Here is a 72,089-nt window from a genome sequence, read left to right as displayed (position 1 = left end):
CCAACCATTACCCTGACTTTATAACAATTACTTTCTGACGTTTCTTTATCATTATATCCCACAAGTATACATCCTAAACATTGTAATTTAGTCTTGCCCATTAAAAAAAAATTGTTAGGCTTTTAAAATCTTTTACTGTCAGTTTCTCAGTCAAGTCTAGATTTTCCACAGCCAAGATTTGAGTGATAGCACATATTTCACTTTCACACATGTGGTGGTACAGTGTGTTGAAAACCTACCATACTCCTCCTACATATGCCTCCTGTACTCTCACACTACTAGCACACTCACACTTCTGACATCAGATACATGGGTTTTTTTTCCTCCCACACCAAGCAATTTTTTGTAACACCAGCCAGATATCCTACAGTTTAACTCAATTCTGACAGTATCAACCTGGATAGAGTGTCAGATCCCATAGGTTAAGGGCTCCATCCCAGGATTCTTCAGATGCTAGTCACATGTGCAAGTCTCTGTGCTTCCTACCAACCAGCTATAGATCAGAGGTTCCCATGATCCCCTTCTCAGATTTGATTAATTTGCTAGAGTTAATTTGCCAGTTTACTCACTGCATATCAGTTTATTTTAAAAGGATACAATAAAAGAAACAAATGAACAGCCAGATGGAGAGATGTATAGGGCAAGGTATGTGTGAAGGGGCACTTCCCTGTCCTCTCCTTGCACCTACATGTGTTCACCAACCTGGAAGCTCTCTGAATCCTGTACTTTGGGGATTTTTTTATGGAGCCTTCATAATATAGGCATGATTAACTCCATTTTCAATCCCTTTCCCCTATCTAGAGAATGCAGGGTAGAGCTGAAAATTCCAAGCTTCTAATCATGACTTGGTCTTTCTGGTGATCAGCCCCCATCCAGGAGCCTACTTAGAACAAAAGGTACTACTGTCATCAACAAATTCTAAAAGATTTAGGATCTCTGTGTCAGGAACCAGGGTCAAAGACCTGCTTTGATATATATATATATATATATCAAATATATATATATATTTCACACGTAGTTCAGTATCCTTCTCCATATTCTGTTTCCACAAATTGTCAGGTGAATGCAGAGGCCAGATCTAGTTCAGGTTTGATCTCTTTAGCAAGATTTCAGGTAGCTGCATGTACTCTCATCAGGGGCATCTAATGTCCAGTTGTCATTCTTTTTTTGATGTTAGCAATCAAGATGCTGAAAGCCTAGATTCATTCAATAGTGGTTAAAAAATGGTGACATTCAAATTCTAAAATTTCTTTTTCATTTATTAGTTGCAATACTTTTTATAGAGTTGCTTTTATTTATCTGTCATTTGGTTACCAATGCTACAGTTCATAAAGGAAAGACAGGACAAACACTTAATTCTTTTCCTTTTATTTATCAGTTTTCAAGAGTATGATTTGGTTCCCTATCATCCTTAAAAGGCTACTACTTTATTAAAGATCATTCTGAACTCACTCATTTAAACATATTAGGTGGGTTTCAGTCAAATCCCAACTATTATCTTCTCAGATTGTCTCATCTGAGACCACGACCCTAGTAGACCTTGAACATTTCCTCACCATTTATGACAGGATTCCAGATTCATCTTGTACATTTCCAGTCCCAATCATTTCTCTGAGAAATTCTGGCTTCTTTTCATGGGAAATGACATTTCAAGGCCACAATCTGGATGCCAGGGTTGCTCATTACTACTGAGTTGGTCACTATTTCTAGGCTTCATCAGTCAACAGATGCTAGAAAGTACATACACACAAACACACACCATTCTTTTTTTTTTTTTTTTAAATAAACCATCTTCTGAGATCATACTGATGCCTGTAATTCAAATTCAGGAATATAGGTTGGTTTCTTGGTGGGTTTTTTTTGTTTGTTTGTTTTTACTAAATCTCTTCTATTGGATTTGTGTTTCCTTTCTTCTACACCAAAAATATAGATTCTGAAAGATATAGAGGATGATAGAATTAGAATATCTCATAATTATTCATGCACTCTACCCCACTGTGTTAAGGGTTCCCAGGACCACCTCACATTTGATAACTTGCTAGAAAGACTGACAGGATTGAGCATATAATTGTATTCACAGTTAAGCTTTATTACAGCACAAGGATATGTGAGAGAATGAATGGGCAAGGGGAAAAGACACAGGCAGGGTCTCAAGAATGCCACGGAGCAGGCTTCCTTATGCTGTTTTCCTCCCACAATGGGTCCTGTAGAGCTTGCGTTCCCTAGCAATGAAAACACAGCAACATGAAGCCATTAGAGACTCAGTGCCCAAGGTTTTTATTGGGGGCTGTTGCTAAGCACTCTCTGCCTAGCACATACCAAAATGCCAGAGTCTTAGCAGGAAAACAGATAATATAAACCATGCTGTTTGTATAACAGCCTGGGCAAGTGAGGTATCCTTATCAATTCAGCAATAGTAGAAATGCTCCCCAAATGCAAGTTTCCAGCCAAGGGCTAACCTTACAAGCAGGTCTTTCGAAACATACCAGTCTCAGGCCTGTTCTGCTAATCCCTTTCTGGCTAGTACACCCCTTGGCCCTTGGCCAAGACATCTTTACAACAAAATTATCAGTAGGACCCCATGCTGCAGGGTGAGACCGACCTCCAGTATAACCTCACTTATACCCTCTAGAGGCTTTAGATTTCACCAGTTAAAATAAATCCCACTGACCACAAAGTTCTATCTTAGAAAGCCAGGTGGCTCCCTCCTTAAATTTCCATATGAACTCCTTTTTGCCTGACTACTGGCATCCATTCAGGCACACCAAGTGCTCAGTAAGCAGAAGCTGAGCTGAAAGTCTTCCAGGCTGAGGGCAGGGGATATTCAGGGCACATGCACAGGAACTGCAGTCCCAGAGGGTCACGTGACACCCCTGGAAACAAAGCTCACAATTGTTAGGGCGCACCAAGCAGGACATACATTGGGCAGGCAAGACAACTCCCTAGGGCTCCCATGTGGCCTCCCACCCAGGGACCTGCCCCTCTAGGACTCCCCATCCAATTTGAATAATTCATTTGAGGTCTTGGTCTCAGGACAGACATTAGTAAGAATGAGCTAACAGGTTTCCCAGTGCGGCCTCCCACCTTGGAGCCTCCCACCCAGTCCAATCCAAATAATCCAGTCTAGTCCTTGGTTTTAGAGGGACTGCCTGAAGGCAACCAGTTTCCATCATTTGGCTTGTCCTATTCATTCCTCCTGTGGACTACAGCTGGAAGTGCTCTGCAGACAAAGTGCAGGGAGCTGGGGCCGCCCCTGTGGTCCTATAGTCTGAGCTCTGCCAGGTGTGACAGGTGCCTCAGCAGACAGTTTGCATTCAAAGTGCTCACAGCAGCTTGGAAAGGAAATACCACAGGGCATCTGTGTTCAAGAAGAAGGGAAAGTTTCCAGGAGCAATTTAGAAAAAAAGAAGCACATTAAGGCCCTCTCTACTCCCCAGCTTGTTTTTCTCCAGGGTTACAACATCAGAGTGTCTCATTCAGTAATCATAGCCTGACATTTCCCAATCACCCTCCTCCAGACCTTTTGTCTGGAAGGGCTCTATGCAAGAAGGAAACCCATTTTCCCAGGGAAATATTTTTATACAATTTAACCAGAAAGACACATCAACGTTCAGGAATTGGTCACGAAGAATCCTCAACTTTCAATCATTTTTCAAAATGGGGTCACATAACCTCCCACTCCTTTAACCTTGATTATCTCTCCAGTGAGTAACCTAGGGGGAAGAAAAGCAGTCCCTTGCTGGGAACAGCTGTATTTAATAATCAAAAGCCTTGTTACAAGTGTGTGTAGCAGGAGAAAGATGAGACAAGTAGAGTCAGGCTATCAATTCACTGGTAAAAACTACAAATCTTTTGGAAAATGGAACACAGCAACTCAACAGCAGTGAGACACCACTGGTGGGGAATCACAAGTCCCATTTGCATGGAGTTGAGGGGGGAGAGGTCACACTCTCAGTGATGTCCTTGCAGCCTTCAAAAGTAACCACAAATTAGCCCCACAGTTAGTCTCTGTTGGGCTTCCCTGATAGCTCAGTTGGTAAAGAATCTGCCTGCAATGAAGGAGACCAGGTTTGATTCCTGGGTCGGGAAGATCTGCTGAAGAAGAGATAGGCTACCAACTCCAGTATTCTTGGGCTTCCCTGGTGGCTCAGCTGGTAAAGAATCCACCTGCAATGCCGGAGACCTGGGTTCTATCCCTGGGTTGGGAAGATCCCCTGGAGAAGGGTAAGGCTACCCACTCCAGTATTGTGACCTGGAGAATTCCATGGACTACAGTCTATGGGGGACACAAAGAGTCAGACACAACTGAGCGACTTTCACTCACTCAGTTTCTGTACCAGAGATACAGAGCCTATTAGCAGCTCAGTTTCAGACAACAAGCCCTTTCCCCTCAGCATGTATATGATGATCAAATATCATACTCAGTCAGCATCCATATTTTCATAGTTTATGGCCCCACAGAGGCTGTCTGAAATAAGCAACCATTTCAGAATCTGGGTTCTGTTCTTTGAGATGCACTTTCAGTTCAGCACAGCTCACAATGAGGCTGAGACAGCTGCAGAAGACAGTTTCAGGTTTCAGCTTAGTCAGGCCCAGGCCATTAGGATCTGTGAATCCAGGATTTTTTAAAAGCCAGCGGCTTTTCTTCGGTAGCAGCAAAGCCACGAGCAGGAAGGGCCAGACAACTGTGTTCTCAGTCTAAGTGACAAGCAATGGTTTCCTAAAAGCCCTTCTTTTTTATTGAAGTACAGAAGATCTACACTATTGTGTTAGTTTCAGGTTTACAGCAAAGTGATTCAGTTTTGTGTGTGTGTGTGTGTGTGTGTGTGTGTGAGTCACTCAGTCGTGTCCCACTTTTTGTGACCCCATTGACTGTAGCCCACCAGGCTCCTCTGTCCATGAAATTCTCCAGGCAAGAATACTGGAGTGGGTTGCTATGCCCTTCTCCAGGGGATCTTCTTGATCCAGGGATCGAACCCAGATCTCCTGCATTGCAGGCAGATCCTTTACTGTCTGAGCCACCAGGGAAGCCCATATATGAAAATAGATTTTTCAGATTATTTTCCATTTTAGGTTATTTTAAGATATTATAGTTCCCCATGCTGTATAGTACATCTTTGTTGCTTATCTATTTTACGTACAGTCATTTGTATCTGCTAATCTCATATTTCGGAGAAGACAGTGGCACCCCACTCCAGTACTCTTGCCTGGAAAATCCCATGGATGGAGGAGCCTGGTGGGCTGCAGTCTATGGGGTCGCTGAGTCGGACACGACTGAGGGACTTCACTTTCACTTTTCACTTTCATGCAATGGAGAAGGAAATGGCAACCCACTCCAGTGTTCTTGCCTGGAGAATCCCAGGGATGGGGGAGCCTGGTGGGCTGCCGTCTCTGGGGTCGCACAGAGTCGGACATGACTGAAGCGACTTAGCAGCAATCTCATATTCCTAATTTATCCCTCCCACCATTTGGTAACCATAAGTTGTTTTCTATGTCTGTGAGTCTGTACCTGTTTTGAATTAGATTCATTTCTATTATTTCTAAAAGCTCTTTTTATCTTGTCAGTTTTAGAGACCAAACAGACTCACTCAAAAATATGTATATTGGGCTAGAAAACCAGCAGTCTCTGCAGGCCAGGCAGTTCATTTCAACAAGAATACACTAGCAAACTAAAAGCTGGATTTCAAATCTCCAAAACTACATTTCCATTTGGAGGTTGCCTCTATTTTCAAGTTGTCTCTCTTTTTCCTGAGATTCTAAATAGGGAAAAAGCATTCATATGGGGTCTTGTTCTGTTTACAATACTGAAATAGTTTAAATTGCAATCACAAAAAAACAAGGGAACTATGATCCACGAACACTTTTTTTTTTCCTTTGCAGCTTTCCCTATCAGGATGATCTGTCTAGCACTGATGAATAAGCCATATAGCATTTTATATAACCTTTTATCATATGCCTGGATGTTATATACATAAATACAAAGTCTTTTAAAAATTCCTCACTTGGACCTGGAATGTATTATGCTTAATAAAATAAGTCAGACCAAAAAAAGACAAATATTGTATGTTATCACTTATATGTGGAATCTAAAGAATAAAACAAGCTAGTAAATATAACAAAAAAGAAAAAGATTCACAGAGAACAGACAACTCGTGGTCACCAGTGGGGAGAAGGAAGGAGGGCAAGATAGGAATAGGGGATTAAGAGGCACAAATTACTATGTATAAAATAAGCTACAAAGACATATTTTACAGCACAGAAAATACAGCCAATATCTTATAATAACAAATGAAGTATAATCTATAATTTTTTGAATCGCTATGTTGTATACCTGAAATAATATTATAAATCAACTATACCTCAATATTTTAAAAGGTAGGCAAAGGAAATGATCAGACCATATAAACACACAAATCTCCCTTTTTTTCCTCAAACCCCTAGCTATAAAATCAGCATTTATGGGGTTAACATTACAGCTGCCTAGAGATCCAAGCTGCAACTTAAGGTGGGGCTGCAGTGGAGCTGAGGCAGCTGCTAAGCCGAAGAAAAACTAGAGTAGCTTTTCGTTGTTTATTTCACTCATTTTTTCCCCTTCTGGTTTATCTGAAGCCTTACTCCAGTCCCGGGACCTGATTTAACTATTTCCCTTCCACTTGGAGGAGAGAGCAACACAACCTTTTAACATTTTTGGTCCACCCAAAGCCTTCAGGAATTTGGGGACCCTTCCCCTCCTACCTGGAGGAGAGAGCAGCTACAAACTCATTTTTATTGTCTTTAGTTCATATGAAGCTCATTTGGGAAGAATATTTGGGTCCTTTCTCCTCCCACTTGGAGGAGAAAACAAAAACCAGAGCCATCAGCTGAGTTTCTCTTTTTCCTCCTTTTAGCTAGCGCAGCCAAGAAGAGCCAGGGGATGGAACAAGGCAACTCCTGTGGTTGGATTTACCATTTTTCAAATTCCAGAGGGAATTTGCCTCTCACAAGAAATGGCAACTCAGTTGCTGTAGGTAACCCCATAGCCATCTAGTCACCGGGGTTTTGTCACCACCCACCACCCACCTCCCTTTTTCTTTCTTCTTCCTAAGTTATGCTGTAGCCATATTTCAGTGAGTCAGTGTCTTTCTATTGAGTCCCTACTGCCACTGTTGCCACCACATCCGCTGATTCACTGCAAGGACTCATACCACCAGGGATATAATTGTGTTTGTAGTTAAGGTTTACAACAGCAAATAGATATGTGGTAGAATCAGTAAAGGAGAAATACACAGAAGGATGCCCTGCACAGATTTCCTTATGCTGTCTCTCTCCCATAAGGGATCACACAGAGCTTGCTGTTCCCTCAGCAACAAAAACACAGCAGTGTGTGCGTGCATGATGGTTCTGCCCAGCGAAGCCAATTACAGACTCACCACATAAGATCTTTCCTGGGACTTAGTCACCAAGCACCCTCAGCTGAGTATGTGAAATTCCAGATTCCCAGAAGGAAAGCATTCCCAGAAGTTTGGCATAAACCACACTGTTTGCACAAACAGTATAGGCATAGTGGGCCACAGTTTTCAGTTAGGGAATAATGGGAACTTTCTTGAAATCCAAGTTCCTAGACTCCAGCCAAGGGCAAATATTGTGAGCAGGTCTTTCAAGGGAGAGCAGTCTCGGGCTTGCTATGTTAATCCTTGTCTGGGTACACATGTCCTTCAGTCTCAGGATAACAATAATACCACCAATAATATCTCCACCACTGATATAATTACCAAGAATAGTTAACATTTTTAAATATGGTCTCCCCATTCTCTCTCATATTTTTCATGAGAAAAATATTGTATTGCCCAAGTCATTACATTCTAAATTCTCCCTTTGAAATGTTATTTGGTCTTAATTCTTAGTTCAGTGCTTACTGCCTGTCTTTGGGTTAAAGACGCTAATCATTTTGGTTTTCCAAAGCTTGTTCTTTAATAGATTCCTTACGAAGGACGTAAATGGACAATATTCCTTGAGCTCTTGCATGTCAATAACATTTTGTCCATGTCCATTATGGTTGAAAGACAGTTTTTCTTGGTATAAATTCTTGGATCATATTTTCTTTTCTTGTTCTAGCTTAAATGTTACTCTACTTTATTCTGGCATAAAGGGTTGCTAGTAAAGTCTGATGACTATTGAATTTTCTTACCCTCATAAGTCGCTTGTTATTTTTGTCTAGATGCTACAAATATCTTTATCTTTAAATAATTTATGAGACTATGACTTAGTGGTGGTCATTTTGGGTGGATATTCTCAGGTACATGTTATTATTTCAAATATTTTTTCTGTAGCTCCCACATCCCATAGATACCAACTACCTATCTGTTCAGTTCAGTTCAGTCACTCAGTTGTGTCCAACTCTTTGCAACCCCATGGACTGCAGCATACCAGGCTTCCCTGTCCATCACCAACTCCCAGAGCTTGCCTCAAATTCACGTCCATCGAGTCAGTGATACCATCCAACCATCCCATCCTCTGTCGGCCCCTTTTCCTCCTGCCTTCAGTCTTTCTCAGCATCAGGGTCTTTTCGAATGTGTCAGTTCTTTGCATCAGGTGGCCAAAGTATGAGAGTTTCAGCTTCAGCATCAGTCCTCCCAATGTATATTCAGGACTGATTTCCTTTAGGATGGACTGGTTGGATCTCCTTGCAGTCCAAGGGACTCTCAAGAGTCTTCTCCAACATCACAGTTCAAAAGCATCAATTCTTCAGCACTCAGCTTTCTTTATAGTCCAACTCTCACATCCATACAAGACTACTGGAAAAACCATAGCTTTGACTAAATGGACCTTTGTTGGCAAAGTAATATCTCTGCTTTTTAATATGCTGTCTAGATTGCTCACAGCTTTTCTTCCAAGGAGCAAGCATCTTTTAATTCCATGGCTGCAGTCACTATCTGCAGTGATTTTGCTGCCCAAGGAAATAAAGTCTCTCACTGTTTCCATTGTTTCTCCATCTATTTGCCATGAAGTGATGGGATCAGATACCATGATCTTCATTTTTTGAATGTTGAGTTTTAAGCCAGGTTTATCACTCTCCTCTTTCACTTTCATCAAGAGGCTCTTTAGTTCTTCTTCGCTTTTTGCCATAAGGGTGGTGTCATCTGCATATCTAAGGTTATTGATATTTCTCCCGGAAGTCTTGATTCCAGCTTGTGCTTCATCCAGCCCAGCATTTTGCATGATGTACTCTGCATGTAAGTTAAATAAGCAGGGTGACAATATACAGCCCCGACATACTCCTTTCCCAATTTGGAACCAAACCAGTTTTTGTTCCATGTCCAGTTCTAACTGTTGTTTCTTGACCTACATGTCCAGTTCTAACTGTTGCTTCTTGACCTGCATACAGATTTCTCAGGAGGCAGGTAAGGTGGTCTAGTATTCCCATCTTTTTAAGAATTTTCCAAAGTTTGTGGTGATCCACACAGTCAAAGGCTTTGGCATAGTCAATAAAGCAGAAGTAGATGTTTTTCTGGAACTCTTTTGCTTTTTCTATGAGCCAGTGTATGTTGGCAATTTGATCTCTCTGCCTTTTCTAAATCCAGCTTGAACATCTGGAAGTTCTCGGTTCACGTACTACTGAAGCCTGGCTTGGAGAATTTTGAGCATTATTTTGCTGGCGTGTGAGATGAGTGCAATTGTGTGGTAGTTTGAGCATTCTTTGGCATTGCCTTTCTCTGGGATTGGAATGAAAACTGACCTTTTCCAGTCCTGTGGCCACTGCTGAATTTTCCAAATTTGCTGGCATATTGAGTGCAGCACTTTCACAGCATCATCTTTTAGGATTTGAAATAGCTCAACTGGAATCCCATCACCTCCACTAGCTTTGTTTGTAGTGATGCTTCCTAAGGCCCTCTTGACTTTGGGCTCCAGGATGTCTGGCTCTAGGTAAATGATGACACTATTGTGGTTATCTGAGTCATGAAGATCTTTTTTGTATAGTTCTTGGCATGTCATCTTAATATCTTCTGTTTCTGTTAGGTCCATACCATTTCCGTCCTTTATTGTGCCATCTTTGCATGAAATCTTCTCTTGGTGTCTCTAATTTTCTTGAAGAGATCTCTAGTCTTTCCCATTCTGTTGTTTCCCTCTATTTCTTTGCATTGGTCACTGAGGAGACTTTCTTATCTCTCCTTGCTATTCTTTGGAACTCCGCATTCAGATGGGTGTATCTTTTCTTTTCTCCTTTGCCTTTAGCTTCTCTTCTCTTCTCAGCTATTTGTAAGACCTCCTCAGACAACCATTTTGCCTTTTTGCATTTCTTTTTTTTGGGAATGATCTTGATCACTGCCTTCTTGATCACTGTATAATGTCATGAACCTCTCTCCATAGTTCTTCAGGCACTCTATCAGATCTAATTCCTTGAATCTATTTGTTACTTCCAGTGTATAATCATAAGGGACTTGATTTAGGTCATACCTGAATCGTCTAGTGATTTTCTCTACTTTCTTCAATTTAAGTCTGAATTTGGCAATAAGGAATTCACGATTTGAGCCACAGTCAGCTCCTCATCTTGTATATATATTCAGTTCAGTCACTCAGTCGTGTCCGACTCTTTGTGACCCCATGAATCACAGCACGCCAGTCCTCCCTGTCCATCACCAACTCTTGGAATTCACTCAAACTCAGGTCCATCGAGTCGGTGATGCCACCCAGCCATCTCATCCTCTGTTGTCCCCTTCTCCTCCTGCCCCCAGTCCCTCTCAGCATCAGAGTCTTTTCCAGTGAGTCAACTCTTTGCATGAGGTAGCCAAAGTATTGGAGTTTCAGCTTTAGTATATATATTAGGCAGCTTGATTTTATCTGTTCATTTTTCAGTCTTTTTTCCTCCCGCATTTCAGTTTGGATAGTTTCTATCACTGTGCCTTCAAATTCACTGATCAGTTTTTCTGCTATATCTAATCTGCTGTTAATTCTATCCATTCATTTTTCATTTCACATATTGTAGTTTTTCATCTCCAGAAGTTTTATTTGGGCCTTTAAAGAAAAGTTCCATAAAAGCAGTGAGAATGGGCATTCCTACACCTTTGCCAACCTTAGGAGGAAAGCATTCACCACTAAGTATCACATTAAGAAGAGACTTTTCTGTGGATGCCCATTAGCAAGTTGAGCTAGCTTTCATCATTTTTAGTTTACTGGGTGTTTTTATATCATAAATGTGTGATTTTGTAAAATTGTTTTAAAATATATCTATTGATATGATCATGGTTTCCATTCTTTATTCTGTTAATATGGTGAATTATATTCATTGGACTTTGAATATGTAACTGATCTTGCATTCTTAGAATAAATCCCACCAGACCATGATTTTTTAAAAAAATTCCATGTCTCTACTTAATATGCATAATCTAGGCTTTTGAACATTTGTAACAGAGTTATAATGCCTATTTTAATGTTCTTCACTTTTGATTCATAATCTGTGTCATTTCTGGATCAATCTGGTCAGTTTATTTTTCTCCAAGTTTTGTGTCCTACGTTTGCCTGCTTCATTGCATGTCTCATTATTTTTTTTAATACTTCATGTTTATTTATTTATTTTTGGCCACACGGTATTTGGTATCTTCGTTCCCTGACCAGGAATCAAACCCATGCACCCTGCAGTGGGAGTGTGGAGCCCTAACCACTCGACCACCAAGGAATTCCCCATGCATGGTAATTTTTTTAGGAGATGAATGACATTGTGAATTTTATCTTGCTTGGGGATGAATATTTTTGTATTCTTATAAATAAAAGGTTTATTCTGGGACACAGTTAATTTATTGGGGAAAGTTGGATTTTTTCAGATCTTGCTTTTATTTTTATTTTTTTTAATTTTATTTTATTTTTAAACTTTACAGTATTGTATTAGTTTTGCCAAACATCAAAATGAATCTGCCACAGGTATACCCGTGCTCCCCATCCTGAACCCTCCTCCCTACTCCCTCCCCATACTCTCCCTCTGGGTCATCCCAGTGCACCAGCCCCAAGCATCCAGTATCGTGCATCGAACCTGGACAGGCTTTATTAGACAGGCCCAGAGGGCTTCCCAAATAGCGCTAGTGGTCAAAAAACAACAACAACAAAAAACCCTGCAAGAGACCTGGGTTCCATTCCTGGGTCATGAAGAACCCCTAGAGAAGGAAATGGCTACCCACTCCAATATTCTTGCCTGGAGAATTCCATGGACAAGAGGAACCTGTCAGGCTACAGTCCATAGGGTCAGAAGAGTCAGACACGACTGAGTGACTTAGCACGCGTGCATGCATGCAGGCAGGGCCAGAGCAGCATATCAAGGTCAGGTGTTAGTCGCTCAGTCATGTCTGACTCTGCGACCTCATGGACTGTAGCCTGCCAGGCTCCTCTGTCCATGGAATTCTCCAGGCAAGAATACTGGAGTGTGTTGCCATTCCCTTCTCCAGGGGATATTCCCAATCCAAGGATCCAAACTGGGCCTCCTGCATAGCAGGCAGATTTTTTACTGTCTAAGCCACCAAGGAAGCCCAGAGTGACATATAGCCTAGGGCATATTTTGCCCCCACTATTGGCCTTCTAAGTAGTACTTCTAAGTACTTGATTCCCTGTGGATTATGAGGTTTTCTACTCTATCTGATGAGATTAGGAACTATTCTCAGTCTTCTTTGAACTCTAAAGATAATTCTCTTTAATCCTTTCTGGTGATTCTTTACCCAATCTTGTGTTGTTTCATCACTTGCATGAGCTGAGGAGTACTCAGCCAAAGACTCAAGCAGGACCCTCTGCAGATCTCTGGAGTTCTTTTCATTTCTATGTATCTCTTTTCTCTTCAGCGCCCTAACCTGTGAACTCTAGCTTCCTTGGTCTCCTTGGACTCCCAAGTCCATCTGCTTAACTCAAGGAGAGTACTGGGCTTCACCTGAATTTTCCATTGTCAGTGCTATGATGGGAAACTCTATCCAGGCTGAGGCATCTGTAGGACTCATTTCATTTGTTTCCTCCTTCTCACGGATCACTATTCTTCATTGCCAGATGTCCAACTTGAAGACCATTGTTTCATATTGTTGTTGTTCAGTCACTAAGTTGTATCTGTCTGTTTGCGACCCCATAGACTGCAGCACACTAGGCTTCCCTGTCCTTCATTATCTCCCAGAGTTTGCTCAGATTCATGTCCATTGAGTCGGTGATGCTATCTAACCATCTCATCCTCTGCCACCCGCCTTCTCCTTTTGCCTTCAATTTTTCCCAGCATCAGGGTCTTTTCCAGTGAGTCAGTTTTTCGCATCAGGTGGCCAAAGTATTGGAGCTTTAGCTTCAGCATTAGTCCTTCCAATGAATATTCAGGGTTGATTTCCTTTAGGATTGACTGTTTTGACCTACTTATAGTCCAAGGGACTCTCAGGAGTGTTCTCCAATACCACAATTTGAAGCATCAATTCTTCAGTGCTCAGCCTTCTTTATGATCCATTCTCACATCCATACATGACTACTGAAAAAACCATAACTTTGACTATACAGACCTTTGTTGGCAATGTCTTTGCTTTTTAATATGCTGTCTAGGTTTGTCATGGGTTTCCTTCCAAAGAGCAAGTGTCTTTTAATTTCATGGCTGTAGTCACCGTCCACAGTGATTTTGGAGCCCAGGAAATAAAATCTGTCACTGCTTCTACTTTCCCATCTCTTGTTTCATATACTTTTTATCATCATTTTAGTTGTTTCAGATTGGAGGGGAAATGTGGTCCCTGTTAGTCCATCTTGGCCAGAAGCAGAAGGAAGTAAGGTGTTCTCTCTTAATATGCTGTTTTAATCTTTTAAAATTATTCTAGGAAGTTTTCTGGAGCTATAATTTTTAATATTTGTTTTGTTCCCTCCATCTGGGTTTCTATTTCAGGGACTTCTATGAAGTATGAATTGGATATTCTTTTTCTATCTTTAATATTGATCATTTGTCCTCAAATCTTTTTCTTTCTTTCTTTTTTCTTAAAGAAACATGTTCCAGGGCTTCCCTGGTAGCTCAGTGGTTAAGAATCCACCTTGCAGTGCAGGGGACATAGGTTCAGTCTCTGATTGGATCCCACAGGCTGCGGAGTAACTAAGTCCTTGTGCCTCAACTAAGACCCAATGCAGTCAAAAAAATAAATAAAATATTTTTTAAACATTCTTCCTTTTTGCCTTCTATTTCCCTTAAGCCATCATGTATTGTGTTTATTTGCTTTGTGATCCTTATAGTTTAATCTTCTATTCTGAAATTACTTTTTCTTTTTTCCCCAATATTTCCCAACATACAAGTTATTGCTGAATTTTTCTGGTACTTGTTTGTGTTATTCTTTTTTTGCCTTGTACCATTTTCTTAATGTCTTTTAGCTTGTTCAAAATAGCTGCCTCAGGAATTTTTTGGTGGTCCAGTGATTAGGACTTCATGCTCTCAATGCCGAGGGCCTTGGGGTTCAATCCCTGATTGGAGCTTAGAAGTGGTGCGGCCAAAAAACACCAAAACAAAACAAAAGCTGGCTATAACTTTGATGTGTTCTATAGGCATGAGTTTTAATCATGCTTTCATTGTCTCTAAGGTTGATATTCTGCCTTCTTATTCTTTTATTTTACAGCACATTGTATGGGACTTGCTTTCTGTACATTTTTTTTTTTTTTTGCCTTCTTTCCTTTTTTTTCTCTTCTTTATATGAAATTAGCTTTCCTTAACTTTCGGAAGGAGGCAGAGGTTCAGAATAGCTTCTCAAATGTCAGAGCTCCCTCTTCTGTTTCTGCATAGTGCTAGATTATGGCAAGTTATTTCTGAGATTTCTTAACTCTATTCCTCTACTTTTACCTGGACATTCTCTTTTCTTACTGATGTAGACCAAATAATGGCTCCCTAAAAAAAGCCATGTCTGAATCCCTGAAACCTAGGAATGTTACCATATGACCAAAAAAAAAGACTTTGCAGAGGTGATTAAGGATTTTGAAATGAGATTATCCAGAGTTCTCCAGGTGGGCCCTTTGACAAGTATCTTTATGAGAGAGAGGCAAAGGAAGATCACACAAATTGAAGAGGAAAAGGGTATATGACTACAGAGGCAGAGTTTGGAGTGATGTGGCCACAAGCCAAGGAATGCCAGGAGCCATCAGGAGCTGGAAAAGCAAGGAACAAATTCTCCCTTAAAGCTTCAAGAGGGAGCATGACTCTGCCAACACCTTGGTCTTGGCCAAGATATACTGATTTGGAACTTCTGGCTTCCAAAACTGTAAGAGAATAAATGTATGTTGTTATAAGCCACTAAATTTGTGGCGATTTGTTCCAGTAGCAATAGGAAACTAATGCAGAGTTTGGTACTTGAAGTGAGATGTTGCTATAACAAATATCTAAAAAATGTGGAAGTGGCTTTGGAATAGGGTAGTCGGATAATATGCAGAGGCTGGAAGAATCTTAAAGAACGTGACAGAAAAGCCTAGATTGCCTAAAATACACTTCTGATAGAAACAGAGGTGCTGAAAGCACTGCTGGTGAGGGCTCAGAAGTGAGGAATGCTGGCAACCTGGATGGAGCTGGACCCTGCTGAGACCTTGATTTTGGCCCAGTGATACTGATTTCAGACTACTTGCCTCTAAAACTGTGAGAGAATAAATTACTGTTGCTTTAAACCACCAAGTTTGAGGTAATTTTCTTCAGCAGCCATAGGAAATGGATACACTTACTCTCCATTGTTCTAACCTGCTCAATTTTTATTTTACCCCCAGAACTTTCTCCTCAGTGTAGAACCTTGTTCTGGAAGAGAGCCCTAGTGGACTGGTGTACAATGAAGGATTAACTCAGCAAGTCTAGGTTGTCCAAACCTTGCACATTGCAAAGAAAGATTTGGCCCTTGCCCAGCTCCTGGTAGACAACCTCAAAGCCCTTGGAATAGCCTGTCTGTTAAGAGCATTTTTGTTTGCCTGAATCCACAAGCCATGCCATATAGTTTATTTTAAAGCTGTAATTTATGGTGGAGGTCTTGGGCCAACCAGAATCAGCTTGAACTTTGGAGGGACTTAGTAACAAAGGTCAGCTCTGCCCACCTAACCAACTCCAAATAAAAATTCTGACCAAAGTTCAAATGAGCTTTCTTGGTTGGCAATATGAACTTCTGTGTGTTACCCCATATCTTGTTGGGAGAATTAAGCACTGAGCCAGATGACTCTGCTGGGAGAGAAGTGGAAGCTTGCTCCTGGTCTCTCTGCCCCATGTGATCTTTTCCATCGCTAATTTAAATCTCTATCCTTTTGTTGTAATAAACCTTAACAACGAGTAAACTGCTTTGCTAAATTCTGTGAGTTCTTCTGGCGAATCATTGCATTGGAGGGTAGTCTTGGGGACTCCCAAGCACAGTCAGAGTTCACAGCCCCCCTCAGATCTTACTGCAGACCCCTTACATTCACCTGTTACTAAATGAAGTAAAACATCTCAGTTTCAGCTGCTGAATTCGAGTTGGCATGCCACCCCTGTTGACAGTTTTGGCATTCTCCTATTCTCAGGTCTGTCAAATGCCCCTATTTCTCCTTGCTTGTTCCTACAAGGATAACTATACTATACAATTCTTGTGGCTGTTGATGAGCTGTCTTCACCTTCACATATTTTGAGATTCATGGGTATTTTGACTATTTATTGCTGTGGAAGTAAACTGTACCAAAACTTAGTGGCTTAAAATAATAACCATTTTATTGTTCACAATTCTATGGATCAAAAATTTGGGCAGGGCTCGGTGGAGATGGCTCCATTTCTTCCCCATATGATGTCTGAGGCAACTGGAATGGGGTTGGAGGATCCAAGGTGCTGTCATTACGATTGGGACCTTGGTGCTAGTTGTCCATAGGACCTCCGTTGTCATGCACATGGACTCATTGTTAAAATGGTGTCTCAGAGCTTTGGTCTTCAGAAAAACAGAAAGACTTTTTTTACAGGGTGTCTAGGTTCCCTTCACTTTAAAGCAGAAGTTCAAGTCTTCTTAACACCTAGGTTCAGAAGCCCCAGAATGTCACTTCTACTTCATTTTATTGGTAAAACAGAAAATAAGCCCAGCCCAGACACAAAGAGTGAAAAGATATGCTCCACATGTGAATGGAAGGAGTGGCAAGCCCTAACGGAGATAAAAAATATTGTTGGCAGTCATATCTGCAGAAAATCTACCTTGCTGGAGATATTGTGTCCCCTAGTTTCATTGTAAATATTGTCTATGGGTTTTGGTGTTACTACGAGAGATTTAAAAACTGCTCTGCTGCCACCATGTTCCCAGCTTCCATTCTCATTTTTTAAAATTATCTCAGAAAAGAATAGAAATTTGGGTGAGGGTCAAATGAAGAAGTAAAAATTTCTAAATGATAACCTTCTCCTGAGAAATTAGGAATAAATGAAAGTGTGTGTGTGTTTCATGGACCAATAGAAAAAATTTGAATCATGTTTATAAGTAATGGAAGGATAATCACCAGCAAAACTGATAAGCAAAATCAAATTTCCAAATTACTAAGAGAGGGAGAAGGGGAATGAATAGAAGCTTGACACAGAGACAGCAAATGAAATTGAAAAAGAGTGTCAACAAGAAAGCAGAAAAAGGGAAGCAGTCTGATGGAAGACAAAATCGGCATATTTTCATATGTTCTCCTATACAAAACTGTGAAATGGGTTTAAAAAACAAAAGTTATGCACTGTTTCCTAAAATCATGTTTCACACAAAGAGGCAAAACTAAACACTAGTAAAGATACATCAGGTAAATGCAAGCATAATAAAGGAGGCCTGATGATACAATTATCAGGTTAAACTCAAAGGCCAAAAGCATTCAACAGATTTTTAGAAAGAGACATTGTGTAATAATAAAGCATACATTAGATGAAGATATGTTTAATAATGTATATAAATATTTACACTAACACCAGCAAAAATTCATAGAAAAGGAACAAAATTCTAAATTCATAATTTATAGTGGAGGTTATACCTCTTTCAGAATATGATAGATCAAGCTAACAAAAATAATTAAAAGTAGAAAAGATATGAAAATTGTAATCATTAAGCCACATTTAAAAGACATGAAAGAATTTTGAATCTTACAAGCAGACTATATAATCTCTACTCTTATGTTCTTACAGCATTAAAAAACATTCAATTGTCTAATTTTGCCTCAGAGAAATGATTGATACATTTTTTTTTCAAGAGGGACTTTGGCAGATCACATTCTCTGATAAAAGCCAACAAAAACAGAAATAAATTCAAATGTTACCAAAACATCTTAATCAGTTGGAAATTAAGAAACACTATCTAAAGTAAATTGGGACTAAATGGGTCTATAGAGTCCAGTTCATAGAGAAAGATGGAAGTTTCCCAGTTTATTTCATAAAAGGAGAATAATTTTAATACCAAAGCTGAAATATATTGCTTGAAAAAGAAGATAACTAGAGACCATATTTCATGACTATGGTTAAACTTTTCTAAATAAAATATCAACATATCAAATAAATTCAGACATGTCTTGAGAAAATAACACACCATAACCATTAAGATGATTCCAGGAAGGCTAGTATGGTTTAATATTTGTAAATCAATTGACATACTTCATTATACCAACACTTTAGAGAAGCCATGTAACACTTAATATAAAAAGGTATACGATGCAATTCATGAGCTATTATGTTAATAATAAAATTTTAAAAAAGTAATAGAAGGAAACTACTTAAAATTGATAAATCCAATTTTCCAAAAATTGCCAGAAAACTTTATACTAAATGGTAAAATGGTTAAAATAATTTCCATTAAAAGTGACAACAGGATAAGAATGCTCTCTATCATATCTATTACTCAACATTATTTTTAAGGTTCTATCTCAGCATTGTCTGAAACAACTTTCCACAATGATGAAGTGTTCTATATATAGAGCTGCCTAATACAGTAGCCACAAGCCATGTGCTGCCATTGAGCACTTAAAATGTGGCTAGGTGACTAAGAAACTGAATTATATTAATAAATTTTATATAGCTTCAATAAATTTAAATAGTCACATAAACTTAGAGGCTAAAATATTGGACAGTTAATTCAGTGAAAAAAAAGAACTAATCACATCAATTAACAGATACAAGAGAGACTATTATCTAAATTTGATATGATTATACAATTAGAAAACCTAAAAGATTATATTACCAAAAGCCACCAGAATTGGTAGGGAGTTTTGGTGAGGAGCTGAACATAAGATAAAATCATAAAAATACTTACTATTTTCTTATTATACTAGCAGTTATCAGATAGGATTAGCAAAAATAAGTCTTAACAATGACAATACAAATATTATAAATATCTAAGAATCAATTTCGGCTTCCCACGTGGCTCAGTGGGTAAAGAATCCATCTGCAACACAGGAGATGGTGGGTTCGATCCCTAGGTTGGGATGATCCACTGGAAGAGGGTATGGCAACCCACTCTAGTATTCTTGCCCGGAGAATCCCATGAACAGAGGAGCCAGGCAAGCTAGAGTCCATGGGGTTGCAAAGAGTTGGACACAACTGAAGCGACTGAGCATATGCACATGCACACACAAGATCAATTTAACCAAAAAGGTGATGGACTTATAAGAAGAAAACCATAATACATCATTGCAGCACATAATACAAGACATAATCAAATAGAGACACATCAAATCCTTAGACATAAAGGCTTATTATAATCAGTTCAGTTCAGTTCAGTTCAGTCACTCAGTCATGTCTGACTCTTTGCGACCCCATGGAGTATAGCACGCCAGGCCTACCTGTCTATCACCAACTCCCAGAGTTGACTCAAACTCATGTCCATTGAGTCAGTGATGCCATCCAACCATCTCATCCTCTGTCGTCCCCTTCTCCTCCTGCCCTCAATCTTTCCCAGCATTAGCATCTTTTCAAATGAGTCAGTTCTTTGCATCAGGTGGCCAAAGTATTGGAGTTTCAGCTTTAGCATCAGCCCTTCCAATGAATATTCAGGACTGATTTCCTTTAGGATGGACTGGTTGGATCTCCTGGCTGTCCAAGGGACTCTCAAGAGTCTTCTCCAACACCACAGTTCAAAAGCATCAATTCTTTGGCACTCAGCTTTCTTTTTAGTCCAACTCTCACATCCATACATGACGACTGGAAAAACAATAGCTTTGACTAGATGGACCTCTGTTGGCAAAGTAATGTCTCTGCTTTTTAATATGCTGTCTAGGTTGGTCATAACTTTTCTTCCAAGGAGTAAGCATCTTTTAATTTCGTGGCTGCAATCACCATCTGCAGTGATTTTGGAGCCCCCCCAAATAAAGTCTGCCACTGTTTCCCCATCTATTTCCCATGAAGTGACAGGACCTGATACCATGATCTTAGTTTTCTGAATGTTGAGTTTTAAGCCAACTTTTTCACTCTCCTCTTTCACTTTCATCAAGAGGCTCTTTAGTTCTTCATCACTTTTGCCATAAGGGTGGTGTCATCTGCATATCTGAGGTTATTGATATTTCTCCCAGAAGTCTTGATTCCAGCTTGTGCTTCATCCAGCCCAGCATTTCTCATGATGTACTGTGCATATAAGTTAAATAAGCAGGGTGACAATATACAGCCCCGACATACTCCTTTCTCAATTTGGAACCAGTCTGTTGTTCCATGTCCAGTTCTTACTGTTGCTTCCTGACCTGCACACAGAATTCTCAAAAGGCAGGTCAGGTTGTTTGGTTTTCCCATCTCTTGAAGAATTTTCCACAGTTTGTGGTGATTCACACAGTCAAAGGCTTGGGCATAGTCAATAAACCAGAAGTAGATGTTATTCTGGAACTCTGTTGCTTTTTCTATGAGCCAGCGTATGTTGGCAATTTGATCTCTGGTTCCTCTGCCTTTTCTAAATCCAGCTTGAACATCTGGAAGTTCACGGTTCAGGTACTGTTGAAGCCTGGCTTGGAGAATTTTGAGCATTACTTTACTGAGCGACTTCACTTTCACTTTTCACTTTCACGCATTGGAGAAGGAAATGGCAACCCACTCCAGTGTTCTTGCCTGGAGAATCCCAGGGATGGGGGATCCTGGTGGGCTGCCGTCTATGGGGTTGCACAGAGTCGGACATGACTGAAGTGACTTACCTTACCTTACTAGCATGTGAGATGAGTGCAATTGTGCAGTAGTTTGAGCATTCTTTGACATTGCCTTTCTTTGGGATTGGAATGAAAACTGACCTTTTCCAGTCCTGTGGCCACTGCTGAGTTTTCCAAATTTGCTAGCATATTGAGTGCAGCACTTTCACAGCATCATCTTTTAAGATTTGAAATAGCTCAACTGGAATTCCATCACCTCCACTAACTTTGTTCATAGTGATGCTTCCTAAGGCCCATTTGACTTTGCATTCCAGGATGTCTGGCTCTAGGTGAGTGATCATACTATCGTGATTATCTGGGTCGTGAAGATCTTTTTTGTACAGTTGTTCTGTGTATTCTTGCCACCTCTTCTTAATATCTTCTGCTTCTGTTAGGTCCATACCACTTCTATCCTTTATTGAGCCCATCTTTGCATGAAGTGTTCCCTTGGTATCTAATTTTCTTGAAGAGATCTCTAGTCTTTCCCATTCTAGCCTTTTCCTCTATTTCTTTGCACTGATCACTGAGGAAGGTTTTCTTATCTCTCCTTGCTAGTCTTTGGAACTCTGCATTCAAATGGGTATATCTTTCCTTTTCTCCTTTATTTTTTGCTTCTCTCCTTTTCACAGCTATTTGTAAGGCCTCCATGGACAGCCATTTTGCTTTTTGAATTTCTTTTTCTTGGGGATGGTCTTGATCCCTGCCTCCTGTACAATGTCATGAACTTCTGTCCATAGTTCTTCAGGCACTATGTCTATCAGATCAAATCCCTTGAATTTATTTCTCACTTCCACTGTATAATCGTAATGGATTTGATTTAGGTCGTACCTGAGTGGTCTAGTGGTTTTCCCTACTTTCTTCAATTTAAGTCTGAATTTGGCAATCAGGAGTTTATGATCTGAGCCACAGTCAGCTCCCAGTCTTGTTTTTGCTGACTGTATAGAGCTTCTCCATCTTTGGCTGCAAAGAATATAATCAATCTGATTTCAGTGTTGACCATCTGGTGATGTCCATGTGTAGAGTCTTCTCTTGTGTTGTTGGAAGAGGGTGTTTGCTATGAACAGTGCATTCTCTTGGCAAAACTCTGTTAGCCTTTGCCCTGCTTCATTCTGTAATCCAAGGCCAAATTTGTCTGTTACTCTGGGTGTTTCTTCACGTCCTACTTTTGCATTCCAGTCCCTTATAATGAAAGGACAACTTTTTTTGTGTGTTAGTTCTAGAAGGTCTTGTAGGTCTTCATAGAACTATTCGACTTCAGCTTCTTCAGCATTACTGGTTGGGGCATAGACTTGGATTACTGTGACATGGAATGGTTTGCCTTCAAAACAAACAGAGATCATTCTGTTGTTTTTGAGATTGCATCCAAGTACTGCATTTCAGACTCTTTTGTTGACTATGATGGCCACTCCCTTTCTTCTAAGGGATTCCTGCCCACAGTAGTAAATATAATGGTCATCTGAGTTAAATTCAGGAGAAGGCAATGGCACCCCACTCCAGTACTCTTGCCTGGAAAATCCAATGGACGGGGAGCCTGGTAGGCTGCAGTCCATGGGGTCGCTGAGGGTCAGATACGACTGAGCGACTTCACTTTCACTTTTAACTTTCATGCACCGGAGAAGGAAATGGCAACCCACTCCAGTGTTCTTGCCTGGAGAATCCCAGGGACGGGGAGCCTGGTGGGCTGCCGTCTATGGGGTCACACAGAGTCGGCCACGACTGAAGTGACTTAGCAGCAGCAGAGTTAAATTCACCCATTCCAGTCCATTTTAGTTCGTTGATTCCCAAAATGTCGACGTTCACTCTTGCTATATCTCCTGTTGACCACTTCCAATTTGCCTTGATTCATGGACCTAACAGTCCAGGTTCCTGTGCAGTATTGCTCTTTACAGCGTCTGACTTTGCGTCTATCACCAGTCACATCCACAACTCGGTTTTGTTTTTTCTTTGGCTCCGTCTCTTCATTCTTTCTGGAGTTATTTCCCCACTGATCTCCAGTAACATATTGGGCACCTACCGACCTGGAGAGTTCATCTTTCATTGTCCTATCTCTTTGCCTTTTCATACAGTTCATGGGGTTCTCAAGGTAAGAATACTGAAGTGCTTTGCCATTCCCTTCTCCAGTGGACCACATTTTGTCAGAACTCTCCACCATGACCTGTCTGTCTTGGATGGCCCTACAGGGCATGGCTCATAGTTTCATTGAGTTAGACAAGGCTGTGGTCCATGTGATCAGATTGGCTAGTTTTCTGTGATTGTGGTTTCAGTCTGTCTGCCCTCTGATGGAGAAGGATAAAAGGCTTATGGATGCTTCCTGATGGGAGAAACTGACTGAGGGGAAAACTGGGTCTTGTCTGATGGGCAGGGCCATGCTCAGTATATATTTAATCCAATTTTCTTTTGATGGGTGGAGCTGTGTTCCCTCCCTGTTATTTACCTGGGGCCAAACTATGGTGGCCCCTAAGACTTCCCTGGTGGCTCTGATGGTTAAGCGTCTGCCTATAATTTGGGAGACCCAGGTTTCATCCCTGGGTTGGGAAGATCCTCTGGAGAAGGAAATGGCAACCCATTCCAGTACTCTTGCCTGGAAAATCCTGTGGATAGAGTAGCCTGGTGAGCTACAGTCCATGGGGGTCGCACATGACTGAGCAACTTCACTTTCACTTTTTCACTTTCATTTCATACTGCACTGGAGGTAATGAAGACAATGGCGACCTCCTTCAAAAGGCCCCATGCATGCACTGCTACACTCAGTGCCCCCAACCCTGCAGCAGGCCACCGCTGACCCACGCCTCAGCTGGAGACTCCTGGACACTCCTGGGCAAGTCTGGGTCAGTCTCTTGTGGGGTCACTGCTCCTTTCTCCTAGATCTTGGTGTGCACAAGGTTCTGTTTGTGCCCTCCAAGAGTCTATTTCCCAGTCCTGTGTAAGTTCTGGCAGCTCTATGGTGGGGTTAATGGCAACCTCCTCCAAGAGGGCTTATGCCATACCCAAGTCTGCTGCACCCAGAGCCCCTGCCCCTGCAGCAGTCGACTGCTGACCTGTACCTCCACAGGAGATGCTCAAACACAGTTCTGTCTCAGTCTCTGTGGGGTCTCTGGGTCCTGGTGCACACAAGGTTTGTTTGAGCCCTCTGAGCATCTCTGGCTGGAATGGGGTTTGATTCTAAATGCGAATTCGCCCCTCCTACCGTCTTGCTGGGGCGTCTCCTTTGCCTTTGGATGTTAGGTATCTCCTCAAGTCATAATAAAAAGCATTAACTCTTTCCGAAGTATAATATTGATATAATACAATTCCAATCAGAATTACAATAGTTTTGTTTTGTGGAGGGTTTTTTTTTTTGAGGAGGGGTAGTATTCAATTTTAAACTTTATAAAATGATTTTAAACTTCAAAGTTTATAGAAAAAGTAAATCTGTGAGAAGAAAAATCTTTTGAAATCATATAGATTACAGAGACATGATAGAGTTCAGATTAAGCTAAATATATTTGTGACCTTATATGACAGAAATAACATTTAATTCAGGGGCTTGTGGGTAATATGTTCCATAAATGGTGCCAGCTGATAATGTTGAATTTTACCTGAGCCCCGTGATCCTGATAAATAGTGAAGGTTAAGAAATTCCCTTACTCTTTTGTGTTCTTCTTTGTTATTCTTTGCTTACAGCAAAGATCCCCTCTTCACTGTATGACTTTGGACTCACAGACACCACTTGTTTGTTGATAACATGGCCACAGACCCTCCAAATTCTCATTTTTCCCCCCTAAACATTGATTAACCACAACAAAATGTTTATTAGCCAAAGTTTAGCCAAGCTTTTCTCTTTCCTACAGGTTCCTGAACTCTGCTTGCCCTCAAGCCTGAGGAAACTCAAAAAAAAAAAAATGTGGAACATGCCCTTTTCTCAGCATCTCCTGAGAATTGGCTGACCACAGTGGACACTCTCCTGACATCCCATTAGTCATTTCCCTGATTGTGCAGGTTCTCTTCCACAGAGTCTGCTTATCTTGGCTTGCCTCCTCCTTACCCTATCTATAAAAGAAAAGCCTTTTTCTGTTTGGTTTTGAGATGCTTGCAGATTTCTGAGATGGGGATTCTCCCCCTATTTGCAATAGCCTTTCTTTCTAGTCTCTCCCTATCCAAGTCTGGATTTGTTTTTATTTGATGCAGCAACAATGAAGCTTGATCTTAATCTCATACCATACGTCAGAGTCAATTTCAACTAGATAAAGGTATAAGTAGAAAATTTTAAAACAAAAATGAAATAAATGTTAAGACTATCTTTTTAGGAACACTTGGAATGGAGAAGGGAGTCTGTGCGAGGCAGGAAACAAAGAAGCCAGAAAAGAAAGCTTTTTTTAAAAAAATGTTTATTTTTGGCTGCACTGGGTCTTTGTTGCTGTGCTTTCTGTAGTTGTGGGGAGCAGGGGCCACTCTTGTTGCAGTATGTGGGCTTCCCATTGCAGTGGCTTCTCTTCTTGTGAAGCATGGGCTCTAGGTGCATGGGCTCAGTAGTTATGGTGCATGAGCTTAGTTGCTCTCATGTGGAATCTTCCTGAACCAGGGATCAAACCCATGTCCCCTGCAGGCAGATTCTTAACCACTGGACCACCAGGGAAGTCCAAGAAAGCTTATTTTTGATGAAAGAATACATTTTTCTAATTACAGATAAAAGGACACCTACAAAATGCAAAGGACAAAATGAGCTGGGGAAAAGTATTACAATGCAACCAATATCTCTAGTTTACAAAGAGCTCTTACAAATTGATAAGAAAAAGACAAATCACTGCAAAGAAAATAAAGGCTATGAAGATTTGCCAAAGAGAAAAATCTAAATTGTCAACAAACAGAAAAAGAGCCTCAGTTTCACAAGTGGTCAGGGTGGTGCAAGTTAAAGCAATTAAATTACCCCTCAGATTGGCAAAAATTAGGGCATCAACATTCAGTGCTAAAGATTTCCCTTGGTGGACTCATACTGTGCTGGTGGGAGTAGGAAATGTTAAAATATTTTGGGGAAGTGATTTGGCTGTATCTATTCAACAACACAATACCCTTGGATTTAATAGTAAAACTTCAAAATATAGGAAGCAAAAATTGACTGGTGCAATGAAAATCTGACTTACCAGTACAGTGGGAGATCTCTCTCACTAACTCAGAGAGCACGCAGAAGAAAATCATCAGGAAAAACAGACACATTTAAAATAGCTCAAGGGCTTCCCTGGTGGCACTAGTGGTAAAGAATCTGCCTGCCAATGCAGGAGACACAGGAGATGCCGGTTCGATCCCTGAGTCAAGAAGATTCCCCTGGAGAAGGAAATGGCTACTCATTCCAGTATCCTTGCCTGGAGAATTCCATGGACAGAGGAGCCTGGCAGGCCGCACAGTCCATGAGGTCGTATAGAGTCGGACACGACTGAGCAACTAACACTATGTCGACTAAGAAAGTATAGTCACAACCTGAAAGTAGAGGGTTATTTTGCTTGGTGGGAATGTTTAGGACTCTGAGCCAGGGAGACAGCATCTCAGTAGCTCCGAGAAAACTGCTCCAAGGATGCAGGAAGGGAAGTCAGGCTATGTGCAAATTTGCAATAAAGGGAGCAGGTGGTCTGAACACCACATATCAGGTATCAAGGAATTTAGCCTTCTTTGTATGGAAAGATGCAAGCCTCTGAGCTCACTGAATTCATTCCTTTCATATGCACCTCAGCTATTTGGGGCCAATCCTGTTTCCTTGTTCACCTTGCTTCTGGTATTCTCCAGCTCCTCAGCAATTACTATGGGGGGTGGCAACGCCCGCTGGATGGCAGTTTTGGGAGCGATCATTCACATTTGGAGGCCAGAAATAGCTGATGGCTGTGACATTGTAGAAGGCAGTGGCACCCCACTCCAGTACTCTTGCCTGGAAACTCCCATGGACGGAGGAGCCTAGTAGGCTGCAGTCCATGGGGTCGCTGAGGGTTGGACACGACTGAGCGACTTTCACTTTTCACTTTCCTGCATTGGAGAAGGAAATGGCAACCCACTCCAGTGTTCTTGCTTGGAGAGTCCCAGGGATGGGGGAGCCTGGTGGGCTGCCGTCTATGGGGTCACACAGAGTCGGACACGACTGAAGTGACTTAGCAGCAGCAGCAGTGACGTTGTAGCCTCACATTCCTGGAAACAAACTTACTCAGAAGGACAATGCAGATAGTGGAGTGCAATTTATTACACCGGCGGGCCCAAGGCTGAGTCTCTTCTTAGCCAAGGACTCCAGCCAGTTTTTGTGAAAACCTTATATACCCTAAGTGTACATGCTCAAACCCACCTCCTCAAATTCTCTGAAACTAGTCTGAACAAATGAAAGATACAAAGTTAACCGGTGATTCGTATGCATTAAGCATAGGTAGTTAACAGTGGACAATTATCAATAGGCCTGTGGTCATACCCCAATAAGCATAATAGAATTTGTGATTCTATTTGGTTACACATATAATTAGGGTATTCTTTTAGCTGATGGAGAGTCTAGGTACGAGCCCTGGGGCTCTTCCATCCCGGGGAGTCTGGTTTTCCAGTTGGTATGTCATTTCCATAGATACTGGGCACATAGCTCAAAGTCCACAGTCCGGCCCAAGATGGAGCCTGTTCTGTCTCTTTCCTCCTTAAACATTTCTTGTTTATTAATATGGCAGGAGATATTTTCATTTCCCAACTAACACACACACTAACAAGCTCAAAACAATAAACACATATGCTATATCCAACAGCTGGAAAATAGTCTTTTCGATCAAGAAATGAAACATTGTGGAAAACTGGGTCTCATACTTGAGGCTTAAGGCAAGTTTGACACTGAATTTCTAAATAATCCTTGCGTCAAAAGGGGGAAACGGTTACAAATTAGCACTTGAAACTGAATACTAATGAAAATGAATCAAATCAAAACTTGGAACTTGGGGCTTTCCTGGTGGTCTAGTGGTTAATAATCTACCTGCCAATGCAGCAGAAACCGGCTCCAAGATCCTACATGCTGAGGAGCAGCTAAGCCCCTGTGCCACAACTACTGAGCCAAAGCTCCACGACTACTGAAGCCTGGTGCCTAGAGCCCGGGCTCCCAGAGAAGCCACCGCAATAAGCCACTCGCCACAACTAGAGAAAACCTGCAGCAGCAAGGAAGAAAACCAGTGCAGTCCAATATTAAATAAATATATCTTAAAAAACAAACAAAAAACCTTGAAACCTTGGATATTTAGAAGAGAGCTTTAGCCTTCATGCTTATATAAGGAAACAGGGAAGCCTGAGTACTCGAGTTTTTTCTTGTTTTAATGAATGAAATGTCCCATTACTGATGTCACAAGTCCCCCCCCCAACCCCCCCGCCCCCGCTCCGTGCACAGATACTTGGTTTCTGGCGCTCAACCACCTCAGCTCCCCGCGCCCACAGTGGTTAAACTCTTGCTGCGGGCAACTTCCGCTTCCTGGCCTAAATTTGACACGTACTACTCCCCCCGTGGCAAATACCCAGGGTCGGTGACAGCCGGAGCCGGGCGATGCCCCCAGCGGACGGGTGGACAGAGGCGCCGTCAGGTGGGCACGCAGCGGCGCCCGGGGCTCTGCCGCCGCGAGCCGCCTGCACGGATCAGGGGCCTTTCTGCACCTGGAGAAGTGGGGCTGGGGAGGGGGCGCCAGTGTCCGGCCGGTGGCTTGGAGGTGTCTTTCTAGCTAGGATAGGGGAGGGGGCAGGGGGAGTTACTACGTGTGAAGATGCCTCGGCCCCTGGGGATATGGCCGGAGGGCGGGGCCCCAGGCCGCAGAGAAGACACCAGGCCTACGCTTGGGTTAACAGTGGAGGATGCGGCGCAGGAGGGAAGACTCTGGGAGCCGCAGCCCGACCTGCTGGGCCGGATCGGCTCCCTGGGAAACCTCGCCGAGGCAGGTCTGGCGAGGGACCGCTGGTTCCGCAGCCGCAGAGATGCCCACCCTCCCAAGATGGCGACTCCCGGAGAGACACTCCCAAGAGGACAGCCATGTTAGTGGTCTGACAAAGTCACTAAAGAAAATTGGAAAGCCCGCCTCTCCTCCGACACACACAGACACGCGCACGCACTGACACCTCGTGAGTGCACCCGGTGTAATTGGGGTGGACGGCGGCTTCGGCGCCGACACTGAGCATGTGCAGTGTGAAGTCCGGAAACGTCAGCGTCCCGCAGAGGCAGTTTCAACACTTTGGGCTCTGGGACTGAGTTTAATTGAGACGGCGATTTAGCAGCAGTAAAGCACTGACATAATTATGGGGGCATTAGGACATGGCTTTCTTGCTCAGTGATGGTATTCTGTGGGGTGAGTAATGGGGCTTCTCTGGAGTCTGTGAGGTGGAGTGACACAGGGGTTTGTGGGTGAATGATGGAGGCAGTAGGGAAAGTAATAAGCAGTCTGTGTGCTGAATTTTGGGGAATCTGTGGGGTCAGTGATACAGAGTCTATAGGGTGAGAAGGGGGCATTGATGAGGTGAGCGATGAGGAGTCTGTAGGGTGAGTGATGAGCTTCTTGGAGGCCACTGATGGGGTAAGTGACTGGGTCTGTGGGATAAGCAGTGGAAGTCTATGGAGTGAGTGATCAGGGGTAAGTGGAGTAAGGAATGGGGACTGTGGTGTGAGTGATCTGGTGTCAGAGATGTGATTCGAGCTCTGTGAGGTTGGTGCTTGGAGGACCTGTGCAGCGAATCATGGGCATTCTGTGAGGCATCATGGGGATTACTGAGGTTATGTGATGGAGCGGTCTGTGAGGTAAATGATGGGGTTCAGTGATGTGAGTGATGAGGATCTTTCAGAGAGTAATGGGTGGTCTGTAGAGTGAATGGTGGAGAGCCTGTGAGGTGAGGATTGGAGAATGAGTGAGTGATAGAGAGTTTTTGAGGTGAGTGATGAGGGCCGTGGGATGAGTGTTGCAGGATCTATAAGGTATATTATTGGGTTTATTGGGTGGATGGTTAAGGTTTCTGTGGTGTGAGTGATGGAGCTCTGTGGGATGAATGATACATTTATTTGGGACTGTTGATAGTGATAGAGGGGCCTGTGGACCCCACGCTGCTTCATGGGATCAGTGATCGGTGGTTTTAGAATTGAGATGTGATTGTTTCAAAAACCTACTTTTGATCTTCTTGGTCCTCCTGTATCTTTGTTTCCTGTGTCATTAGTTTCTGCCCTTGATTTCATTATTTCTTTTCTTTAGATTTTTTTCTTTTATTCCTATTTTTTAATTCCTAAATTGAATGCTTATCTTAATTAATATTCCATAATTTTCTCTTTCATGAATTTTTCTCTAAGAACACTTTAGTTTCATGTCACAAGTTTTTATATGTAACACTTCCACCATAGTTTATTAATAATGTTTTCTAATTTCTGTTGTGGTTTTCTCTCTGATCCCTTAGTTATTTAGGTATGAGATTTTGATTTCCCCCAAAGTTGAAATTTTTGTTATTGATTTCTAAATTATAGCCAGAGACTGTCATCTGAGTGATCATTAGGTACAGGAATGGATGTTCCTTAAAGTGGAGGTATGTATTGAAATTTCAGTTATTTTCCAAGACTTTCGTAAAATTATATCTCCCACTAGCAGCATATAAAAGGGCTCACTCCAAAATCATCTCCTGCACTGATTGTTGCTGCTTTTTAAATTTCTGCTCTGAGGGCCAAACAAAACAGTATGTAGCTTACTTTGATGTGCATCTTCCTGACAACTGGCAGCCGAACATCTCATATTTATTGGCCATTGAAATGTATTTAGAAATTTTTTATATCCTTAGCTATTTTTTTCCTTTATGCAGTGTGTCTTTCTCACTAATTTATGGATATTAACCTGTCATTTATTGTAATTTTCCCCTTTATCTCTCTTTATTTTTTTTCTTTTCCTTTTATCTCTCTTTATATCTTGATTTTTGAAACATGTCTTCATATATAATTAGAAAAATAGTCATCTGATTAGATAATTTTTCTTTACAAGTTCTAAATATCGTGTCTTGCCTAGTGAGTTCTCCCTGATTTGGTGCTTAAGTAAATATATGACTTAAATTTAAATTTTCATTGTTTTAGGGTTAAATTTTAATCCAACTGGAAAATTCTGGTATGTGTTATGAGATGAGATTAAAGTTTGTATTTTCCATTTGGTTAGAATATTTGACAGCACCAATCATTAAATGAATACTCTTTTCAAACTCAGTTAAATGCCACTTTTGTCACATAAATTCCCAAATGTTCTGTTTCTGAACTCAATTTTTTCTTCTATATATGTATCTACTCCCTTTCAAAAAACTGTTGTGACTTTAGGAATATGTTTAATATTTAATAGTGCTAATCCCCTCACTCTTCCTTTCTTTGGTTGTTTTCTTTAATATTTTTTAGCATTTATTCTTTCATATGAATGTTAAAAACCACTTTATTTTACTTCAAAAGCAACCATTAAAACTCTATTTTATAGTTTTCTTCTTATAGATTCAGGACCTTTTTTTAAAGTTCATTCTTAGATATTTTACACTTGATTTCATCATCACAATAAATAGCACATTTCTGTATTTCCTTAGGGGGGAAAATATTGATTTAAAATTTTTTCTTTTTTGTATGTTATTTCTTATACAATCCAGTTATCACATTCTCATGTGAATTATAGTTGCCTTTTATGGTCTCTTAGTTTTTCTAGATACAATATCATGTCACACTCAATTAACAATGATTCTCTCTTCCTTTCAAATATTTTTTTCTGATTACTTCATTTTCTATTGCATTAGTGAGAGCTTTCAGAACAATGTTGAATGATACTTGATGGAGAGAACCTCAATCTTGTTGCTAATTTGGAACTGAAGGATATTCATTCATTCATTCAACAAATGTTTGTTAAATACCTTCCCCTTTCCAGATACTGGATTTGAAATCCTGCATGGCCACTTACTAACTACATGATCTTTTCTTTTTCTAACAGCTTTATTGATATAATTTACCTTCCACAAACTTCAACATTTAAAGCTTACAATTCAATTGTATGTTCAAGTTGTGCAAATCACCCTCATAATCCAATTTTAGAACACTTCATCACCCCCAAAAGGAAACATTGTACTGGTTCCACATTCCCACCCCACACCTCCAGCTGCAAGCAGCCACTGATTTACTTTGTCTCTATAAATTTGCCTATTCTAGACCTTTCATATATATGGAATCAAACAATATATGCTCTTCAGTGACTATCTTTTTTCACTTAGAATGTTTTCAAGATTCATCCATGCTATACCATGTATCAGTACTTCATTCTTTATTACTGAATAATATTCCTTTGTGTCGATATACCTCATTTTGTTTATCCATTCATCAGTTGATAGATATTTGGGTTGTTTTCGCTACCATGAGTAATGCTGCCGTGAACATTTGTGTACAAAAACTTGTACACAAGTTTGTATATTTTCATTTCTCTCAGAAGTGGAATTGCTAGGTCATACGGTACCTTTAAAGAACTGCCAAACTGTTTTTCAAAATAGTCGCACCATTTTACATGCTACCAGCAATATATGAAGGTTTCAATGTGTCGTTCTTAACACTTGTTATTGTCTGTTTTTTTTTTATTCTAGCCATCTTAATGATTGTGAAGTGGTGTCTCATTGTGGTTTTTATTTCTATTTCCCTAAATGGCACCCCACTCCAGTACTCTTGCCTTGAAAATCCCATGGACGGAGGAGCCTGGAAGGCTGCAGTCCATGGGGTCGCTGAGGGTCGGATACAACTGAGCGACTTCACTTTCACTTTTCACTTTCATGCACTGGAGAAGGAAATGGCAACCCACTCCAGTGTTCTTGCCTGGAGAATCCCAGGGACAGGGGAGCCTGGTGGGCTGCCGTCTGTGGGGTCACACGGAGTTGGACAAGACTGAAGTGACTTAGCAGCAGCAGCAGTGAATGTTGAGAATCTTTTGATGTGTGCAATGGACTGCATGTTTATGTGCCCCCTCCCACCCAAATTCACACCTTGAAATCCTAAATCCTAGTGTGATGGTATTAAGAGGTAAGGCCTTTGGGAGGTGATTAGGTCATGAGGGTAGAGCCCTCATGAATAGGATTAGTGTCCTTATAAAAGAAACCTCAGAGAGCTCCTTTCCACCTTTTGCCATGTGAGGACACAAGAAGATGGCTGTCTATGAATCAGGAAGCAGGTTCTCACCAGACACCAAATCTGCTGACATTTGAGCTTGGATTTCCCAGCCTCCAGAATTGTAAGAAATAAATATTTGTTGTTTAAGCCAATATTCTCTAAGTAAAGTGATGGGGAGTGGGATTGCTGGGTCATATGGTAGTTCTATTTTTAGCTTTTCAAGAAACCTCTATACTGTTTTCCACAGTGGCTGTACCAATTTACATTCCCATCACAGTGTACAAGGGTTCCCTTTTCTCCACATCCTTGCCAACATTTGTTATTTGTAGGCTTTTTGCTACTAGCCATTCTGACAGGTGTGTGGTGATATCTCATTGTGGTTTTGATTTGAATTTCCCTGATGACTAATGATGCTGAGCATCTTTTCATGTGCCTGTTGACCATCTTCATTTCTTCTTTGGAAAAATGTCTATTTAGTTCTGCCCATTTTTTCTGTGTGTTTTTAATTGGAAGGTAATTACTTAACAGTGTTGTGATGGTTTCTGCTGTACAACAATGTGAATTAGCCATAATCATACATATATATTACCCCCTCCCTCTTGAGCCTCCCCCACCCTATCCCACCCCTCTAGATCTTCACAGAGCACCCGGCTGGGCTCCCTGTGTTATAAAGCAGCTTCCTACTAGCTAGCTATATACACGTGGTAGTGTTTATCCATCAGTGCTACTCTCTTGATTTGTCCTATCCTCTCCTCCCCGAACTGTGTCCACAGGTCTGTTCTTTATATCTGCGTTTCCATTCAATAAGGTATTTTAAGAGAGACAGGCCACATTTACCTAACTTTTGTCCCAGTATATTGTTATAGTTCTATTTTATTATTAGTTGTTGTTAATCTCTTATTGTACCCAAATCGTAAATTAATTTTATCATAGGTATGCATGTGTATAAGAGATACAGCATATATAGGGTTTGATACTATACACAGTATCATTTCTGTCCATTTTTAAATTGGGTTGTTTGTTTTTTGATATTGAGTTGTATGAGCTGTTTATATATAATATGTTGGATATTTCTTATCAGTCATATCATTTGCAAATGTTTTCTCCCATTCAGTAGGTTGTGTTTTCATTTTGTCAATGGTTTCCTTTGCTTACAAAAGCTTTGAACAATTTTTTGAACATTGACATTGAACATCATATAAACATTTTTTAATTGAAATATATTTTGAGATAACTGTGGATTCACATGCAGTTGTAAAAAAAATAATGCAAAGTGATCCCTTGTGCACTTTGCTATTTTCCTCCAGTTGTGACATTTTACAAAATTAAAGTATAATATACCAACCAGAATTTTGATCCTGATACAATTCAACCATCTTCGTCAGATTTCCTCAGTCTTACTCATACATATATGTGTGTACTAAGTTTCATACAATTTGATCACCTGTGAAGCTTTGTATATCCATCACCATAGTCAAAATACTGAATGGTTCCAATATCACAGTGATCCCTAGCCTTGCCCTTTTATAACCACACTGTTCACTTCTTGTCTCTACTAACCCTTGGAAACCACTGATCTCTTCTCCATGTCTAAAATTTTGTCACTTCAAAATTGCTATATTGATCAAATCATATAGTGTATAAACTTTTGACGTTTTTTCAGCAATGTAAGAGAGATCCAGTTATTCTGCATCCTCACCAGTGTTTTGCATTGTCAGTATTTATTTTAGCTATTCTGATATATGTGTAGTGATATCTCATTGTAGTTTTCATTTGCATTTCCCTGGTAGATAATAGGGGAACTATTTTCATATGCTTATTTGCCATCTATGTATCCTCTTTGGTGAAATGTCTGTTAGTATTTTCTAATTGAATTGTTTGGATGATTTTACTGTTGAGCTTTGAGAGTGTTTTATGTATTCTACATACCAGTCTTTTGTCAGATATGTTATCTTCACGTTTTGTTCACAGTCAGTAGCTTGTCTTTTCATTCTCTTCATCTTTTCCATCCTCTGGTCTTTTTCAGAGCAAAGGTTTTTAAATTTTTGACAAGACCCAGTTTATCAGTGTTTGCTTTTATGGATTATGCTTTTGGCGTCCAATCTAAAAACTCTGATTCTCTGACACCAACTGAATGTCCAACAACTCAATTTTTTAACTTATTTATTTTAATTGGAAGCTTTTTACTTTACAATATTGAGGTGGTTTTGCCATACATTGACATGAGTCAGCCATGGGTATACGTGTATTCCCCATCCTGAGCCCCCCCCCCCCACCTCCCTCCCCATCCCATCCCTCTGGGTCATCCCAGTGCACCAGCCCTGAGCACCCTGTCTCATGCATCGAACCTGGACTGGCGATCCTGTTTCACATATGATAATATACATGTTTCAATGCTATTCTTTCAAATCATCCCACCCTCGCCTTCTCCCACAGAGTCCAAAAGACTGTTCTATACATCTGTGTCTCTTTTGCTGTCTCGCATATAAGGTTATCGTTACCATCTTTCTATTTTGACACTGCCTACCAGTATTCTTGCCAGGGAAATCCCATGGGCAGAGAAGCCTGGTGGGCTACAGTCCATGGGGTCTCAGAGTCAAACATGACTTATCAACTAAACAACAACCATCTGGAGTTAGCATCAGATCCCATAAATTAAAGGGCTCAATCCCACTGCCCCCACTTCAGATGCCAGTCACTGCAAGTCCCAGGCCACCCATACTTCTGATTTACTGGCTATAAATTGGGGTTTCCCAGCACCTCTTCCTAAGGTTTAGTAATTGCTAGAATAGCTCAGATATCAAGAAAAAACTGTTTACCAGTTTATTATAAAGATACAACTCAGGAACAGCCAGATGGAAGGGATCCACAGGGCAACTTATAGGGGGAAAGGTACAGAGCTTCCATGACCTCTCTGGACATGCCTTCCTCACAGAACATCTATATTCAGCCTGGAAGGTTGCTCTGGATGTACAATTGTTCTAGCACCATTGAGTTGTTTTACATGTTTGTAAAAAAAAAAATCAATTGGTCATGCTTATGTGGGGCTATTTCTGCATCCTCTATTCTGTTCCATTGATATGTGTCTGTCCCTCTGCCCAAATCAGTTTTTGATTAATAATCCATGTAGTAAACTTTTAATATTTATTAGGATGATTCTCCCACTTTATTCTTCTTTGTTAAGACTGGTTTAGCTCTGGGTCCACTGGACTCTCAAGTCTACTGCAGAAGGTGTGGGTTCAATTCCTGTTTGGGGAACTAAGATCCTGCTTGCCACATGGCATGGCAAAAAAAAAAAAAAAGACTGGTTTAGCTATTCTAGGGGTCTTGTCTTTCCATATAAATTTTAGAATATGCTTGTCTGTGGATGTTGAACATATTCCCATGTGCTTATTTGCCCTCCACATATTCTCTTTGGTGAAATATCTCTTCATGTCTTTTGTCCATTTAGTTCTTTATATGTTATAAATATTAGTCTTTTGTCAAATAAGGGGTTTGTGAATATTTTCTCTCAGTATGCAGCTTGTCATTTCATCCTCTTAAGAGTGTCCTTTGCAGAGCTACAAATTTTTAATTTTGAAAAACTTATCTATTTTTTTTAAATCATGTATTTGGTGTCATACTAAGAACTCTTCACTAAGCCCTAAGTCCTGACAATTTTCTCTTCTGTTCTCTTCCAACAGTTTTACATTTTACACATAAATCTATGATCCATTTTGGGTTAATTTTTTATGCATTCTTGTGCTCAGTTGCTTCAGTCATATCTGACCAACTCTTTGCAACCCTATGGACTAGCCCACCAGGCTCCTCTGTCCATGGGATTCTCCAGGCAAGAATACTGGAGTGGATTGCCATGCCATCTTTCAAGGGATCTTCCCTACCCAGGGATCGAACCAGCATCTCCTGCATTGCAGGCAGATTCTTCACTGCTCAGCCACTATGGAAACCCCAGTGTAACAATTAGAATGAGATTAATTTGGGTTTATTTTTTTTGTTTTATGTCTTGTTGTTGTTGTTTGTTTGTTTGCTTGTCAATATCCAATTACTCTAGCACCATTTGTTGAAAAGATATTGAATTGGTTTTGTACCTTTGTAAAAAAATTTACATGACTGTATTTGTAGGAGGCGATATCTGTGTCCTCTATTCTGTTCCATGTGCTTCGCTGGAGCGGCTGTAAGGAGATACCCCATGCCCAAGATCAGAGAAACCTCAGCAAGATGGTAGGCACTGGAGCAGCGGGAAAATGGCTGTCTGAGAAGGCCTTACAAATAGCTGTAAAAAGAAGAGAAGTGAAAAGCAAAGGAGAAAAGGAAAGATGTACCCATTTGAATGCAGAGTTCCAAAGAATAGCAAGGAGAGATAAGAAAGCCTTCCTCGGTGATCAGTGCAAAGAAATAGAGGAAAACAATAGAATAGGAAAGACTAGAGATCTCTTCAAGAAAATTAGAGATACCAAGGGAACATTTCATGCAAAAATGGGCACAATAAAAGACAGAAATGGTATGGACCTAACAGAAGCAGAAGAAATTAAGAAGAGGTGGCAAGAATACACAGAACTATACAAAAAAGATCTTTACGACCCAGCTAATCACCATGGTGTGATCACTCACCTAGAGCCACACATTCTGGAATGCAAAGTCAAGTGGGCCTTAGAAAGCATGACTATGAACAAAGCTAGTGGAGGTGATGGAATTCCAGTTGAGCTATTTCAAATCCTGAAAGATGATGCTGTGAAAGTACTGCACTCAATATGCCAGCAAATTTGGAAAACTCATCTGTGGTCACAGGACTGGAAAATATCAGTTTTCGTTCCAATCCCAAAGAAAGGCAATGCCTAAGAATCCTCAAACTATTGCACAATTGCACTCATCTCACACACTTGTAAAGTAATGCTCAAAATTCTCCAAGCCAAGCTTCAACAGTACGTGAACCATGAACTTCCAGATGTTCAAGCTGGATTTAGAAAAGGCAGAGGAACCAGAGATCAAATTGCCAACATCCGTTGGATCATCAAAAAAGCAAGAGAGTTCCAGAAAAACATCTACTTCTGCTTCATTGACTATGCCAAAGTCTTTGACTGTGTGGATCACCACAAACTGTAGAAAATTCTTAACTACTCCAAAGCATTTGACTGTATGGATCATCACAAACTGTAGAAAATTATTAAAGAGATGGGAATACCAGACTACCTGACCTGCCTCTTGAGAAATCTGTATGCAGGTCAGGAAGCAACAGTTAGAACTGGACATGGAACAACAGACTGGTACCAAATAGGGAAAGGAGTACGTCAAGGCTGTATACTGTCACCCTGCTCATTTAACTTCTATGCAGAGTACATCATGAGAAACGCTGGGCTGGAAGAAGCACAAGCTGGAATCAAGATTGCTGGGAGAAATATCAGTAACCTCAGATATGCAGATGACACCACCCTTATGGCAGAAAGCAAAGAAAAACTAAAGAGCCTCTTGATGAAAGTGAAAGAGGAGAGTAAAAAAGTTGGCTTAAAGCTCAACATTCAGAAAACTAAGATCATGGCATCTGGCCCCATCACTTCATGGGAAATAGATGGGGAAACAGAGACGGACTTTATTCTTTGGGACTCTAAAATCACCACATATGGTGACTGCAACCATGAAATTAAAAGACGCTTACTCCTTGGAAGAAAAGTTATGACCAACCTAGACAACATGTTAAAAAGCAAAGACATTATTTTGCCAACAAAGGTCCGTCTAGTCAAAGCTATGGTTTTTCCAGTGGTCATGTATGGATGTGAGAGTTGGACTATAAAGAAAGCTGAGTGCTGAAGATTTGATACTTTTGAACTGTGGTGTTGGAGAAGACTCTTGAGGCCCCTTGGACTGCAAGGAGATCCAACCAGTCCATCCTACAGGAAATCAGTCCTGAATATTCATTGGAAGGACTGATGCTAAAGCTGAAACTCCAATACTTTGGCCACCTGATAGGAAGAACTGATTCATTGCAAAATACCCTGATACTGGGAAAGACTGAAGGTGGGAGGAGAAGGGGACAAAAGAAAATGAGATGGTTGGATGGCATCATCGACTCAATGGACATGAGTTTGAGTAAACTCCAGGAGTTGGTGACAGACAGGGAGGCCTGGCATGCTGCAGTCCATGAGGTCGCAAAGAGTCGGACACTACGGAGCAACTGAACTGAACTGAACTGAATTGAACTGATTCTGTTCCATTGGTCTATGTGCCTATCCATTCATCTATACCCCATTGTCTTGATTCCTATGTGTGCGTCCTAAGTTGCTTCAGTCATATCCATCTCTTTGCCACCCTATGGACTGTGGCCGGCCAGGCTCCTCTGTCCATAGGATTCTCCATGCAAGAATACTGGAGTGGGTTGCTGTGCCCTCCTCCAGGGAATCTTCCCAACCCAGAGATCAAACCCACGTCTGTTAAGTCTTCTGTATTGGCAGTCGGGCACTTTACCACTAGCGCCACCCGGGGTAAATAAAAAGTATTGAAATCAAGTATGTTGATTTCTCCCACTTAATTCTTTGTCAGAATTGCTTTAACTGTTCTCTATTGTATATCCTTTGTCTTTTCACACAGATTTTAGAATAATTTTGCCTATATCTACAAAAAATTCTTGCTGAGGTTTTGGTAGAAATTGTATTAAATCTGCAGATCAACTAGTGGAGAATTGGTATTTTTACCATGCCATAGACACAGTACCTATACATTTATATAGATCTTTGTTGATTTGCCTCATCAGCCTTTTATAGTTTTCAGCATTTGTTGTTGTTTTTCTTCAGTCACTAAGTTGTGTATGACTGTTTGTGATCCCATGGACTGTAGCACCAGGCTCCTCTGTTCTCCATTATCTCCCAGAGTTTGCTCAAGTTCATGTCCATTGAGTCAGTGATGCTATCTAACCATCTCATCCTCTGCCAACCCATTCTCCTTTTGCTTTTAGTCTTTCCAAACATCCGGGTCTTTTCCAATGAGTCGCCTGTTTGCATCAGGTGACCAAAGTATTGGAGCTTCTGCTTCAGCATCAATCCTTCCAATGAATATTTCAGGATTGATTTCCTTTAGGATTTACTGGTTTGATCTCCTTGCTGTCCAAGGGACTCTCAAGAGTCTTTTCCATCACCACAGTTCTAAAGCATCAATTCTTCAGCACTCAGCCTTCTTTTTGGTCCAACTCTCATATCTGTTGGAGAAGGAAATGGCAACCCACTCCAGTACTCTTGCCTGGAAAATCCCATGGATGGAAGAGCCTGGTAGGCTACAGTCCATGGGGTTGCAAAGAGTTGGAAATAACTGAGCGACTTCACTTTTGCTTTCTCACATCCATACATGAATACTGGTGGTATAACTTAATGATTAAGAGAACAGGCTCTGGAGTAAGACTTACAATCTATGTGACCTTGGATAAGTTATTTAAATTTTTTCCACTTAATAATAGTGAAGTGAAAGTCATTCAGTTGTGTGGTACTCTTTGTGACAACATGGACTATACAGTCCATGGAGTTCTCCAGGCCAAAATACTGGAGTGGGTAGCCTTTCCCTTCTCCAGGGGATCTTCCCAACCCAAGGATCGAAGCCAGGTCTCCTGCATTGCAGGCAGATTCTTTACCAGCTGAGCCACAAAGTAACAATGTTATTTGTTCCAAATTCCCAATTACATTATTTTTCTTTACTCAGTTATAAGTATATATCAGTTGCAATAATCATTTCTCAAAAGTGCATTCCTCCAATTTTAAGTTTTCTATTACTATTTACTTTGTAATTGTTTACACTATTCCCTTGAGTATTCTCCTAAGATACTAATATTGCCATATAATACTGTAAATGTTTGTATGTCTAAAATTGTGTTTTGCTCTGACAGAAGAATGGTATTGAGCGTGTTTTAAATTCTTAAATCTCAATCCCTTTATCTCAATAATTTTTAGATGTTTTTTGTCTAATATGGTTTTTAATTGTTGCAAATAAGTCTAGTGCCATTGTGATCCCTTTCCATTGTAAATAGCATGTTGTTTCTGCTTGGGAGCATTTTTTTACAACTATTCTTTTAATGGAAGCTTTTCATGTGATATTATTTTTATGTATTTATTTATTTTTAAAATTTGGTTGCACTGGGGCTTAGTCCGCACCTGATATCTTCAGTATTAGTTGTAGCATTCAGGATCTTTAGTTGCAGCATGCAAACTCTTAGTTCCAGCATGTGGGATCTAGTTCTCTGACCAGGGATCGAACCCAGGCTCCCTGCATCGGGAGCATGGAGTCTTAGTCAATAGACCACCAGGGAAGTCCCCCCTGGCAGCATTTTAAGGTTTCTTTTTACCCTTTAAATTCAGTGCCAAACCAGGTTTGGGGTTGATTTGGTTCCTCTGGGAGTGAAGGATTGCAAGGATTTTTGTCGGGGAGGATCATGGAGTTAAAGTCCAATAAGATTAGCTGGAAAAGGTCAGTTTTCATTCCAATCCCAAAGAAAGGCAATGCCTAAGAATCCTCAAACTACCGCACAATTACAGTCATCTCACACGTTAGCAAAGTAATACTCAAAATCCTCCAAGCCAGGCTTCAACAGTACGTGAACCGAGAACTTCCAGTTGTTCGAGCTGGATTTAGAAAAGGCAGAGGAACCAGAGATCAAATTGCCAACATCCATTCGATCATTGAAAAAGTGAGAGTTCCAGAAAAACATCTGCTTCTGCTTCATTGACTATGCCAAAGCCTTTGACTGTGTGGATCACCACAAACTGTGGAAAATTCGTAAAGAGATGGGAATACCAGACCACCTGACCTGCCTCTTGAGAAATCTGTATGCAGGTCAGGAAGCAACAGTTAGAACTGGACGTGGAACAGCAGACTGGTTCCAAATCGGGAAAGGAGTACGTCAAGGCTGTATATTGTCACCCTGCTTATTTAACTTAAATGCAGAGTACATCATGCAAAATGCTGGGCTGGAGGAAGCCCAAGCTGGAATCAAGATTGCCAGAGAAATATCCATAACTTCAGATATGCAGATGACGCCACCCTTATGGCAGAAAGTGAAAGAGAACTAAAGAGCCTCTTGATGAAAGTGAAAGAGGAGAATGAAAAAGTTGGCTTAAAATTCAACGTTCAGAAAACTAAGATCATGGCATCTGGTCCCATCACTTCATGGCAAATAGATGGGGAAACAATGGAAACAGTGACAGGCTTTATTTTGGGGGGCTCCAGAATCACTGCAGATGGTGACTGCAGCCATGAAATTAAAAGACGCTTGCTCCTTGTGATAGCTTATGGTGAACAATGTCCAATTCGTGATCTCCGAAGAAGATTTAACTTTGGGACCAGGAACCAGGCTTGATCACTTAAGAGCTTTTGTGTAGCAGAGTTTTATTAAAGTAAGAAAAGGGACAGAGAAAGCTTCTGACATAGATATCAGAAGGGGGATGGAGAATGCCACCCCCTCGCAGGTGTTAGCAAGGGAGTTATATAGTTTTTAATTAATTATTACAATAAATCAAAAGAATGTCTCAAGTCTGTGAAAATTTTACCAGACCCAGTCCTATAATTTACAGGTTTTCAGGAAGGAGAAACTGTCCTCAGTCAGGATACACTGCTGTTGTATAATCACTAGTACAGAGTTCAAACTGAGCTGTTTGTGGTGTAATCATCAGTTTCAGACTTAAAGAAAAAATGTATTATGTCACTAAGACTAAGGAATGTAGAGAAAAAAAGATGTTTGTCCTTTCCTCCTCCTTGAGAATTCCAGAGCCCTATCTCTGCTTTGAGAGCCCCAGGCCCCTTTCTCCTCCTTGGGGACCCCAGACTTCTTATCAATCTGCCTAGGAATTGACTCTCTCACTCGAAAGAAAAGCTATGACCAACCTAGACAGCATATTAAAAAGCAGAGACATTACTTTGCCAACAAAGGTCCGTCTAGTCAAGGCTATGGTTTTTCCAGTAGTCATGTATGGATGTGAGAGTTGGACTATAAAGTAAGCTAAGCACTGAAGAATTGATGCTTTTTGAACTTTGGTGTTGGAGAAGACTCTTAAGTGTCTCTTGAACAGCCAGGAGATCCAACCAGTCCATCCTAAAGGAAATCAGTCCTGAATATTCGTTGGAAGGACTGATACTAAAGCTGAAACTCCAATACTTTGGCCACCTGATGGGAAGAACTGACTCATTTGAAAAGACCCTAATGCTGGGACGTGGGGTAGCTCCTCTCAGCTGCACTTCTGTGCCCCTTGCACTGCAAGGAGATCCAACCAGTCCATCCTAAAGGAAATCAGTCCTGGGTGTTCATTGGTAGGACTGATGTTGAAGCTGAAACTCCAATACTTTGGCCACCTGATGCGAAGAACTGACTCATTTGAAAAGACTGTGATGCTGGGAAAGATTGAGGGCAGGAGGAGAAGGGGACGAGAGAGGATGAGATGGTTGAATGGCATCACCGACTCAATGGACATAAGTTTGAGTAAACTCCGGGAGTTGGTGATGGACAGGGAGGCCTGGCATGCTGCAGTCCATGAAGTCACAAAGAGTCGGACATGACTGAGCGACTGAACTGAACTGAACTGAAGATTAGATAATTTGGGGCCTATAGATTGCATTCATGTTGAATCAGTGAGTGATAATCTTGGGAAATCCTTGAAGAAACATAATTAGATATATGTGGGTAAGTAATTGGGACCTCTGTAGAAATTCTTGAGGTTTTATAAGAGTTGGAGATCTGAAGTCATTGATCAGTCCATGAGAGTTACTGATTGGGACACTGAGGTGGTAAAAGATTCATTGCAAGCCTTGGATTTCAGGTCTTTGGGGGTCAGTTTTAGCAACCCTATAGGAGTCATTGATTGGGACCTATGAACATTGGTAATTGCAGGACCTTTGATTTAGTATGTGATGGTCTATTTTGAGGGGTTTATGAGTGTCACTGACTCTATATATGGGCTGTGAGTTATGGAGTCCTACAGGAAGTCAGGTTGGACCCATTGAACAGATTAATAGTTGATTTTCTATTGAGGTTGTGTTGCCTGTGTTGGTGATTATTTGAAGAGCCTAAGGAAACCAGTTGATGGCACCATCTGGGACACAGTTTTTGTCAAGCATTGTAGGTTACCAATTTAGGAGCCTGTGCAGACTTGTTGACTTTCAGGGCCAGATGGGAATTGGGGGAGAGGGTACAAAGAGTTTAGGTTTCCGTCTTTGGCAAAAGAGAGTGGGCTCTATAAATTTCCCAGAATGTACACTGAATTATACAAAATATTGGTTTATGCGTATGTGATATGGTCACCCTTCAACCAGAGCACTTTAAAGGCAGCAAGAAACAGAAATAATGTTTACTGTGATTCTTCCACATATAGAATACCATATGGCCCAGTAGTTAAAGAAAATGTACTTTGGAGTTAGGCAGACCTGGGTTTGAATCCCTGTCCTTCCCCTAATCTAAGTAATCTTGGCGTAATTTTTTTATATATATAGCTGCACCATGTGGCTTGTGGGATCTTAGTTCCCTGACCAGGGGCAAATTTCTTAATAGTTACAAACAGCTCTATCTGATGGTAAAGAGAATAATAGGAAAAAGTAATACGTAGTTCATATGATGAGTTTGAAAATTAAATTAAGTACTAACAAAACATTCCTTGCACCTTATAATAACAGCAATATTTAATATCATTGGGATGTTTTCCCAGTGCCAAATAAGAGTGAGTGCTTTTGAAGTATCATGTCATTTAACTCTAATAGCCCTGTGAGATGGGTGTTTTCATCCTCAGTTTTAAAGTGAAAAAACTCAGACTAAAGTGACTTCCCTAGATTCTAGCTAGAATGCAAAAGAGCTGGAATTAAAACTCTCATTCATTTTACATGAGTTTTGTCCGCATTCTATGTAGGTGTTGGTTACTGAACTTTCCCACACTATCCAGTGTTAACTATTCTTTGGTGCCCCCAGGAAACGTTTGTGGGTTGAATGCTGAATGCTGAATGATTGACCACATGGACACTGCCTTTCCAGATTTTTTGAAGTCTCTGCGGAGCCCTTGGGCCAGACCCCATAGAGAAGGCTGCAGGATCTTCCTTCCAGCCCCAGAAGCTCACACTGAGTCCACGGACCAGCCTGGCCTCAGGGTCTCAAGAAGAGCAGCATTGTGAGCAAGAGAGCCCAAGGGTTGAGGAAGATGCCAGCCATCCAGAGCTATCCCCAGTGGTCCCCAGACCTGGCTGCAGAGGGACAAGGCAGCATGTGTGAGGTGAGGAGGGAGAGGGCTTCAGGGGCAGGAGTTCATCCAGTGAGGAGATGGCTCTGACCTGTTGCTAGGGACTTAGGGCGGGGACAGGAGGGGCAAATTCCAGACTTGCTGCCACTGAAATGAATCACCATCCCCCTGCTGAGGGTGAGCACCACATGGCTGGTGTCCCACATCCAGATCACTTCCTATTTCAGTGGAAAATATGATGCAGCCGATGGAGGAAAGGTGGGATGGAAGGTCAGCCGCACTGCCTGGGGGAAGGGGAAGCAGCTCCCTGTAGAGTGTCTGTGGGTAAGATCCAGCTAGAAGTGACCACTGGCCCCAGCCATGGAGACACTGTCCCTGATGCCCAGCATATTCCCTCCACTACCCACTGGCTCTGTGCACGCACTCAGCTGATCCTTGGGGATTTGCTGATTCCACCTCTATCCTGATCTAGGGAGAAAAGTCCCCTTTTTTGGAGCTTAGAGGATGGCAGGGTAGTAGGGTGAGCACAGTCTCTAGGGCCTTTCTAGTTCTTCCTACTCCTCTCAAAGATTAATAAAGTGGCCTGGGAAGGTACATGACTTGCCCAGGCCCCTGGGGTTTTGAGTGACAGCAGTGGACTGGAGCCAGGTCTCCTGACTGTGTCCTCCACCCTCCCCACACTCCAGCCAAGACCAGGTTTCCCACTAAAAGTTCCTGGAAATTGTGTAAACAGAAGAAGACAAGGGAGCCAGACCCTGCCCCACAGCTCCCTCCTTCCAGCTGTCCTGAGTCTACTGTCAACTCTGGGGACAGGCTGGTTGTCACAGGGGCTCAGGATCATGTGGTCATTAGAATAACATTAAGCTTTTAAAACTTATTTTGATATTTATTATTTAATAATTTCATTATTTAGAATATGCAGGTAAGCAAATAGAAGAAAATAAAACATTACTTATAATTTCAGCATTAGTCAAAGTTAACCATTGTTACCATTTAGCTTATTTCCTTACAGTTTTTTCCCTTTGTACATGCATGTATGTGAGTATGTGGATATACACATGTGGGGCTGAGAGTGTACATACATACCACACACATATACATGATACAGCTCAAGTTTAAAAATGAAATTGTAGTATTTGGTTGTTTCCTTTTTAACTTGGCTGCTGCTGCTGCTGCTAAGTCACTTCAGTCGTGTCCGACTCTGTGCGACCCCATAGACGGCAGCCCACCAGGCTCCCCCATCCCTGGGATTCTCCAGGCAAGAACACTGGAGTGGGTTGCCATTTCTTTCTCCAATGCATGAAAGTGAAAATGAAGTCACTCAGTCGTGTCCAACTCTTAGTGACCCCATGGACTGCAGCCCACCAGGCTCCTCCATCCATGGGATTTTCCAGGCAAGAGTACTGGAGTGAGTTGCCATTGCCTTGCACTTCAGTATAATTTTCTAGACAGTAAATATTTTTCTTCACATGATACATAACATAGTAGCTTTTTTTCCTTTGGATAAACTATCATTTAACCAGTCCACTGTATGTGAACTTAGGGCATTCGAGGTTTTCTATTGTGATGAAAACTGCTATGGTGAAATTCTTACATTTAAATCTTTTTGCCTAAGTCACTGAAGTTATATTTTGAGTAAAAGGTATAGGGACATTGAATGATAGACAAACTGCTGCCTAACAGTAGGGCACTTCCACTCTGGAAAACTGTCCTTGTCTGGTTTCTGCTCCATCAGATCAGTCACAGACCCACAAGTTGGGGTCACAGCAATGTGGTCCTCCCCACTCCTTCTGCACATGGCCCCTTGCCCAGCCAATGTGTGGGAATTTCTGGATGAATGATTCTGGTCTCTGCAAGGCACAAGACTCATGTCTTCCTTCCCAATCATAGACTTATTTTTTAATTTAATTTATATTTTTAACACCAAAAGCATTTTTGCATTGGGATATAACCAATTAACAATGTTGTGGTAGTTTCAGGTGAGCAGTGAAGGGACTCAGCCATACATATACATATATCCATTCTCTCCCAAACCACCCTCCCATCCAGGCTGCCACATAACGTTGAGCAGAGTTCCCTGTGATACGTAGTAGGTTTTTGTTGCCAACCATAGATTTATGCCCCCTTTTCAAGAAGAAATGGAAATGACAAAGACCCTGGTGAATGTTATTTATTCACGTATTTATTTGTTAAGTTCTTAGTTTTTTCATTAGATGTCAAGAAGCAGGAAATGGGCAGATACCATGGAACCAATAAAAATGTCCCTGGAGGTAAGGAACAGCCAGTTGGGCTAAGAAATAGTGACTGAAGCTGAAAAACAGGAAGAGGGGTCAGTAAAAGAAAGAGAGATAGGGAATAGCCACAGGGAACATCTAGAGGGACCATGGTGCACATACTCCAGACAGAAGGTAGCCAAGGGGCACAGGAGACAGGTGGGAGTGCAGTGGAACAAACAGAGGCAATGGAAAAACAAGAGCCAGAGGCCAGAGAGCAGCAAAGAGACCAAGAAATAGTAGTCTAAGCTGGAGAAGTGGTAATAGTGGGGAGCACACAAGAGCCAGAAGGTATGAGAACAATCGGAAAGATTTCAAAATAGGAGGAGAAACCAGGAGATAGAGGAATCAGATAGCAGCCAGAGGGAACAGAGACCAGCCAGAGGGATGAGGAAACAAAAGACTCAGCTAGATGGAAAAAACAAAAAGGTTTGGTGTGTTGGGTAAGAGCCTGCCAGATAAGCCACTTCAAAGATACCAGGGGTCAGACGGAAAATCTGAGAGGGTGGGGAAAGGCACAGGTACCGGGGGTCAGGAAATGGGGAGAAATGGGAAAGACGAGCCTGGGAGTAGGCAGCAGCTGGAGGAAGCTGGTACCAGCTGCTGAAGCTATAGAACAGGTTGGAGGAGCAGGGAAGTGACAGACCCATGGGACAGTTGGAGAGACAGAAAGGGGCCTCCAAAGCCGAGGAGTAGCTAAGGGCACCAGGGGCACCGAGGAATAGTCGCTGAGGCTGGGGAACAGCAAAGCTGTGCTGGGTGTGCTCTAGAAGTTCTGGGGCCTAACCAGAGGACTAGGGAACAGAACAGTGGGCATCAAAAGTGTATCTGGTATTGGATAGTAGCCCAACTTACTAGCGAACAACTAGAGGAACTAGAGAAGAGCTGCAAGGCATAGTATCCATTCCCAAAGCCAGAGGCCCCATGTAGTGGGCACTGGGGTTAATAGAGAGTTGCCGGAGCCAGGAGACATCCAGAGTTCCAGAGGGATAGGGCAACAGTGGCTTCCTGGGATGTGGGGCTTCAGTGCTAAAACAGGGAAAGTCCTGGGCATACTGGGACAGTTGTTCACCTTGCCTAAGAAACAGTCAAAGGAACCGAAGGTCAGACATAATGCAAGTGATGGAGAAGATGAAAGTACAGTGTCACAGAGCACACAGAAGTAGTATACACTGATGATCAAGAGCCTAGACTAGGAGCCAGGTAGACCAGTGCTCCACATAGTGTGGTCCATGGACCAGACACAGGAGCATCAGATGAGAGCATATTAGAAATGCATTCCAGGACAGCCTAAGGGACAGGAAAGAATTGAGTCTAGAGAGAAGTCAGAAAACTCAAAGGGCAGTCAGTCTGTATCAACTAGAAGAAATAAGAAAGCCTCATCAGGACTAGGGAGCAGTCAGATGGACTGGGCACAACCATAATGGTGCCACAGACTAAGGATCAGCTAGAGGGACAGCTGCCAAAGGGAACACAGGACAGTCAGGGGCACCAGGGATCAGTCGGAGGGAAGAAGAAATAGGAGGCATGGAACAATGAAACAAGGGACCATCAGAGGAAGCAATAAACAGAGGCATCAGGAAAGAGACCAGAGGACACTCAGAAATAACAAGAAACATTTAGAGGGAACAGTAAACAGGGACCAAGGAAGAGTCAGAATGGGGACCATGCAGAGGAAACAAGAACCAGTAGAAGGAGTAGGAGAAGTCAGGGGACAGGAGTGGGCAGGGTAAGCAGGGAAAGACGGAGGGGGGAGTACACAGAGAACAATCTGATGAGAAGGGAAACAGCCAGAGGGAGCAGGAAAGACCAGGGCACCCCCAGCTAAGTAGGAACATGCAGAGAGGTTGGGTATCTAGCTCTGAGTAAGGGCAGAGTGAACTACATTGCACACTTTCAGGCAGCCTAGTAAGTGGCCTGAGAACACGTCTGCTAGGCTGGGATAGGGTTTAGAAGGGCAGGATCATCTCACAGGAGGTGACAGAGAAGTGTGCTGGGGCAGGAGTGAGAGCAGCCCTGAAGCTGGAGGACTGAGCCCCAGCAGGCTGACTGCAGGGTGGGACAGAGCAGATGGCCAGGGACAAAATGGGCAGTGAGTGACAGATCCTGGCAGCATAGCGTGCCCCAGGGCTGAGAGTGCAGAGAGTTCTGGGACACAGATGACCCTGAAGGGAGACACTGCTGTGTGGTTCACTGGCGAGCCATCAGGGGCTTAGCAGGGATCCTCACATAGGATGAGGAAGTCCCTGTAGGGGTTCTGATGGTGGCAGAGACACAGGCCATCCTCCATGGTGGAAATGGGCCAGAAAACCATACCTTTTCATATGTGGCTGGTGAGGCTAGAATCTGGATGGGTCTGTATTAGCAACTTTGTATCCTAATTGCTAGCTCCAAAACCCACTGTCCATCACCTCACATAACCCCTCCCAACCAGGGTAGAGTCCAAAAAAGTGTCTTATTTTGGTGGGAAAAGGGATGGAAGTGGGGCATCTGTGCCTGGCAAGATCTTTGTACACTTTCCCTGTGTGAATCCAAGGGAGGGAGAGACAGGTGAAGATGGTCTTTTTGTCTGCCAGCTTGGGCTGTCAGAGTTGTTAAAATGTTTCACAATGTTTGAAAAAGAATACATATATGTATATATAATACATACATATATATGAATATATATATATATATGTTTGCTGTATACCTGAAACTAACACAACATTGTAAATTAACTATCATTCAATGAAAAAGTTTTTTTAAAAAATGTTTAACAATGCCAAATGGTAGAATATTTAAAATTTTCCACACTAGTTGGCAAGTAGCCACCCCTCCCCCACATCTGAGGCTCCTCCCCTGTGTCACCTACACACCTCCCAGTCTGTCCTGGCTCAGGTCACAGGCAAGAGAACAAGGATCAGGAGGGTGGGCAGGCAGAATGAGAGCTTCCCTCCAGCCTGACCCTGGGACTTCCCCTGGGTAAGTGCCCTTGGGCAGTGAGGGAGAGCAGGTCAGGTGTGTGGCTAGAGGCTGCAGTGGAGTTCCTCCTCTTGGCAACCTTTGAGGCTGTGCTCAGGAGAACTGGTGGGTGGAGAAGTGCTGGGCATGGTCCAGTGCTTGTGGATCTGCCTCTGGAGCTGCTGGTGGTGGAGCAGGTACTGTGAGTTCTGTGCCTGCTCTGTGTCCCTGCACACTTACTAATAAGGGCCCCCAAAGAACAAAGGGTCTTTCAATGAATAAAGGCTCCTCATTTCCTCATAGCTGAATCACTAGATCTTGTCTTGATACTTAGTGCATTTTCTGTCCTGTTTAGGAACTCCTTGCCTTAAACGAATGTTCACCTATGTTTTCTCCTGAGTTTTAAAGCATTGATCATTTTGAAACTCTTGATTCTTTTGCCTTTCACCCCAAATCACTAACTGTTAACATTTTGCCACATTTGCTTTCTCTTCTCAATTAATGTATTTATGTGTATGATGTTGTTCAATCACTAAGTTGTGTCTGACTCTTTGCGACCCCATGAACACAAAGGCTCCTCTGTCCACTATCTTCAGTAGTTTGCTCAGATTCATGTCCGTTGAGTCAGTGATGCTATCTAACCATCTCATCCTCTGTAACCCCCTTCTACTTTTGCCTTCAGTCTTTCCCAGCATCAGAGTCTTTTCCAATGAGTCGGCTCTTCACATCAGGTGTCCAAAATATTGGAGCTTCAGCTTAGGCATCAGTCCTTCTAATGAATATTCAGGGTTGATTTCCTTTAGGATTGATTTCTCTCCTTGTAGTCCAAGGGATCTCAAGAATCTTCTCCAGCACCACAGTTTGAAAGCATCAATTCTCTACTAACATACCATTTGTAAATAGTTTCCCCAATTGTCACAATACGTCCTTTTTGGCATTTCTGCCCGATTTAGGATCCAGTCCAGGCACATGTATTGTGTTAGTTCTCATGTCCCTTTAGCCTTTCTGAAAGAGTTCTAGCCCTTCCTTGACTTTCATGACACTCATCATTTGGAAGAATGTCCCTCAATTTGGGTTTGTTTCTTGCTTCCTCATAATTAGATTCAGGGTATTCATTTTTGTCAGGAATATCACAGAAATGATGCTGTGTTCTCAGTGTGTCATATCAGCAAGCATTCAATATTAATTTGTCCTTTATTGATAATGTTAACTTTGATCACCTGGCTAAGATGTTGCCGGTCAGGTACTATATAAAGTTACTATCTTTCTCTTTGTAATGAATAACTATTGGGTTGGCCAAAAAGTTCGTTTGAGTTTTTCTGTAACATTTTGTGGAAAACCCTGAATGAACTTTTTGGCCAACCCAGTATTTTGTGGGAAAATACTTTGGGACTATGTGAATATCCTGCTTCTCATGCTTTTGTCCATTGATTATAGCATCAAGCAACGATTCTTGCCTGTAGCAATTAATAACTGTGTTGTTTTCCTAATGGTGTTTTTCTGATTCCATCATTTCTTCTATATTGATTAGTTGGCAGTCTCATATAAGGAAGAACATTCCTTGCTCTGAGTGCTGAAAGGATGATTATATGCGAGGCACAATGAGTACACCTTGATTTACCATTTGTCACTAATAGGAACTAGAACTTCTTGGAGAAATGACTTACTCCAGGGTTAGAACAGAGAAAAGTACAAAATGATTATAGAAGAACTCATTATGCTGGGAAGTAATGAAGCACTCAAAAGATGGGAACATGTCAGAATGACAAAGGAGCCACTTTTAAGGATCTCCCTCTGGTCAAATCTGGGACAATTTGAGTAGCAAAAGAAATCATAATAGTAATAGATTATTATCTACTGAATAAAGTAGAAAGTGACCAGTCCCTATAATAGGTAGGTAGGTACACAGGTAGGCAGATAAACAGGAAAGAAGTGAACGCTCCTTTTGCTTTTTTGTTTGTTTGTTTTTGTTTTTGGCTGTGCTGCACAACTTGCAGGATCTCAGTCTGACCCGGGACTGAACCCGGGCCACAGCAGTGAAAGCCTGGAATCCTAACCATTAGACCACCAGGGAACCCCTGTGAAGGCTCCTTTTTAATAACATCTTGATCTTTTTTGCTGTGCTCCTACTCCAGTCTTTCTGAGGGTAATTTAGTAGTTTGTTAAAACTTTCTATTTGGAAATAATTATAAGTTTACAGGAAGTTGTGAAGATGGTACAGAGAGGTCTCATGTAACCCTTTACCCAGTTTCCCCCAGTGGTTACATCCTGTATCACTAGAGTACAATTATCACAAGCGAGAAACTGACATTTCTGCAGTGTGCTTGTTATTCTCTGACATTTTACACATGTGTAGATTCCTGTGTAATAATCTGGATACAGAATTATTCCATCACTGTATAGGTCTCTAGTGTTGACATTTTATCAGTTAGAGTGAAGTGTAGAAAACTTAGTTCCCCTTTAAGTCCCTTTACCCTCACCTGTTACTAATATCTTAAATATTTCCTCTATACATGGAGATCCACATCATAAAAATGTTATACTTTTTGCTTTGACCTTCAAATGTAATTTAGAAAACCCAACAGGAAAAGGAAAGTCTATTGTATTTATTCACATTTTTTCTTTTTCCATTCTTCTTCTTTCCTGATGTTGCAGGACTTCTTTTATCATCTCCTTCCTATTTAAAAAGCTTCCTTTAAGGGTACATCTGCTGCCAACAGATTTTCTTAGTTTTCCTTCATCTGAGAATATCTTGATTTCCCCCTTTGTGTCTTCTTTCTTAGTAACAGCTTTATTGAGATATAATTCACCTACCATACAATTTACTCATTTAAAGTGTCCAATTCAGTGTTTTTTGCATGTTTATGGATATGTGCAACCATCACTAAAATCAATTTTAGAACATTTTCATCACCTCAGATAGAAACCTCATACCCTTTAGCCACCACTCTCCTCCACCTCACCTCCCTGCCTCCTCCAACACTAAGCAATCACTAATATGCTTTCTGTCTCTATAGACTTCACTATTCTGGACATTTCACATTAATTGAATCATATAACATGCGATCTTTGTGTCTGACATCTTTCACTCAGCATAATGTTTTCAAGAAACTCCCTCTGGCCAAGTCTGGGACAATAGCAAAATAAATCATGATAATAATAGGTTACAACCCACTGAATAAAGTAGAAAGTCACCAGTCCATATGATAGCTCATTAGGTATATATGTAAGTAGGCAAATAGGGAAGAAGTGTAGCATGGACATGTAACATGTATCAGTATTCATTCCTTTTCATTCCTGAATAGTATTCCATTGTTCAAGTGTACCACATTATGTTTATTCCTTTATCAGCCAATGTACATTTGGATTGTTTCCACCCTTTGGCTGTTATAAGTAATACTGCCTGTAAACATTTTTATGTGGACATATATTTTCATTTATCTCAAGTATACATACACCTAGGAGCAGAATTTCTGTTTAATCATTTGAGGAACTGCCAGACTGTTCTCTAAAGCAGCCACACTAGTTTACATTCCCAGTGTGTGAAGTTTTCAATTTCTCCACATCCTCACCAGCACTTGTTATTATCTGAGTTTTTGGATCTAGCCATCCTAGTGAGTATGAGGTGGTATCTCATTGTAGTTTTGACTTGCATTTCCTTGATAATTAATGATGCTAAGCATCTTTTCATGTATTTATTTGCCATGATATTTCATTTCTTAAGGATAATTTTGCCAGGTATGAAACTCAGAGTGGACAGTTCTTTTCTTTCAGCACTTGAAAAATGTTGTGCCGCCTCTCTCTACCATGGTTTCAGATGCTGTCAATGTATTTTTCCCCTATAGGTAAGGTATCATTTCTCGCTTGCTGACTTCAAGATTCTTTCTATGTCTTTAAGTTTTCTGAAGTTTGACTATAATGTGTCTTGGTATAATTTCTTTGGCTTATCCTTTTGGGGTTTGCTCAGCATCTTGAAACTCTGTTTATATCTTTTACAAAATTTGAGAAATTTTCAGCTATAATTTTTTCAAATACTTTTCAGCCCCATACTTTCTCCTCTCCCCTGGGACTCTGATGACATGAATGCCAGATCTTTTATTATAGTCTCAGATTTCCCTGAGGCTCTGCTCATTTTTTCCCATCAATTTTCTTTTTGTTCTTCAGATTGGATCGTTTCTATTGCTTTATCTAGTTCTCTAATTCTTTCCTCTGTCCTCTCTATTCTGCTGTTGAGCTCATCCATTGAGTATTAAAATTTTAGTTATATTTTTCAGTTCTAAAATTTTCATTCTGTTCTTCTTTATATCCTTTTTTATTATGAGACTATTTTTGCATTTAAATACATTGAAGCGTTTTTATGGTGGCTACTTTACAATTGTGGATAACTCTAACATCTGTGTCATCTCAGTCTTTTCTCATTCCAGTTGAGATTTTCCTGCTTCTTCACATGATGCCTGATTTTCAGTTATGTCCTGGATATTTTGGGAACTCTGAGATTCTGGATACTATTTAAATCCTGTTTTTTAGCAAGCTCCCTCCAATACTGTTCTACCAAAAAAAAAAAAAAAAGGAGAATCTCCTTTTTACTGCCAGGTGGAGATGGAAGTTCAGGTCCCTACTTGGCCTCTTTTGACACCCCAGAGGGGACAAGCATCTTGCTGCTGCTGGGTGGATGTGGAATTTCATGCTCCGCACCAGACTATCTCTTTCACCATCCTGGTGGGGAGACAAAAAAGGCACCTCATTACTGGGTTGGGGATAGAAGTTCAGGACCCCCCCCCAAATTTACAGTGGCCTAAATTTACACTGTCAGGGAGGGGCCTCATTATTCCCAGGCAGGGATGAAAACCAGGACTCCCTGTTTAGCCTTTACTGATGGGAATGGGGATTGGGCAGTAATTATCTAATTTTTTCTCCCTTGTTACATTGCCCCTTTCCTGGTACTTTGGCTAGAGAGAGCAGACTTTCTTGGGGCTATTTTTATCTGCACCATTTGGCATTCTGGATTGCCAAATTCTCCATCACCGAGTCCAAGATACATGGAACAAGAAGAAAACTCAGGGAAATCACCACTGTGTCACTCCTCAGGTTCCAAGGCCCTTAACCAAGGTCTCTCCAACTAACAGTCTTCTTTGTTTAATATGTAATGTCCAGAGATCATAGCTGCACTTAGTACCAGAAATAGGGAGAATTCTGTCTATTCCATTTTGGACCCATTGGTAGTTTTTAACTTAATTTTTAAATAAGTAATACATTCACATGGTTCTCTCCCCCAATCCTACAGATCTCCCTAACCAAAAAACCAGTCTTGATTAGTTGGTGGGCATGTGGTATATGCTTAGTGATTATGCAGATAAAAGCAACTAAGAAAATATCCTTGATATTTTCCCACAAAGAAAGTAGATACTATTATGTTACTGTTAACTTAAAACTTTTTATCATGAAATATTATATACATTTTGAATAATGCTGCTGTAAATACTCTTGGACATGTCTCTTGTTGCACATGAGCAAATATTCCAGTTGAGCATATTTCCATGGATGGAATCACTGTGTCCTTGTGTATGCATGCTTCAACATTACCAGGTGAAGCCAAAATGCTTTCCAGTGTGGTCATACCAACATACGCCTCCATCAGACATATGAGAGTTCTCATTGCACCATGTTTTCTTCAACACTTCATATTGCCAGTCTTTAAAAAACTTTTATGGAGGTGTAGTTGATTTGTAATAAATGTGTTTCAGGTGTACAACATAGTGATTCACAGTTTCTAAAGATTATACTCAATTTATAGTTATTATAAGATATTTATTATATTCCCTGTGCTGTGCAATATATCCTTGTTGCTTATTTATTTTATACATAGTAGTTTGTACCTCTTAATCCCCGCCCATTACTTTGCCCCTCCTCACTTCTCTCTCCCCACCAGTAACCACTAGTTTGTTCTCTATGTTTGTGAGTCTGTTTCTGTTTTTGTTATATTCACCAGTTTGTTTTATTTTTTAGATTCCACATATAAGTGATATCATACAGCATTTGGCTTTCTCTGTCTGACTTACTTCACTTAGCCTAATACCCTCCAAGTCCATCCATGTTGTTGCAAATGGCAGAATTCCACTCTTTTTTATGGCTGAGTAGTATTCCATTGTGTATATATATACTACATCTTCTTTATCCATTCCTCTGCAGATGGACACTTGGGTTGCCTCTATGCCTTGGATATTGTAAATAGTGCTGCTATGAACAAATTAGTGTGTTCATTTTCTTTGGATATATACCCAGGAGTGGAACTGCTGAATCATTTGGTAGTTCTGTTTTTAGTTCTTTCAGGAACTGTTTTCCACAGTGGCTGTACCAGTTAACCTTCTCAACAACTGTGTATAAGGGTACTTTTTCTCCACATCCTTGATATTGCCAGTCTTCTTCATTTAAGACATTGTAGAAGTTGTGTAATGGTAACTCATTACCTGAATGTCCATTCTCTGGTTACTAAGGAGATTGAACTCTTTTTGTGTTTATTAATGCCTTGCATTTCCTCGTTCATAAAATGCTTGTTTGAATCTTTTGCCCACTTTTCTACTAGGTGGCCTCTTTTTTTTTTTTAAATTGGTTTCTAAGAGTTCTTTACATTTCTCTAGATAGGAGCCCTTTGTCAGCAATATTTACTGGAAATATCTTCTATTTGTTGGATTTTCTTTTTTTTCACTTATGGTCTTTTTTAAAACTAGAAATTTTAAACTTTATTGTAGACAGATATCAATCTTTCCTTTATGGTTAGTGTTTTTTGCATCCTGTTTGAGAATTATTTTCACAATCCAAGATCATAAAGATATTCATCTATACTATGTTTTTTTCCTGTTACCTATTAAAGGTTTTATTGTTTTGCTTTTCCCCTCAATACATTTCTTTGAAATGCCTTTTAGACCCCTTTGTATCTTCTTATGTTGGTTGTCCAAGTTTTTTTTTTTCAAGTTGTTTTTTATTTTAGTCAATTCTATATTGCCATTGGCTGGCACATAATCAACCAGTAAATGTATTATATATATAGTCCCTACATTAACTTGAAGACTTAAAGGGAGCCTATTTTAATCCTTATTTTTGAAAAAACAGGGACTAAATGAGTAAATGAATGAATGTAATACATAGCAAATGTCAAGATACTTTAGTGTGTTTTTCTCTCACAAAATAAAATGCAAAACTGCTGAGTGAAAAGCCTACATGATACATTATGGTAAAAATCATTAAAAACAACTAACTTCCTAGTCCTCTTCCCTCCATCGCCCAGTTCTCACCATGTCATCTTGAATGGGATTGTATTTTTACAGGTGTCATTCGAGGATGTCACCGTGGACTTCAGCCAGGAGGAGTGGCAGCACTTGGACCCTGTTCAGCAGCGCCTGTACTGGGATGTGACACTGGAGACCTACAGCCACCTGTGCGCAGTGGGTAAGCACAGCTGCCCTGTGCACTTCCTGGGGGCCTCAGAGAGGCTGCCTCCATTCTCTGCTGCTGAAAACTCTGGGGCATCTAAAGTGTGGAACGGTGTCATCTTTGATTTGTCTGAGATTCTTCAGTCCTTTTACACTTCTGTGATTATTACTCTATTCCCAGGGAATGGGATTACTTTCCTGAATTAACAAATAGAAATGTGGTTGAAAGGCCTAGAAACCCAGTTAATGGGACCCAATCCTGTATCATGTCCTGTTCACAGGTTACCAAGTTCCCAAACCAGAGGTCATCTTCAGACTGGAGCAAGGAGAGGGGTCATGGACATTGGACAAAGAAACTCCACATCACAGCTGCTCAGGTGAGTGAGTGTAACCTGAGAAAATGGGGGATGTGGAGTAGATCTGATTTTCTAGGAGAGGCTGATACCTTGGAAAGGCTCTGAAGATAACCTGTCTTGAAGGCTCTAAACTTTTGCAGTCACTTGGAAGAGTTGACAGAAGCCCCTTTAATACCCGAGGGCCAAGTATGACCCAAGTATGACCCTCGCCAATATCCACTGTCTTCTTTGCTTTTTGATAAAAGAGCTGTCTCTAACCTCTGTACCCTCTGTACCAGCACATATATAGCACCGTATCTTATTGAAGTGGGTTGCCATTTCCTTCTCCGGGGGATCTTCCCGACCCAGGGATTGAACCTGTGTCTCTTATGTCTCCTGCACTGCAGGTGGATTCTTTATCACTAGTGCTACCTGGGAAACTATTTTACCTGGAAACTTTTATTCTTCCTACTCCACTCCCACCCTCTTATCTTAGGTTCTTTCCTTGTACATTTAGGTATTTTAATTTTTCTTCCCTTTTATTCTAATTCCTCATATCCATCCCTTATGCCTCCTCCCACTGGTAACAGATCTAAGGTATTTGATCTTTGAATTTGTGTGGTATTCTCTTAAAGCCTAAAGTATGAGTTTACTTGTGGTTGTTGCTCAGCCACTAAGTCATGTCTAACTCTTTGCGACCCCATAGACTGCAGCATGCCAGGCTCTCCTGTCCTTTACTATCTCCTGGAGTTTGCTCAGATTCATGTCCATTGAGTTGGTGATGCTATCTAACCATCTCATCCTCTGCCACCCCTTTTTCCTTTTGCCTTCAATCTTTTCCAGCATCTGGGTCTTTTATAGTAGAATACTATGCTGCATAGTATTCCACAGTGTGCCAGTACCACATCTTATTGAACCATTCATCCAGTGGTGGAACCTAGGTTTTCATTAACGCCCATCTAAGACAAACAATTCTACAATACATTTCTACACAAATGTTCCTTTATAGAGTGTGAGATTTTCTCAGGGATGTATAGAAAAGAGGGTTTGCCTGAGATCATTGTATATTCTCATCCTGAATGTTTCTCATTTTTTGGCCAACAATGGGTATAAAGTGGAATCTCATTTTTTATTTCTCATTTCTCCAGTATTTAGTTTGAGCATTTCATCACTGACCTGTTGTGGTCTCTTGAGTTTCACTCCTTTGAGTGACCTTGCTCATCTTCCCCTTGTTTTGATTAAATTTACTCTGGTTCATACTGATTTGCATCCAGTTTTTTTATTTTCCTGCTTTTCCAGGCATTTCCTCATTATCCTCATAAATGAGATTTCCCTATAGACTGTGTACTGTTCACCAGTCTTATATATATGCAAAGATTCATCCATCCTGAAATTCTGATGACTCTGCTTTTGACATCTCAAGTCTTTTTTTCCCTAGTACTTTTTAGCACTATATTTAGCTACTCAGAAAGTTCCCTTGAGATGTTTCTCTTACTATTCAGTATATCAGAAATTGAGATCATTACCTCATATATCAGAAGCCCTTCTCACCTTCCAACTTTTGTCATATTCTGTCAATGTTTCTTAAATCTTTCAGTCATTTTAAATTAATCACTCTGCAGTTCCTATTGCTTTTTCATTTTTGCAAATATCATTTTTAGTTCTCAATCCATCTTCTTAATTCCCATCTTCTTAGTTCTGAAAGGTTGTTGCTTCTTAGTTCTGAAAGGTTGAGCCATTAAAGATGCCAAGATTCTTGGCCTCCAGAGGAGAGGAATTTGATCCAGGGCCAGTGATGAGGCTTGATCGCTCAGAGCTTTTGTGTGATAAAGTTTTATTAAAGTATAAAAGAGATAGAGACAGCTTCTAGTCTTTAGCCAGAAGTTATATAGCTACTAGCAAAGAGTCGGAACACGACTGAGAGACTGAACTGAACTGAGCAGGCTGCTAATTAGAGAAAGGAAATGTCTCCAAACTCAGAGACTGGCACCAGGCCCCTCACCCACAACATGCATTTTGAGGTAATATTGGCACAAGGTGAGTTGTCCTGGGCCATAAAACAATTGACATGAATCTTGAAGAAAGGCAGGTTTCCAAGCAAAGACATAGTCTCATTAACATAGCTTAAGAGAACATTTGCATGAATAAAGCATATTGGTTTGTCAAGTTGGTTCTGAGTCTTAGGCAGAACTGACTTGAAGAAAGACAGAGTCTAGGGTAAATACATTCATTAACATAGCTTAAGAAAAATATTTCCATAAGTTCGTTTGAGAAAAGTTAAGTTCAGGTGGAACCAGGTGTTGTCATGGCAGCACAGAATTTTAAAAGAAACCCCCTTTTAAATTTGCATGTGTGTTAGTCACTCAGTTGTGCCTGACTCTTTGCGACCCCATGGACTGCAGCCCACCAGGCTCCTCTGTCCATGAGATTTTCCAGGCAAGGATACTGGAGTGGGTTGCCATTTCCTTCTCCAGGGGATCTTCCCAACCTAGGGATCGAACCCGGGTCTCCTGCACTGCAGGCAGATTTAAATTTGTATAGAAAGGGGAAAAAAACCTGACACTTGTAGTTTGTTTCCTCTTGCAGCTTAAGACAGAGATAAAAAATGTCTGACACTTGCAGCCTATTTCCTGTTTGGAGACCCCTAGCCTTCCTGCCTGTTACCCTTTCAGTTCCATCCAAAACCAGCTCCATATTTTCTTATGCCTGGATTATAATTTTTCTATTACTGATTATAGTTGCTGATTCCATTCTTTTTATTAGTTCACTTCAAATACTAATGACAGATTTCATTGCCTAAAATGTTTCTATTTATTTTGACATTAGCTTTATGAAAAAAAAAACCTAGTATTATTCACATATAAGTGTTCATTCAAAAAGACAAAAAACATGGCCATGTATTTCCAATTCAAACGTGTGTCTGAATGTTTTGTATAACCTTTGTGCAACTCCACTTTTAACATGTCTTATGATTCTATGAGGTTTATTTTTATTAATAATTCTATGAGTTTTGGGGAATTCCCTGACAGTTCAGTGGCTAGGACCCAGTGCTTTCACTGCTGAAGGCCTGATTCCTAGTCAGGGAATAAAAATTCCACAAGCCTCAGAGTGTGGACAAAATAAAATAATAATAATAATAATTCTATGAGTTTTGACAAATGCATACAGTCATGTAACCACCATGATAATCAAGATATAGAACAAAAATTACCTCAGGTCCTTTATTGTGTCACTCCTTCCCACTGCTTACAGACCTGGAAAATACTAATCTCTTTTCTGTCTCTGTAGTTTTGCCTTTTTCAGAATGTCATATAAATGGAATCATACAGTATGAAGCTTTTTGAGCCTGGCTGCTTTTACTTAGCATGATGCTTTCAAAACTTACTCCTACTGTTGTGTTTTCCATAGCTTGATTCCTTTTTATTGCTGAGTAGTATTCCATAGCATGGATGTACCACAGTTCATCCATTCACCAACTGAAGGGTATTTGTCAGTTTGATTATTATGTGTCTTGGTGTGTTCCTCCTTGGGTTTATCCTGCTTGGGATTCTCTGTGCTTCCTGGACTTGGTTAACTATTTCCTTTCCCATGTTAGGGAAGTTTTCAGTTATTATCTCTTCAAATATTTTTGTGGGTTCTTTCTCTCTCTCTTCTTTCTGGGACTCTGTGTTGTGAATGTTGGTGTGTTTAATGTTGTCCCAGAGGTCTCTTAGGCTGTCTTCATTTCTTTTCATTCTTTTTCTGTATTCTTTTTCTATATTTCTATATTTGTGGCAGTGATTTCCATCATTCTGTCTTCCAGCTCACTTATCCATTCTTCTGTCCCAGTTATTCTATATTGATTCCTTCTAGTGTATTGTTCATCTCTGTTTGTTCTTTAGTTCTTCTAGGTCTTTGGTAAACATTTCTTGCATCTTCTCCATTCTTTTTCCAAAATCCTGGATGATCCTGGATCATCTTTACTATCATTATTCTGAATTCGTTTTCTAGAAGGTTGCCTATCTCCACTTTGTTTAGTTGTTTTTCTGGGGTTTTATCTTGTCCCTTCATCTGGGAGATAATCCTCTGCCTTTTCATTTTTGATTAACTTTCTGTGATTGTCGTTTTCATTCTGGAGGCTTCAGTACTGTAGTTCTGTTTCTTCTGTCTGCCTTCCAGTGGATGAGGCTAAGAGGCTTGTGCAAGCTTCCTGATGGGAAGGACTGGTGGTGGGAAAAACTGGGTCTTGCTCTGGTGGGCAGGCTGTGCTCAGTAAAACTTTAATCCGATTGCCTGCTGATGGGTGGGGGCTGTGCTCCCCTCCTGGTAGTTGTTTGGCCTTTGGCGACCCAGCCCTAGAGTCTACAGGCTCTATGGTAGGGTGAATGCCAAACTCCCAAGAGGGTTCACACCAAGGGGCAACTCCCAGGACTGCTACTTCCAGTGCACCCATCCCCATAGAAAGCCACTGCCGACCCACACCTCCAGAGGAGATCCCCCAACACTAGCGGGTATGTCTGGTTCAGTCTCCTGTGGGGTCACTGCTCCTTTCCCCTGAGTCCTGCTGGGTACAGGATTTTGTGTGTGCCTTCCAAGAATGGAGTCTGTTTCCCCCAGTCCTGTGGAAATCCTGTAATCAAATCCCACTGCCCTTCAATGTGAGATTCCCTGGGGATTCCTAGTCCCTTGCCAGATCCCCAGGCTAGAAAGCCTGACATGGGGCTCAGAACCTTCACAACAGTGGGAGAGCTTCTTTGGTATTGTTCTCCAGTTTTTGAGTTGCTCACTTGGTGGGTATAAGATTTGATTTTTATCATGATTGCAATCCCTCTACCATCTTCTTGTGGCTTCTTTGTTTTTGGACATGGAGTATCTTTTTTGGTGGGTTCCAATGTCCTCCTGTTTATGATTGTTTAACAGCTAGTTGTGATTTCAGTGCTCTCACAGGAGGAGATGAGTGTACACCCTTCTACTCTGCCATCTTCAATGATCTCAAGGGTATTTGGATAGTTTCCAGTTTGGGTGATAATGAATAAAGGTGCTATAAATATGTTTACATATTTTATGTGATGATGAGATTTCATTCACTTGGGTAAATATCTATGAGTCAGATTGCTGGGTTGTATAGTAAGTATATGTTAACTTTATTAAAAACTGCCAAATTGTTTTCCAAAGTGACTCTACAATTTTAAATTCTAACCAGCTATGTATGAGAGTTCTGGTTGATCTACATTCTCACCAGCACTTGGAATTGTCCATTTAAAAAATTTTAGCCATTCTAACAGTAAGATAGTTGTATCTTACTGAGGTTTTAATTAGTATTTCCATAATATCTAATATTTGACATCTATATATCTTCTTTGGTGAAGTGTTTTTATAAATCTTTTGCCTAGTTTCTATAGGAAACATTGTTTTCTTATTGTTGAGTTTTAAAGTTCATTATGTATTCAAGACAAAAGCTATTTATCAGATATGTGTTTTGCAAATTTTTTCTTTTTATTTGCGTATCAATTATCTTTCATGGGGCATTTAAAATTTTAACAAAGTCTAATTTATCTTTTTTTCTTGCTTTTTGGGTTGTGCTTTTGGTATTGCATCTAAGAAATCTTCACCTAATCCAAGGTCACAGAAAAATTAGGTTTTACATTTAGTTCTATGATTCATTTTGCATTAATTTTTGTATGTGATTTAAAGTATGGATCAAAGTTTTGTGTTTTTGTTTTTGCACATAGCTATTCAATCATTTCAGCATCATTTATTTAAAAACCATCCTTTCAACTGAAATGCCTTTGCACTTTTATTGATAATCAGTTGTCATATGTGTGTGGGTCTCTTACTAGACTCTTCATTCTGTTCCACTGAAGTATTCATCTGTATTTACACCATTCCCACACAGTCTTGATTACTGTAGCTATGTAATAAATTTTAAATCATGTAGTATTAGTCCTCCAAGTTTGTTCTTTTTCAAATTCATTTGGCTACTGTAAGTACTTTGTGTATCCATTTGAATTTTATAGTCATTTTTTTGTTGCTATGAAAGTGAGTTTTGATTGTGATTAAATTTAATCAGTTTAGAGGTAATTAGCATCTTAATATTATCAACTTTTTCAATTCAGATATATAAATGATTTGATATATTTATATACTGCAAACTGATTACTGCCATAAGGTTAGCTACCACTTCCATCTTATTGCAGTTACTATTTCTTTTTTGTGGTAAAAACATTTAAGATCTACTCTCTAGGCAACATGCAAGTTTATGATGCAATATCATTATTTATAGTCCCCACGCTGCACAATAGGTTCCCAGAACTTGTTCATCTCGTAACTGGAAGTTGGTGCTCTTTGACCAGTATCTCCCCATTCTCTCCACCCTCCAGTCCTCAGGAACCACTACTCTACTCTTTCTCTGAGTCTGGCTTTTATAGATTCCATATACAAGTGATAATACCATGCAATATTTGTCTTTGTCTGACTTATTTCACTTAGCATGATGTCCTCAACGTTCAGCCAAGTTGTAGCAAATGGCACAATGTCCTTCATTTTCATGTATGATATTAGTAATATTCCATTGTATATGTATACCACATCTTTATCCATTCAGTGTTGACAGACACTTGGGTTGTTTTCATATCTTGCTGTTGTGAATAATGCTGCAATGAACATGGGAGAGCAGATATTTCTAAAGGATCCTGATTTCAATTCCTTTGAATATATGCCCAGAAGTGGAATTATGGGTCTACTTTCAATTTTTTGAGGAACCTCCATACTGTTTTTCACAGTGGCTGCACCAATTTACACTCCCACCAACAGTGCACAAGGGTTCCCTTTTCTCCACCTCTTTGCCAACACTTGCTATTGCTTATCTTTTTGATAATGGCCATTCTAATAGATGTGAAGTGATATCCATTGCGGTTTTGACTTTCATTTCCCTGAGGATTACTGATATTGAGCACCTATTCATGTAGCTATTGGTCACTTGCACAGATTCTTTGGAAAAATGTCTATTCAGTTTCTCTGCCCATTTTAATTGGTTTGTTTGTTTGTTTGTTTTTGCTTTTTTGCTATTGAGCTGTGTGTGTTCTTTATATATTTTGCCTATTAACTCCTTATCAGATATATGATTTGTAAATATCTTCTGCCATTCCAGAGGTTTTCTCTTCATTTTGTTAATTCTTTTGCTGTACATTTTTAATGTCTTCTTGATGTCTGCCATATTTGATAGTGTTTCCCTAATCTGGTCCTACTCTGTGCTCTCTCTATCCAGATGATACATTTTCACCTTGTGATCAGATTTCACTATTTCATGTAATGGCTCTTAAGTACTCCAGAATGTTTGGCGCCTTCTTTTTTCTCATCCTCCATCCCACAGGAACTCAGGGAAAACAGGATTTTAGGCCATGTAGTAACTGAGGCTTTTGTGTGAAGTGTTAGTTGCTCAATCATGTCTGACTCTTTGCAAACTCATGAACTGTAGCCTGCCAATCTCCTCTGTCTATGGAGTTCTCTAGGTAAGAATACTGGAGTGGGTAGCCATTCCCTTCTCCAGGGGATCTTCCCAACTCAAGGATCAAACCTATGTCTCCTGCATTGCAGGTGGATTCTTTACATCTGAACCATCAGGTAAGCCCCTAACTAAGGCTTTTACTTGTATGTTTTTAGAAAGCTCCCAGAATTAAGAGCCTGCTTCTCAGATTCACAGACATAGAGAACATACTTATGGTTGCCAGGTGGAGGAGGGGTGGACTGGGAGTTTGGGATTAGCAGATCAAACTATTATATATAGGATGGAAAAACCGCAAGGTCCTACTGTATAGCACATGGAAATAAATTCAATATCCTATGATAAACTATAATGAAAAAGGAGTTTTAAAAAATCCATTCTTACACTGAAGAAAGAAAGCCAGTTTCTTATTGTATAACGTAGGGCCTAATTGGGGAAAGAAACCACATACTAATTTGAACAGGAAAAGTTTAACATTAATTATTGACTATTGTGGGATTGAAGTAATAAGGGATTAGCCAGTAAGAGTAAAGAGAACTCTAATGAATAAAGAAATAGATTAGTGTGTGAGAGTATCTCAAGGGCTGTGAAGGAACACCCAAAGAAGAGCCTCCTCTGCTTCCCACAGATGAATACAGACCTTATAGGGAGGGCATATCCATGGCTCATAGCATGGCAGAAGAGTTGCTGTTGTGCTGCACTGGTGAAACTTGCTGGAAATCTGTCCTCTTTGGTTCCAGAAAAAACTGATCATGGGGCAGTGTCTCACTGGAAATATCCCACTGCAAATCATCTGAGAGGAGTGCCAGAAGTGCTGGGTGCTTCTGGCTGCAAAGAATTGCAGAAGCTGGGTTCTTGGGAAGCCATAGGAGCAGCAGGAGTTGGGTGCTAAAGAAGTCACCTGCACTTCAAGATCTGGGTGGCTGGGAAACTGCATGTGCATCAGGAGCCAGATGCTGCTGAAGCCACCACACTTCTGGAGCCTGGTGTTAAACAAGCTGCCCTTGCTGGAGGAGCATGCTGAGTGAGCTCACTAGAACCAGGAAGCAAAACCCCTTCTTCCAGTGTTTCTCCATCACCCTGCGTTGATAAGGTTCAACATCATGCCAGCTGCCAAAGGAAAAGAGACTCAGATCCATTTTTGTAGAGTGGGCAAGGAAGTGTGATTCGGGGTTAAAAGGCAATAAATTGATAACTGGAGCACTTAATTCTTCAGTTTTTCTGAAGCAAAGCATGGAGAATATTTATTAAACTTAAATGTATTGAATTTGGAGAGACAGTCAGAGGAAGGTACTTTGTTCTCTTTCAGAAGGATTCCTTAAGCATATGCTCAGAGGAATTCAAAAGACTATAGATTATATTTAGAAAGGGAAGATAACTGCATGAAATGTTAATAATTGCAGCCTTTGTGTGTTAATTCTTTATGTTGTAACAGAATTGTGCCAAATTGAGTATCAGTATGAGTGGTACCATATCTGCTTTATACATTCATAACAGGCATTCATTTATACACCTCCCTAGAGGTATACTGAAATTAGAGCTGATATCAAGGGCAATACATTTTGAATATGCACAGAGAGCAAAGCAACAAGCTTAGTATAGCTATATCCTCTCTTATATAAGCATTCTCAGGTGAATGGGTCCATTCAACAAATCAACTCTGATCCTGTAGGGTTATTCGGGAACCATGTTCCAAGTTATTGCTCTGCCATCTCCTAGGCCATTGTTGTCAGCTGGGTTGGTTGATGTTGGATCATTGTTGAGTCCTCTGGGCTGGGGAAGGGAGAAGTGGAGATTTGCCCACTGTCTTAAGGCCTGGCCCAGGTGCAGCAAATGTCACTTCTGCTCACACTCTACTGGTAAGAACAAAGTGAGACTGATAAAGGTAAAGCCCAGCTATGTTCTATTTCTATAAAAGAAGAGGTGAATAGATACTGGTGGATGGCTTATAGTTTCTACCATAGATGGATGGCTTGCCTTATTTGACACTTGTTGAAAGCATATATTTTTCCTATAGATATAGAGGAATTGGTATTTGAGGACTATAAATTTAATGGAGATGCTCATAATAGTTCAGAGGGAAAAACAAAAGGACGAAGAGAGATTATTAAGTTTTTAGAGCTAATGTATAATAAGGACATGCATTCTGAAATATTTCTTCCTTTCATGCTTCACCCATAACAGACTTCAGTTTCTTCTTCTGATTACCCTACTCAGTGTCCTACATAGTGGATATGGATTCCCAGGGTTCAAACCCCATCTCTTTACTTATTTAGCTATTTAATCTTCAGCAAGTTACATAACTTCTCTGTGCTTCTGTTCTCTCTTCTATGAAACATGATTGATAATGATAGCTACCCATTAGGGTTTAGTGAAGATTAAATGAGCTATTTTGTGTAAAACACTTGGAAATAGTACCTGGTACATCATAAATGGTATATAATTGTTTTGCATATATTAAGTATTCTAGAAGAATTTTCATGATTGTTATATGGACTCTTCTATTTTTTTGTTCATCCTGTCCAAACTTCATGATAACTGTTCTGGAGTCATTTTCATTTTTTTCTTCTTTTTAGATGAGGATATTGGGCAAACTCAACAACAGAGAATTTCTGGAGAAGTTTCATTCCACTGTGAGAAAATTGGTCAATCCATAGGAAAAGATTCATTGTGTTCCATTATAGAAGAACTGTGGCAAGGTAATGACCAGCTAGAAAGAAATCAAGAAAACCAAAATAACCCTTTAAGTCATGTGAAAGTATTGACTAAGGAGAGGGGCTATGAATATAAAAATATTGAAAAAATAATTCATGTGAGTACCAGGCTTGTTCCTTCAATTAAAAGACTCCATAACTTTGATACATTTGGAAAAAGTTTGAAGCATACTTTAAATTTACATAATCACAATAAAAGCAATGCACCAAAGAACTTTGATAAGATTTTTGGAAATGGTAACAATTTTGCACATAGCTCTTCCTTTACTAAGAATGAGAATGCTAATATAGGAACAAACTCCTATGAACTTAATCAATGTGAAAAACATCTTGACCACAAACAAGTTCTCGCCCACCATCAAAAAATTCATACTGGAGAGAAACTTTATATATGTACTGAATATGTGAATACCTTTACCCAGGAGTCACATCTTTTTGAGCATCAGAGAATTAATGCTGGAGAAAAATCCCATGAACGCAATAAGGATGAGAATATCTTCACTCAGAAGCCACAAATTGAGGTACCTCAAAGTGTTTACACAAGAGAGAAACCTTTTATATGTATTCAATGTGGGAAGGCTTTTACCCTCAGGTCAAACCTCATTACACATCAGAAAATTCATACTGGGCAGAAACCCTATAAATGCAGTGAATGTGGAAAAGCCTTTTTCCACAGATCATATCTCTTTAGACATATGAGAATTCATACAGGAGAAAAACCTTATGAATGCAATGAATGTGGAAGAGGATTTTCTCAGAACTCTGACCTCAGTATACATCAAAAAACTCATACTGGAGAGAAACACTATGCATGCAGTGAATGCGGGAAAGCCTTCACAAGAAAATCAGCTCTCAGGATGCATCAGAGAATTCACACAGGAGAAAAACCCTATATATGCACTGAATGTGGAAAGGCCTTCATCCAGAAATCCCATTTCAATACACATCAGAGAATTCATACAGGAGAAAAACCTTATGAATGCAGTGACTGTGGAAAATCATTCATTAAGAAATCACAGCTGCATGTGCATCAAAGAATTCATACAGGAGAAAAACCTTATATATGCACAGAATGTGGAAAGGTCTTTACTCATAGGACAAATCTCACTACACATCAGAAAACTCATACTGGAGAGAAGCCATATATGTGTGCCGAATGTGGGAAGGCTTTCAGTGATCAGTCAAATCTCATTAAACACCAGAAAACTCATACTGGAGAAAAACCCTATAAATGCAATGGCTGTGGAAAGGCCTTCATATGGAAGTCACGCCTCAAAATACATCAGAAATCTCATATTGGAGAGAGACACTATGAATGCAATGAATGTGGCAAAGCTTTTATCCAGAAATCAACACTCAGTGTACATCAGAGAATCCATACAGGAGAAAAACCCTACGCTTGTCCTGAATGTGGGAAGGCCTTCATCCAAAAGTCACACTTCATTGCACACCATAGAATTCATACTGGAGAGAAGCCTTATGCATGCAGTGACTGTGGGAAATGCTTCACAAAGAAGTCACAACTCCGAGTGCATCAAAAAATTCACACAGGAGAGAAACCCAACATATGTGCTGAATGTGGAAAGGCTTTCACTGACAGGTCGAATCTCATAACACACCAGAAAATCCACACTAGAGAGAAACCCTATAAATGTAGTGATTGTGGAAAAACCTTCACCTGGAAGTCACGCCTCTCTATCCATCAGAAATCTCATACTGGAGAAAGACACTACGAATGCAGTAAATGTGGGAAAGCTTTCATCCAGAAAGCAACACTAAGTATGCATCAGATAATTCACACAAGAAAGAAAGCTTATGCTTGCACACAATGTCAGAAGGCCTTCACAGACAGATCAAATCTTATTAAACATCAGAAAACTCATAGTGCAGAAAAACTATAAATCCGGTGACTGAAAATACCTTCAGCTGGAAGTCATAATGGGATGTGCATCAGCTGTCTCACAGAGGCAACAAGGAGTACCTGATGCTGCAATCATTGCGCAGGGGGAGTAGATATGACAGACTACAAATAGCTTCAGTGAACAGAAGGTCAACAAAGCCAAGTATTCTTCAGTCAGGTGGAATACAAGTTGATATGCAATTATATGTGTAGGGAGCCACTTTGGTAAAGCATTTGAGCAATAGCCCTGGTTGGTTTCATGATTCACACAGACACTCTCATTCTCCTGCAAATGGTAGAAATAGAGACCCCAGGAGATGTAATCTCTTGTGCTTCACTTTTTGGATAAAGGGCTTTATCAATTCAGCACTGATTTGTTCTTCACACCCTGAAATGTAAAACTACTCAATACTGACCAATTTTTTTCAAATTTCTAAGGTGGGGAGAAGAGCATTCATTGTCCAAACACTTCTAGGACATTGAAGTCAAGGCAAAAACCAATTTGGGAATATATTAATAGGTCTATGAGTAGAAGCCGAAAGTTTTTATGATAATTGACATTTAAGACACGGAAAAGATTGCCCTGAGGAAGCGCTCTTTTTCTTCCCTTTGAGACATCACCATGGTATATTTTTAAAATATGAAACAAAATTTGTTAATTTAATTTCTGACTTTATGCATTGGCAAATTAAACATAGCTCTAGCCTATGTTACAGGAATATAGTTATTAAATGTTACATATGCCTAAAGGTGGCAGTTGTTCCCTTATCAATTCCATGCTGTGGCAGCAGGTGATTCACACTTGAAAGTAGTGAGCATACCTTCTAGTCTGTACTCCCAAAGCTATCATTTAGGTAAGCTGCAGACCATAAACTTCTTATCCCCTTAGTAACTGAACCTAAGACAATGAAACTGAGCCACAGCACTCTGGACTTCTGCTGAAGCTTCTGCTTTCTTTGGGATTCCTGTTTGAAAAACAACAGTTAAAGAAATTGGGTTTCAATACATAAAATGGTGGGTTTTCTTCCAAGGTAGTTAATTTTATATATTCATTTTTATGTGCACATTAAGAGTAATTTTGTGTGGATTGCTATGGGATAAAGTCATGTTGCATTAGTTATTTAGCCTAAGATATGATTATAATTATAGTTGAATAACCGGAAGACTTCTCTAAAAAGAGCACTGCTTTTTTTAAGCACTGATATGTAAACACTTCCTTGTTTTTAATTAAAAAATCTTTAAAATACTCATAAGAAAAGGGGCTTTCTTTCTAGCATGTAGTTTTATTTTGTTTTTAACTTTTTAATTAAAGTATAATGCATACTGAAAATGCATATGTCATAAGCATACAGTTCAATGAATTCTAAGAAACTGAACACACTCAGATCAAGAAACAGAACATGACTAGCACCCCAGAAAAACTCCCTGTGCGCCCTTCCAGGGCTTATTGTCCACCTCCCACACTAGGTAAACACTATCTTGACTTAAATAGTTTTGTCTGCTTGGTATTTTATATAAATTCACTCAGTAGTTATATTTCATATTTTGGTAATATACTGTTAAGTGTCTTCTTTCATTCACATTATAAATGTGAGATTTGTCCATATTGTTAAATGTAGTTATAGGTAATTCATTCTTATTGTCATGTTAAATTATACTCTGAAAATTCAACAAT

The 72,089-nt window shown here is 40.5% G+C and overlaps 1 protein-coding gene across 5 annotated transcripts; it reads left to right on the top strand.

The window, feature by feature from the left end:
• Window positions 1-28,523: 28,523 nt before the first annotated feature.
• ZNF41 (zinc finger protein 41) lies at window positions 28,524-71,660 on the top strand. Of its 5 annotated transcripts, XM_061409920.1 has the most exons (7): window positions 29,162-29,360; window positions 30,518-33,272; window positions 45,138-45,372; window positions 57,878-57,998; window positions 58,264-58,359; window positions 65,893-65,919; window positions 68,377-71,660. In XM_061409920.1, exons 3-7 carry the CDS (start codon window positions 45,301-45,303, stop codon window positions 70,413-70,415), a joined length of 2,355 nt encoding a protein of 784 aa, XP_061265904.1. In that variant the 5' UTR covers window positions 29,162-29,360; window positions 30,518-33,272; window positions 45,138-45,300; the 3' UTR covers window positions 70,416-71,660. The 5 variants fall into 5 exon arrangements, with proteins under 5 accessions (XP_061265902.1, XP_061265903.1, XP_061265904.1 ...); XM_061409918.1 differs by lacking the exons at window positions 29,162-29,360; window positions 30,518-33,272 and adding an exon at window positions 28,524-28,607; XM_061409919.1 differs by lacking the exons at window positions 29,162-29,360; window positions 30,518-33,272 and adding an exon at window positions 28,645-29,136.
• The last annotated feature ends 429 nt before the right edge of the window (window positions 71,661-72,089 follow it).

Source organism: Bos javanicus, chromosome X, assembly GCF_032452875.1.
Source record: "Bos javanicus breed banteng chromosome X, ARS-OSU_banteng_1.0, whole genome shotgun sequence".
Taxonomy (NCBI): Eukaryota; Metazoa; Chordata; class Mammalia; order Artiodactyla; family Bovidae; genus Bos; species Bos javanicus.
This window is presented reverse-complemented; position numbering and strand designations above follow the sequence as displayed.

What these genes read in the sequence shown, in the direction of transcription:
- ZNF41 (XM_061409918.1), top strand. Translation starts at nt 45,301, where the DNA reads ATGCCAGCCATCCAGAGCTATCCCCAGTGGTCCCCAGACCTGGCTGCA. An exon ending in CAGCCACCTGTGCGCAGTGG is followed by an intron (nt 57,999 to 58,263) that starts GTAAGCACAGCT and finishes TCCTGTTCACAG; the next exon opens with GTTACCAAGTTCCCAAACCA. An exon ending in TCCACATCACAGCTGCTCAG is followed by an intron (nt 58,360 to 65,892) that starts GTGAGTGAGTGT and finishes CCTGCATTGCAG; the next exon opens with GTGGATTCTTTACATCTGAA.